At 30.5% G+C, this 72089-nt stretch overlaps 1 protein-coding gene across 2 annotated transcripts; it reads left to right on the top strand.

Annotated features, from left to right (window-relative positions):
- Positions 1-27482: 27482 nt before the first annotated feature.
- LOC147816001 (uncharacterized) lies at positions 27483-57779 on the top strand. 2 transcript variants are annotated; one of them, XM_087157984.1, is made up of 15 exons: positions 27483-27725; positions 30007-30062; positions 30928-31006; positions 35048-35082; positions 36874-36952; positions 38046-38125; positions 40117-40168; positions 43146-43205; positions 45276-45377; positions 45640-46051; positions 51318-51525; positions 51662-51897; positions 54938-55177; positions 57080-57203; positions 57714-57779. In XM_087157984.1, the coding sequence occupies exons 2-11, from the start codon at positions 30040-30042 to the stop codon at positions 51515-51517; spliced, it is 1122 nt and encodes a 373-aa protein (XP_087014110.1). In that variant the 5' UTR covers positions 27483-27725; positions 30007-30039; the 3' UTR covers positions 51518-51525; positions 51662-51897; positions 54938-55177; positions 57080-57203; positions 57714-57779. The 2 variants fall into 2 exon arrangements, with proteins under 2 accessions (XP_087014110.1, XP_087014109.1); XM_087157983.1 differs by having other exon boundaries at positions 57709-57779.
- The last annotated feature ends 14310 nt before the right edge of the window (positions 57780-72089 follow it).

Here is a 72089-nt window from a genome sequence, read left to right as displayed (position 1 = left end):
AGTTTTTTATTCTTTTTTTTTAATTATTCCATTACGCTTTCTTTGCTGGATTTCACACACAGAAAACACCCCATGCATGCTAGAATATCCAAAGTGCGACAAAAGGAGTCGAAAAAGAGCAAATAATCTGATTTTCCTGAATTTTTGCAATTTTTTTTCCTTCTTCGCAATAAAAAAAAATTATTTCCTATATGCAGGACCCTCCAGAATATCGAAAAACACATTAAAAAATATTATAATGTAAAATAAACAAAAGAAAAAAAAGGAAAATTTTTTGAAAATGTGTATGTCCCTGGGATTCGAGCCCAGGACCCCTCCCTCCAACAGCTAACTTGCTTGTCTAGTGTTCAACCACCCAGTCTACGGTGACACGTGAAGTCTACCTCAATTTCGCTTCAAAAGCTCTCTCCTATCATCTTCGCAATATACCTTTAGGGGCCCACTGAGACCCCCCTATATGACCTATAAAAATTATCTTCGGCAACCATGTTTGGACCATGGACCCCTACTTAGGGTCCGAGTTTGAAAATTATACCTTGATATTAAAAGGAGCTAGGGGGTCTTGAAATTTGAACCTTACTCGCGCCATTTTATTTTTTTATTCTTTTTTTTTAATTATTCCATTACGCTTTCTTTGCTGGATTTCACACACAGAAAACACCCCATGCATGCTAGAATATCCAAAATGCTACAAAAGGAGTCGAAAAAGAGCAAATAAACTGATTTTCCTGAATTTTTGCAATTTTTTTTCCATTTTCGCAGTAAAAAAAATTATTTCCTATATGCAGGACCCTCCAGAATATCGAAAAACACATTAAAAAATATTATAATGTAAAATAAACAAAAGAAAAAAAAGGAAAATTTTTTGAAAAAGTGTATGGCCCTGGGATTCGAACCCAGGACCCCTCCCTCCAGCAGCTAACTTGCTTGTCTAGTGTTCAACCACCCAGTCCACGGTGACACGTGAAGCCTACCTCAATTTCGCTTCAAAAGCTCTCTCCTATCATCTTCGCAATATACATTTAGATGTCCACTGAGACCCCCCTATATGACCTATAAAAATTATCTTCGGCAACCATGTTTGGACCATGGACCCCTACTTAGGGTCCGAGTTTGAAAATTATACCTTGATATTAAAAGGAGCTAGGGCGTCTCGAAATTTGAACCTTACTCGCGCCATTTTAGTTTTTTATTCTTTTTTTTTAATTATTCCATTACGCTTTCTTTGCTGGATTTCACACACAGAAAACACCCCATGCATGCTAGAATATCCAAAGTGCGACAACAGGAGTCGAAAAAGAGCAAATAATCTGATTTTCCTGAATTTTTGCAATTTTTTTTCCTTCTTCGCAATAAAAAAAAATTATTTCCTATATGCAGGACCCTCCAGAATATCGAAAAACACATTAAAAAATATTATAATGTAAAATAAACAAAAGAAAAAAAAGGAAAATTTTTTGAAAAAGTGTATGGCCCTGGGATTCGAACCCAGGACCCCTCCCTCCAGCAGCTAACTTGCTTGTCTAGTGTTCAACCACCCAGTCCACGGTGACACGTGAAGCCTACCTCAATTTCGCTTCAAAAGCTCTCTCCTATCATCTTCGCAATATACATTTAGATGTCCACTGAGACCCCCCTATATGACCTATAAAAATTATCTTCGGCAACCATGTTTGGACCATGGACCCCTACTTAGGGTCCGAGTTTGAAAATTATACCTTGATATTAAAAGGAGCTAGGGCGTCTCGAAATTTGAACCTTACTCGCGCCATTTTAGTTTTTTATTCTTTTTTTTTAATTATTCCATTACGCTTTCTTTGCTGGATTTCACACACAGAAAACACCCCATGCATGCTAGAATATCCAAAGTGCGACAACAGGAGTCGAAAAAGAGCAAATAATCTGATTTTCCTGAATTTTTGCAATTTTTTTTCCTTCTTCGCAATAAAAAAAAATTATTTCCTATATGCAGGACCCTCCAGAATATCGAAAAACACATTAAAAAATATTATAATGTAAAATAAACAAAAGAAAAAAAAGGAAAATTTTTTGAAAAAGTGTATGTCCCTGGGATTCGAACCCAGGACCCCTCCCTCCAGCAGCTAACTTGTTTGTCTAGTGTTCAACCACCCAGTCCACGGTGGCACGTGAAGCCTACTTCAATTTCGCTTCAAAAGCTCTCTCCTATCATCTTCGCAATATTCCTTTAGATGGTCCACTGAGACCCCCCTATATGACCTATAAAAATTATCTTCGGCAACCATGTTTGGACCATGGACCCCTACTTAGTGTCCGAGTTTGAAAATTATACCTTGATATTAAAAGGAGCTAGGGGGTCTCGAAATTTGAACCTTACTCGCGCCATTTTATTTTTTTATTCTTTTTTTTAAATTTTTCCATTACGCTTTCTTTGCTGGATTTCACACACAGAAAACACCCCATGCATGCTAGAATATCCAAAATGCTACAAAAGGAGTCGAAAAAGAGCAAATAAACTGATTTTCCTGAATTTTTGCAATTTTTTTTTCATTTTCGCAATAAAAAAAAATTCTTCCTATATGCAGGACCCTCCAGAATATCGAAAAACACATTAAAAAATATTATAATGTAAAATAAACAAAAGAAAAAAAAGGAAAACTTTTTGAAAAAGTGTATGGCCCTGGGATTCGAACCCAGGACCCCTCCCTCCAACAGCTAACTTGCTTGTCTAGTGTTCAACCACCCAGTCTACGGTGACACGTGAAGCCTACCTCAATTTCGCTTCAAAAGCTCTCTCCTATCATCTTCGCAATATACTTTTAGGGGCCCACTGAGACCCCCCTATATGACCTTTAAAAATTATCTTCGGCAACCATGTTTGGACCATGGACCCCTACTTAGGGTCCGAGTTTGAAAATTATACCTTGATATTAAAAGGAGCTAAGGGGTCTCGAAATTTGAACCTTACTCGCGCCATTTTATTTTTTTATTCTTTTTTTTTAATTATTCCATTACGCTTTCTTTGCTGGATTTCACACATAGAAAACACCCCATGCATGCTAGAATATCCAAAATGCTACAAAAGGAGTCGAAAAAGAGCAAATAAACTGATTTTCCTGAATTTTTGCAATTTTTTTTCCATTTTCGCAGTAAAAAAAAATTATTTCCTATATGTAGGACCCTCCAGAATATCGAAAAACACATTAAAAAATATTATAATGTAAAATAAACAAAAGAAAAAAAGGAAATTTTTTTGAAAAAGTGTATGTCCCTGGGAATCGAACCCAAGACCCCTCCCTCCAGCAGCTAACTTGCTTGTCTAGTGTTCAACCACCCAGTCCACGGTGACACGTGAAGCCTACCTCAATTTCGCTTCAAAAGCTCTCTCCTATCATCTTCGCAATATCTTTAGGGGCCCACTGAGACCCCCCTATATGACCTATAAAAATTATCTTCGGCAACCATGTTTGGACCATGGACCCCTACTTAGGGTCCGAGTTTGAAAATTATACCTTGATATTAAAAGGAGCTAGGGGGTTTCGAAATTTGAACCTTACTCGCGCCATTTTATTTTTTTATTCTTTTTTTTTTAATTATTCCATTACGCTTTCTTTGCTGGATTTCACACACAGAAAACACCCCATGCATGCTAGAATATCCAAAATGCTACAAAAGGAGTCGAAAAAGAGCAAATAAACTGATTTTCCTAAATTTTTGCAATTTTTTTTTCATTTTCGCAATAAAAAAAAATTCTTCCTATATGCAGGACCCTCCAGAAGATCGAAAAACACATTAAAAAATATTATAATGTAAAATAAACAAAAGAAAAAAAAGGAAAACTTTTTGAAAAAGTGTATGGCCCTGGGATTCGAACCCAGGACCCCTCCCTCCAGCAGCTAGCTTGCTTGTCTAGTGTTCAACCTCCCAGTCCTCGGTGACAGGTGAAGCCTACCTCAATTTCGCTTCAAAAGCTCTCTCCTATCATCTTCGCAATATACATTTAGATGTCCACTGAGACCCCCCTATATGACCTATAAAAATTATCTTCGGCAACCATGTTTGGACCATAGACCCCTACTTAGGGTCCGAGTTTGAAAATTATACCTTGATATTAAAAGGAGCTAGGGCGTCTCGAAATTTGAACCTTACTCGCGCCATTTTAGTTTTTTATTCTTTTTTTTTAATTATTCCATTACGCTTTCTTTGCTGGATTTCACACATAGAAAACACCCCATGCATGCTAGAATATCCAAAATGCTACAAAAGGAGTCGAAAAAGAGCAAATAAACTGATTTTCCTGAATTTTTGCAATTTTTTTTTCCATTTTCGCAGTAAAAAAAAATTATTTCCTATATGTAGGACCCTCCAGAATATCGAAAAACACATTAAAAAATATTATAATGTAAAATAAACAAAAGAAAAAAAGGAAAATTTTTGAAAAAGTGTATGTCCCTGGGATTCGAACCCAAGACCCCTCCCTCCAGCAGCTAACTTGCTTGTCTAGTGTTCAACCACCCAGTCCACGGTGACACGTGAAGCCTACCTCAATTTCGCTTCAAAAGCTCTCTCCTATCATCTTCGCAATATACCTTTAGGGGCCCACTGAGACCCCCCTATATGACCTATAAAAATTATCTTCGGCAACCATGTTTGGACCATGGACCCCTACTTAGGGTCCGAGTTTGAAAATTATACCTTGATATTAAAAGGAGCTAGGGGGTCTCGAAATTTGAACCTTACTCGCGCCATTTTATTTTTTTATTCTTTTTTTTTAATTATTCCATTATGCTTTCTTTGCTGGATTTCACACACAGAAAACACCCCATGCATGCTAGAATATCCAAAATGCTACAAAAGGAGTCGAAAAAGAGCAAATAAACTGATTTTCCTGAATTTTTGCAATTTTTTTTTCCATTTTTGCAATAAAAAAAATTATTTCTTATATGCAGGACCCTCCAGAATATCGAAAAACACATTAAAAAATATTATAATGTAAAATAAACAAAAGAAAAAAAAGGAAATTTTTTTGAAAAAGTGTATGTCCCTGGGATTCGAACCCAGGACCCCTCCCTCCAGCAGCTAACTTGCTTGTCTAGTGTTCAACCACCCAGTCCACGGTAACACGTGAAGCCTACCTCAATTTCGCTTCAAAAGCTCTCGCCTATCGTCTTCGCAATATACCTTTAGGGGCCCACTGAGACCCCCCTATATGACCTATAAAAATTATCTTCGGCAACCGTGTTTGGACCATGGACCCCTACTTAGGGTCCGAGTTTGAAAATTATACCTTGATATTAAAAGGAGCTAGGGGGTCTCGAAATTTGAACCTTACTCGCGCCATTTTATTTTTTTTATTCTTTTTTTTTAATTATTCCATTACGCTTTCTTTGCTGGATTTCACACATAGAAAACACCCCATGCATGCTAGAATATCCAAAATGCTACAAAAGGAGTCGAAAAAGAGCAATTAAACTAATTTTCCTGAATTTTTGCAATTTTTTTTTCCATTTTCGCAATAAAAAAATTTTTTTTCCTATATGCAGGACCCTCCAGAATATCGAAAAACACATTAAAAAATATTATAATGTAAAATAAACAAAAGAAAAAAAAGGAAATTTTTTTGAAAAAGTGTATGTCCCTGGGATTCGAACCCAGGACCCCTCCCTCCAGCAGCTAACTTGCTTGTCTAGTGTTCAACCACCCAGTCCACGGTAACACGTGAAGCCTACCTCAATTTCGCTTCAAAAGCTCTCGCCTATCATCTTCGCAATATACCTTTAGGGGCCCACTGAGACCCCCTATATGACCTATAAAAATTATCTTCGGCAACCGTGTTTGGACCATGGACCCCTACTTAGGGTCCGAGTTTGAAAATTATACCTTGATATTAAAAGGAGCTAGGGGGTCTCGAAATTTGAACCTTACTCGCGCCATTTTATTTTTTTTATTCTTTTTTTTTAATTATTCCATTACGCTTTCTTTGCTGGATTTCACACATAGAAAACACCCCATGCATGCTAGAATATCCAAAATGCTAAAAAAGGAGTCGAAAAAGAGCAATTAAACTGATTTTCCTGAATTTTTGCAATTTTTTTTTCCATTTTCGCAATAAAAAAAAATTATTTCCTATATGCAGGACCCTCCAGAATATCGAAAAACACATTAAAAAATATTATAATGTAAAATAAACAAAAGAAAAAAAAGGAAAATTTTTTGAAAAAGTGTATGGCCCTGGGATTCGAACCCAGGACCCCTCCCTCCAGCAGCTAACTTGCTTGTCTAGTGTTCAACCACCCAGTCCACGGTAACACGTGAAGCCTACCTCAATTTCGCTTCAAAAGCTCTCGCCTATCATCTTCGCAATATACCTTTAGGGGCCCACTGAGACCCCCTATATGACCTATAAAAATTATCTTCGGCAACCGTGTTTGGACCATGGACCCCTACTTAGGGTCCGAGTTTGAAAATTATACCTTGATATTAAAAGGAGCTAGGGGGTCTCGAAATTTGAACCTTACTCGCGTCATTTTATTTTTTTTATTCTTTTTTTTTTAATTATTCCATTACGCTTTCTTTGCTGGATTTCACACATAGAAAACACCCCATGCATGCTAGAATATCCAAAATGCTAAAAAAGGAGTCGAAAAAGAGCAATTAAACTGATTTTCCTGAATTTTTGCAATTTTTTTTTCCATTTTCGCAATAAAAAAAAATTATTTCCTATATGCAGGACCCTCCAGAATATCGAAAAACACATTAAAAAATATTATAATGTAAAATAAACAAAAGAAAAAAAAGGAAAATTTTTTGAAAAAGTGTATGGCCCTGGGATTCGAACCCAGGACCCCTCCCTCCAGCAGCTAACTTGTTTGTCTAGTGTTCAACCACCCAGTCCACGGTGACACGTGAAGCCTACTTCAATTTCGCTTCAAAAGCTCTCTCCTATCATCTTCGCAATATTCCTTTAGATGGTCCACTGAGACCCCCCTATATGACCTATAAAAATTATCTTCGGCAACCATGTTTGGACCATGGACCCCTACTTAGTGTCCGAGTTTGAAAATTATACCTTGATATTAAAAGGAGCTAGGGGGTCTCGAAATTTGAACCTTACTCGCGCCATTTTATTTTTTTATTCTTTTTTTTAAATTTTTCCATTACGCTTTCTTTGCTGGATTTCACACACAGAAAACACCCCATGCATGCTAGAATATCCAAAATGCTACAAAAGGAGTCGAAAAAGAGCAAATAAACTGATTTTCCTGAATTTTTGCAATTTTTTTTTCATTTTCGCAATAAAAAAAAATTCTTCCTATATGCAGGACCCTCCAGAATATCGAAAAACACATTAAAAAATATTATAATGTAAAATAAACAAAAGAAAAAAAAGGAAAACTTTTTGAAAAAGTGTATGGCCCTGGGATTCGAACCCAGGACCCCTCCCTCCAGCAGCTAGCTTGCTTGCCTAGTGTTCAACCACCCAGTCCTTGGTGACACGTGAAGCCTACCTCAATTTCGCTTCAAAAGCTCTCTCCTATCATCTTCGCAATATACATTTAATTGTCCACTGAGACCCCCCTATATGACCTATAAAAATTATCTTCGGCAACCATGTTTGGACCATAGATCCCTACTTAGGGTCCGAGTTTGAAAATTATACCTTGATATTAAAAGGAGCTAGGGCGTCTCGAAATTTGAACCTTACTCGCGCCATTTTAGTTTTTTATTCTTTTTTTTTAATTATTCCATTACGCTTTCTTTGCTGGATTTCACACACAGAAAACACCCCATGCATGCTAGAATATCCAAAGTGCGACAAAAGGAGTCGAAAAAGAGCAAATAATCTGATTTTCCTGAATTTTTGCAATTTTTTTTCTTTCTTCGCAATAAAAAAAAATTATTTCCTATATGCAGGACCCTCCAGAATATCGAAAAACACATTAAAAAAATATTATAATGTAAAATAAACAAAAGAAAAAAAAGGAAAATTTTTTGAAAAAGTGTATGTCCCTGGGATTCGAACCCAGGACCCCTCCCTCCAACAGCTAACTTGCTTGTTTAGTGTTCAACCACCCAGTCTACGGTGACACGTGAAGCCTACCTCAATTTCGCTTCAAAAGCTCTCTCCTATCATCTTCGCAATATACCTTTAGGGGCCCACTGAGACCCCCCTATATGACCTATACAAATTATCTTCGGCAACCATGTTTGGACCATGGACCCCTACTTAGGGTCCGAGTTTGAAAATTATACCTTGATATTAAAAGGAGCTAGGGGGTCTCGAAATTTGAACCTTACTCGCGCCATTTTATTTTTTTATTCTTTTTTTTTAATTATTCCATTACGCTTTCTTTGCTGGATTTCACACATAGAAAACACCCCATGCAAGCTAGAATATCCAAAATGCTACAAAAGGAGTCGAAAAAGAGCAAATAAACTGATTTTCCTGAATTTTTGCAATTTTTTTTCCATTTTCGCAATAAAAAAAAATTATTTCCTATATGCAGGACCCTCCAGAATATCGAAAAACACATTAAAAATATTATAATCTATACATCTATACATAATAATAAACGCGGCTGTGTGTGTGTCTGTCTGTCTGTAATCACAATATATCGCCCCAGAAGCCTCGCCCGGGCACGAAACTCGGCCCATAATTGTGTTTTGACATAATGAAGAAGTATTTTTTTTCTTTTTCAAAAATTTTGATTAGTTATTTAGTTATCAGTCATTTTGTAAGTCTATGCTTTTCGTCTGCTTTTTCGTCTTAAAAGAGCCATATTCAAAAAACTATTAAAAAATGCATATACTTTTTCCCACTCTTATAAATGTATGCTAATGCGAACCTCACAATTGAAATATTAATTTTCGACAACTTAAACCAATAATATACGAAGGAATTAATAATTTAATTGTAAAGTTCGCATTAGTTTACATTTAAAGTGGAGAAAAGTTTAACTTCTGTATTAAAAATGTGGCAACATATTCGATACGTAAATAGAACGCTTCGCTTTGATATATTTGTCGCTGTTCATAATTGTTATAATAAGTTTTTCTTCTTCTTTCCACGCTCTATTTTTTTTTCTTAAGCGAAGACGATAATTTTTATAGCGATATTGTAGTACTTTGTACAACTAAAAATTCTTTTCACAACACTTTAAAAATATTTACTTTATTTTCTTTATATATACAGAGAACAGTCGGCAAAGAATTCGATTAGGTTGAAAAACATTTCGCTAAAAAGGAACAAATTCCAAAAGAAAAAATAAACAACTTAAAGAATAAAAATGCTGATGCCAGCCAATTTTTTGAAAGTTAACTTAGAAAAAACAAACCAAACGATGTTAAATAACAAACCAAACGATGTTAACAAAATGACGTAGAAAGCGCAACTAGATCAAAATTATAAACTCCTGTTTGTGAAAATTGCAACACCATGAAGGAATCGTCATAATTGAATGAAATTTAATACACAGTTGAGTGGTAGTGGTACAAATAAATGATTAAACTTTAAAAGCAAACAAACAATAACAAGATATCGAAATCAGTATTTTGTGTAACCACCACAGTCCGCAATAAGTGCTGCTACACGACATGGCATGGAGTCAAGCAAACTTTGAATGTCTGTCTGAGGAAGAGAATTCAATACTGTTTGTATGCGTACCCAAAGTTCGTCTGTAGAAGCAACAGGACGAGGATTACGAGCGAGACTCCGACCAACGAAATCCCACACATGTTCAATCGGTGACATAACCGGGGAATACGCCGGCCAAGGAAGAAGTTGTACCTGTCGCGATGCAAGGAAGGATTGAACAGTCCTAGCAATATGAGAGCAGGCATTGTACTGTTGAAATACAGCACCTGGCAAGGCTTGAAGGAAGGGAACAGCTTGGGGCTGTAGAACTTCACTGATGTACTGGTTGCTGTTCAGATTACCCACAATTCGTAGCAATTGAGATCGTCCATGATATGCTATGTCACCGCAGACCATAACGCCGGGTGTTCGTCCACTGTGGCGTTCGATAACGCACTCCGGAAGATGCCGTTCACCGGCATAGCGTCTGACACGAATGCGGCCATCATGGTACCACAAATTGAAGCGAGATTGGTCAGAAAACACGACACGCTGCCAATCAGCAAGCCAGTTCCTATGCTGGTTGGCTCATTGCAGCCACAGGCGGCGAAGGTTTAGCGTGAGGGGGATCCTGTATAAAGGAGTCCTTGCGCGCAGTCCACGCTGCAGCAGGCGTCTACGAATTGATAAAGCACACAATGAAACACCTGCAGCTATTGACCACCGTGCTGCCAGTTGTCTAGAGGGAGCCGTACTGTCCGTTAGCGCAACGCCGAACAGGTGTCTATCCTCGCAAGCTGACGTGACATTTCAGGGTCCACTCCCGGATTTCCGAGTTGTCCGACACTCGTCCATCCACTGCTTTCAAACACGCATCACTGTGCTGCTGTTACGCTGCACACGAGCGGCTACTGCACGATAAGATAATCCAGCTTCACGAAGGCCGATGATTCTCCCCCGTTTAAACTCCGTAAGTTGTTGAAATCTCGCTCTCTTTCGTCGAATAGGCATAAGTAATGACTAAGCTAACATTTACCACTAGCAGATAACCACCGATAACCATACTCGCTTGGCTACAGTCGTCTATTTATTCGGATCCATCCGCCGTTCAGAGGGCGCTGCTCAACATACGCATGCGCTACGGGTCTGAAATTCTAATCATTTGCATATCACGCTCTACTTTGCATTTCCTGAAAATTTCTGCTCATTCGCGTAAGTCCTTCATGGTGTTGCAATTTTCACAAACATGAGTTTACAAGCACAACTAGATCAAATTATAATACCTGAGTGCTTGACGTAACAGATATAGAAATAGAATTTGATACCATAAAAAATTATATAGAAATAGAAATTGATACCATAAAAAATTTATTCGTTTTCGTGTTCTTTTCATGTATTTAGCATTTTAGTTTTTTTTTTCTTAAGCGTTGTAGCTATATAATTTCAAACATCCTCAAGAGCTATAACACATCTGCAGCAGAACTGGATATGAAGACAAAATTGCTGGACAGGAACACTTTAATTGTCCACTAATCTTCAGATTTCCGGCTATGTTTTAAAAAACTTTATTTGTGAAAACCTTTAGCTTGGCGGACAGCTGGGCGCCTTTGGCGGCTATACATAATAAAAGCGGCTGTGTGTCTGTCTGTAATCACAATATATCGCCCCAGAAGCCTCGCCCAGGCACGAAACTTGACACAAAATTGTGTTTTGACATAATGAAGAAGTATTTTTTTTCTTTTTCAAAAATTTGGATTAGTTTTTTAGTTATCAGTCATTTTGTAAGAAAATCTATGCTTTTTCGTCTTCAAATAAGAGCCATATTAAAAAAACTATTAAAAAATGCATATCTCTTATAAATGTATGCTAATGCGAGCCTTACAATTGAAATATTAAATTTCGACAACTTAAATCAATAATATACGAAGGAATTAATAATTTAATTGTAAGGTTCGCATTTGTTTACATTTATCAAAGTGGAGAAAAGTTTAACTTTTGTATTAAAAATGTGGCAACATATTCCATACGTAAATAGAACGCTTTGCTTTGATTTATTTGTCGCTGTTCATAATTGTTATAATAAGTTTTTCTTCTTCTTTCCAAGCTCTATTTTTTTTCTTAAGCGAAGACGATAATTTTTGTAGCAATGTAGAAATAGAAATTGATACCATAAAAAATTATATAGAAATAGAAATTGATTTTTAAAAATTAATTCGTTTTTGGGGTAGACTATATTTGAGGGTGCCCCCGCCAAGTTGTGATCGAGGTTGATCGCCAAGCTGGGCGATGTTGAAAACCAATCGTTATTCTGATTGGTTTAGATTTTAATCGTGATTCTGATTGGTTAAGAATTTAGCGTTGTTTTTAAATGTAATTTCAGAGATCCGTTAGTTCTACTTTGGATACTGGCTGGTAAGGTTACTTTTGCTTCTGGTACTAAAAATGAATACTGTCAATAAGACAATTCTTAAGTTTCTGTACGATTTGAATAACAAAGGAAAAAAAGTAGTGATTGACTGGTGTATGAATGAAGGTTTAATTAGTAATAGATATAAATGTCCTGTTTGTGGGAAGAACGTAAAGATTGATCAGATGGATTTGAATGGGTCGTGTGAAAGGTTCAAATGCTCCCAACATAAAAAGATCTATTAGAAAGGGATCGTAGTTTAGACAGTACCTAACTGCAATTGGAGAATTCTGTGCACCAAAATCTGAAGATATTCAAGCTTAATGAAGAAGTGAGTTATTTTTCTCTTTTTCTTTCTGTGCTTACGCCATTAATTTTTGTTTCGATTCAAAATGCATTTTAGTGGGTTTATTAATTTTGATTCTATTCTGTTCACTGCAATTTTAAAAAGCTTTGTTTAAATTTTCAATTGTTTCATTGAAATATCACTATGTTTTGGCCGCTATTCCTGTTACCACGGAGTTCTGGCAACCAAGTAAGACGCCAAACATAAGTAGCCGATTTCGCCAAGGGGCACCCTCAAGTATATTTTCCCCCGTTTTTGTGTTCTTTTCATGTATTTAGCATTTTAGTTTTTTTTTCTTGAGCGTTGTAGCCATATAATATATAAAATAGGAATTTGATTGTTTTTGAAGGAACGATCACACTTACCTTGGATCTCTTTGGTTTTTCTATTCTTTATTTTAACAGTTTTTATTAAATGTAATTAGTTATTTCAGAAAGTTTCAGTTTGCAGGTAAGCACTTAGATTTTAATACTGAAGTTTCATGATTTGCTTTCATAGTATGTTCTAAAGTATTCGTTGACTTCTTAAAAACCCGATTACTGACATGCATACCTGCCAACTTTTAATCCTTTCAAGGATGAATTTCCCCAATGGTAGTAATATGGAATTGAAGAGTTCAATTTCAGGTAGAAACATACGCTGTATTTTGAACAAGTTTATGACAACTAGCGCAACTGTGTTACAAATTTATATATACGCTTTTTTTTAAAAAAAATTATAAATTAAGTTAATAAATGCAAGAAATCAATAGGAAGCTTACATTTTGTTACCACATTAAATATAGTAATACAATTTTACGCCAAATGCGTAAAAGTTAGCAGGTATGGACATGGCAGAACCGCCTTTTAAAAAACTTTGTATTTTGTCAAAGAAAAGGATATTAAGAGATTCTCAAAGAAGAAGAAGGGCCCAAGAAACATTTGTGGAACGTCAAAGAAGGATGGAACATGACCGAATTTCGACAAGCAATTCTAGAGCCCAAGAAGTATCAGAGAAACGTCAAAGAAGATTAGAAGAGGTTTTCACCTATTGGCCAATGATGATTTCGAAAGCAACTTTTGTATTATGCTTTTACAATTTCTAAGGCCTTTTTTTTTAAAAAAAAAAAAAGCAAGTCTCCACCTGATATTTATATTATAGGTTAGATTACCATAGGCCTTAGGTTACCATAGGCCTTATGTTACCATACCAAAGTTACATCTTCAAACATCCTCAAGAGCTATAACACATCTGCAACAGAACTGGATATGAAGACAAAATTGCAGGACAGGAACACTTTAATTGTCCACTAATTTTCAGATTTCCTGCTATGTTTTAAGAAACTTTATTTGTGAAAACCGTTAGCATGGCGGACAGCTGGCCGCCTTTAGCGGCTAGTGTAAAATAAACAAAAGAAAAAAAAGGAAAATTTTTTGAAAAAGTGTATGGCCCTGGGATTCGAACCCAGGACCCCTCCCTCCAGCAGCTAACTTGCTTGTCTAGTGTTCAACCACCCAGTCCAAGGTGACACGTGAAGCCTACCTCAATTTCGCTTCAAAAGCTCTCTCCTATCATCTTCGCAATATACATTTAGATGTCCACTGAGACCCCCCTATATGACCTATAAAAATTATCTTCGGCAACCATGTTTGGACCATAGACCCCTACTTACGGTCAGAGTTTGAAAATTATACCTTGATATTAAAAGGAGCTAGGGCGTCTCGAAATTTGAAACTTACTCGCGCCATTTTATTTTTTTATTCTTTTTTTTTAATTATTCCATTACGCTTTCTTTGCTGGATTTCACACACAGAAAACACCCCATGCATGCTACAATATCCAAAGTGCGACAAAAAGAGTCGAAAAAGAGCAAATAATCTGATTTTCCTGAATTTTTGCAATTTTTTTTCCTTCTTCGCAATAAAAAAAAATTATTTCCTATATGCAGGACCCTCCAGAATATCGAAAAACACATTAAAAAAATATTATAATGTAAAATACACAAAAGAAAAAAAAGGAAAATTTTTTGAAAAAGTGTATGTCCCTGGGATTCGAACCCAGGACCCCTCCCTCCAGGAGCTAACTTGCTTGTCTAGTGTTCAACCACCCAGTCTACGGTGACACGTGAAGCCTACCTCAATTTCGCTTCAAAAGCTCTCTCCTATCATCTTCGCAATATACCTTTAGGGGCCCACTGAGACCCCCCTATATGACCTATAAAAATTATCTTCGGCAACCATGTTTGGACCATGGACCCCTACTTAGGGTCCGAGTTTGAAAATTATACCTTGATATTAAAAGGAGCTAGGGGGTCTCGAAATTTGAACCTTACTCGCGCGATTTTATTTTTTTATTCTTTTTTTTTTAATTATTCCATTACGCTTTCTTTGCTGGATTTCACACATAGAAAACACCCCATGCATGCTAGAATATCCAAAATGCTACAAAAGGAGTCGAAAAAGAGCAAATAAACTGATTTTCCTGAATTTTTGCAATTTTTTTTCCATTTTCGCAGTAAAAAAAAAATTATTTCCTATATGTAGGACCCTCCAGAATATCGAAAAACACATTAAAAAATATTATAATGTAAAATAAACAAAAGAAAAAAAGGAAAATTTTTTGAAAAAGTGTATGTCCCTGGGATTCGAACCCAAGACCCCTCCCTCCAGCAGCTAACTTGCTTGTCTAGTGTTCAACCACCCAGTCCACGGTGACACGTGAAGTCTACCTCAATTTCGCTTCAAAAGCTCTCTCCTATCATCTTCGCAATATACCTTTAGGGGCCCACTGAGACCCCCCTATATGACCTATAAAAATTATCTTCGGCAACCATGTTTGGACCATGGACCCCTACTTAGGGTCCGAGTTTGAAAATTATACCTTGATATTAAAAGGAGCTAGGGGGTCTCGAAATTTGAACCTTACTCGCGCCATTTTATTTTTTTATTCTTTTTTTTTAATTATTCCATTACGTTTTCTTTGCTGGATTTCACACACAGAAAAAACCCCATGCATGCTAAAATATCCAAAATGCTACAAAAGGAGTCGAAAAAGAGCAAATAAACTGATTTTCCTGAATTTTTGCAATTTTTTTTCTCCATTTTCGCAGTAAAAAAAAATTATTTCCTATATGCAGGACCCTCCAGAATATCGAAAAACACATTAAAAAATATTATAATTCGAACCCAGGACCCCTCCCTCCAGCAGCTAACTTGCTTGTCTAGTGTTCAACCACCCAGTCCACGGCGATACGTGAAGCCTACCACAGTTTCACTTCAAAAGCTCTCTCCTCTCATCTGCGCAATATACCTTTAGGGGCCCACTGAGACCCCCCTTTTTGGCCTATAAAAATTATCTTCGGCAACCATGTTTGGACCATGGACCCCTACTTAGGGTCCGAGTTTGAAAATTATACCTTGATATTAAAAGGAGCTAGGGGGTCTCGAAATTTGAACCTTACTCGCGCCATTTTATTTTTTTATTCTTTTTTTTTAATTATTCCATTACGCTTTCTTTGCTGGATTTCGTACACAGAAAACACACCATGCATGCTAGAGTAACCAAAATGTTACAAAAGGAGTCGAAAAAGAGCAAATAATTTAATTTTCCTGGATTTTTCCATTTTTTTTCATTTTCGCGTTAAAAAAAATTATTTCCTACATGCAGGGCCCTCCAGAATATCGAAAAACACATTACAAAAATAATATAATGTAAAATAAACAAAAGAAAAAAAAGAAAATTTTCAGAAATGGAGTACGTCCCTGGGAATTGAACAAAGGATCCCTCCCTCCAGCAGCTAACTTGCTTGTCTAGTGTTCAACCACCCAGTCCACGGTGACACGTGAAGCCTACCTCAATTTCTCTTTAAAAGCTCTCTCCTATCATCTTCGCAATATACCTTTAGGGGCCCACTGAGACCACCCTATATGACCTATAAAAATTATCTTCGGCAACCATGTTTGGACCATGGACCCCTGCTTAGGGTCCGAGTCTGAAAATTATACCTTGATATTAAAGGGAGCTAGGGGGTTTCGAAATTTGAATCTTATTCGCGCCAATTTATTTTTTTATTCTTTTTTTTTTATTATCCTATTACGCTTTCTTTGCTGGATTTCACACACAGAAAACACCCCATGCATGCTGGAATATCCAAAATGTTCCCATGTTTCCCATTTTTCCAATAAAAAAAATTATTTCCTACATGCAGGATCACGTATTATATTACCGGGTAATAGCGTGCCCTTCCAGAGGAAATAATTATATACCTCATAGGGGGTACACAATGTGGCTCTTTAATTTCCTATGTATCTAAAATAGTGTGTTCAATATCTTTAAAATGAGGAAATTCGTCTTCTAAAAACCTTTAAAACGAGGCGATACGAAGTCATTTTTCAATATTTACGCAAGGCCCGACATCAGACCTTAATATTGACCCATAATATTTTAATTGAATCACGTATTCTATTACCAGGTAATAGTGTACCCCACCAGAGGAAATAATTATAGACTTCATAGGGGGTACGCAAAGTGGTCCTGTAGTTAATTATGTACGCATATCTAAAATAGTGCGTTCAATCGCTTTGAATAGAGGAAATTCGTCTTCTAAAAACCTTCAAATAAATAATATAATGTAAAATAAAAAAAATAAAAAATTTTAAAAATTGACCACTGTCGAGGTTTGAACCCCCCCCCCCTAGCTCCAATAGGAAGTCACATGGTAAGGGAGTTAGTCGGTCTTGAAATTTCAACCTTTTCCCCGCCATTTTATATTATTTTTATTTTCATTATGCGTTCTTCTTCAAAGAAAGACAATTGATTTTATACATAGAACACCTTTGATATGCCAAACTATCGTGAAAGTATTGTAAAACAAGTTTAAAAAAATAATATTATTTAAATAAACTACGTTGCCATATGTATGTATTATATAAATAAACTCTTTGAATTATTTAATACATAAAGAATTTTATCGATCGTATTTTTTTTCCTATTATTTTATTGATAATATAGGAATATAGGATGATATATAGGAAGGGGAAACAGTAGTGATAACTCAGGAAAATATTATTCTGGTTTATCTGATTTTGTTGCAAAAATCATTAACTGAGCTGTTGAGTTTAAAAACCAGTCATCTCCTCTTTTTTTTTCCAAAATTGATATTCTCATTCACGCATTAAGTTTAGCTAACTTAAATATAACGCTAGGATAAAAAGAAAAATTCAATTTTATCTTCTTGGTTTAGTAAATTTTATGAAGTATAAAAGCTCAATATATCAGGATTATACTGAAGTTTTTTGTCTTTCCGGTAAAGTTATGTTTGTTGGAAATGACGGGGTTTCGTACTCAATGATTCAATTATTGCATGAAAATGAAATATAATTTTTATCCGTTGTATGAAAAATGAAGGATGAATGCAAATAATTCAGATCAAATACTGTGGCATCTTAATTTTGTGGGCATCTTAATTTTGTTGAGAGTGACACGTAAACACTTGGGGACAACATTTTTCCGGTGAACGCAGAAGAAATATTTTCAGGCTTCGCGCTGTCCTATAATATTTTGAATAGAAGTAACGAAAGTAATTAAATAAGATGCATTTACACCACAATAAAGATTAAAATAGAAACATACATAACTGCGACATCTGCACTTTTTAAATTTCAATTTTAGAATTAAAGATAATGAAAACAAAATTTATAAGTTTTTTATTAATTCCTTAACACCACTTTTTAAATTTTCTTAGGACAATACAATCCATGTATATTTACAAATTCAAATCAAGCTGTTAGTGATAATATTTATGATGTTATAAATTTATTGCGTTTAGAATGTGCAATTCAAATGCATTGAAAGTTTTATTTTAAAATTGGAAGAAATAATCGTAAATAAATAAAATAAGGAAAGGCAACGAGAAACTTATTACGAAATAATTCTCCAGTGGAAAAAGCCTGCAGCTGGTCTCGAACCCACGACCACAGGCACAGCAGACACCAATCTTTGCCTTAAGCCACTGAGACATCACATCGGATGCTTTCTTTGAAATTTTATATCGCATGCAGTAATATATATATATATTTTTTTTATGCCAATAGCGCCAACATATGGCGACATTTTGCCATATTTAGTGTGGTAACCCTTTAGTATAAATACTTGACTTTGTTTTGAAAACAATGCCAATTCTTTTGATATTGTGCTTTGAGTTTTGAAGTTATTAGCGACGATTAGTTTATTGTGAGTGTTACTTAGTATCGATTGTGAAGTGTTATAGTAGATGTGAATAGTTGTTAAGTTGGTGTGAATATATATCATTTAGGATTTGTATTTTGAATATCGGGTGAGTAATTGAAAATTTTGCTTTACTATAGATTGCCCAAGGATGTCATTTTGAATGTTTATAACTACTTTTTTATTAGCAAAAAAATGTACAAATAATAATGCATAATTTTTTTTTTGAACCTTTCTCCCGCCATTTTAACAAGTGAAGTAAATTTTTTTTATTGTTTATATTTACTTTTAACTTGTTATATAACTGTTAATAATATAAATACGTAGCTAATAATTTCTGTTAATAATATAATACGTAATAAATTTCTCAACATGTTATATATCGTCTTGATTTTAAAATAAATTTTTAATAACCAGTCCAAGCGTGTATGTTATTTTTCATTAACATATTAATAAATTTTTTTAGTACTTTAAGTAACGTTTTCCTTTAAATTAAAATTTCTTTTTTACTGTCATGTTTTCATTAAAAGAAAACTTTGAATTATTTTCAACCAACTTGGTGTTTAAAATTATTCGTTGCAAAACAGCTCACTCTTTACTGAGCATACTATTTTTTACATACTATTATTTACATTTTTTACATTTTTAATGATACATTGTCTTTTTTTTATTGTGATTCAACTTTCATTATATTGTTTGCTTTGTTTTGTAATCAACAAATTCAAACCTCAATTTTATTTTGACGTTTAAACTTAAATACTAGAATGTAAACTTTAAGAAAGTTCTTTCTTAAAAATAATATTGAAAGAAGTTTACTTTTAAGAAAATTATTTTTTCAACTTTAGATTGAAGCACGCCTAAAGTATACCCTAAAGTAAATGTGAAATAAACTCTGGAATCTATAAATAAAATACATTTATAAACAACTTAGAGTAGAACTCAAAGGCTAACTTGTTTAAAATAGCTGTCCTTGTAAAAATTTAATTTTGATTCTTGGTGATAGGGGATATTCTATTTTCACATTCAATTTGTTATATTTCAATTGTAAAACTGACTTTTATGTGTTTTAAAAAAATTTATTTAGGCTAGCTATAAAAAAAATTGTCTGAAAACCTATGCCTTTTTTCTTGCGTAAAACTTGTTTTAATATCCGCCTGATGTAATCTAATATACCTTGTTATTAAATGAATAAGCCCAAGAAACTAAATATTTAAAAAAAAACTTCATTGATTTAAAATATAATAGATGATGATAATTTTAGACATGTTTTGAGCATTCAATAATTAATGTCACTAGTCATTCCCGCCTGTCAAGTCCTGAGAATGGGAGCTTATATTTGAACGCTTGAAACATATCGACTGTTATTCCCTCTTAATTTTTTTAAGCCAGTAAAGTTTTTATTATCAATTAAACTGTTTCATATTTGGGTCTTGATCATTATATTGATAAGACTTTTATGTTCTTAAAAGTAAAAATATGCATTTTAATATTTCAACAGGATTCACGTAGTCCTTAAAAAGTAAGAGAACCGTGGCATCAATGTGGCATTTATGAAGTTATCTTTAACTTTAAAACTAAAGTTTTGAGGCCAGATATTTTGAGTAAATGAGATTTAATAAATTAACTGAAGTTTTTGGGCCACAATTTCAGTACCTTAAGGAACTTACGAACTTTGTTAATTATAGTAAAATATATAAAAACTGTAAAATATATAAAAATGTGCATTAGAATAACTATAAAATCTTTTTCTTGCACTTTCACGAAACTTTGTATGGAAGACTCGATCGAAGCTATAAAAATGATTTTCTCTAAAATTTTGATTTTATTTATAATAAGTTGTGTAAATTTGATTTTAGTATGAAATGCTCGTAAAAATGAATTAAAAACAACATAATAAACTAAAATAATGTCAAATAAACAGTTCATATATTCAAGTTTTAAAAGCTCAAATTCAAAATTTCTATCATTTGAATAAAGTTATTCAGGGTGATATCTTTTTTTATTGCTCACTGTATGAATGTGTGAGTATGTACGTGTATATATATATATCCATATGCATATCCATATGTTTTTTGTATGCAAATTTATGTACACAAAAAAACTGACCTACTTGAGTAACGTTTGATTTAAATGAGTTACTTAAAATAATCTAATTAGTGCATAAATTTTTTTTAATTCAGACTCAAAAACCTACTTTCTTCGAAAACATATATCTTTTTTTTTCAATGGATTTGGATTTCTGATCCCAAATAAATAGGGAATCTGGAAAATATGGTCCTCATAGTTTGGTCAGGAGAGCGATCCAAAGTTTCAACACCTTAATTTTATTTTTATATGTTTCATTGTATATCAAACTTTCCAATGAATTGAAAATTTTTGCACATAATTGTAAATTTTAGTTATCTAAGGATATTTCATGCGAAATTAGTAAATATTTTATTATTTTACTCCATAATAGTAAAAAAAAATTGTTGGTCATATTTGTTGGTTATATATTTTTACATCTTATTAAAGAATATAAAACTTTACATAGCAAAATACGAAATTTGAGCAAAATCATTCGAATAGTTATTGAAGAATTTAAAATTTCGATTTATATTACAGATTGTATAATAAAACCGATTTCCCTCATATTTTGCCATATGAAATTGCATTCTTTAAAATGATGTCATTCTGATGTTGTAATTTTGTAAATGATGCAAAGTTTTTCCGGCTATTGTTAAATTATATAATAAGGTACTTATTTAAAAATATTTTTTGTACGAAATTATCTTTGGATCAACAAAATGTATCGCTTTGTGCTGAAAAGAAATTTTAAAATAATAAAATATAATCAGATTATGTGAGAATAATTTAGTATGATGAAGTTCCTCTTCTAGTAATTTGTTCGAATAGTGATATTTTAATTTTTTTTTCAGCAATTGAAACTTCATAGTTTACTCACATTTTTTAACTTTAAATTTTAAATTAGTTATATAGATGAAGAAAAATTTGCTTGAAGTATAGCATTTTTTTCAAATTTGGTTTGATACCAGAATTCAAAGGTTTGACGCGGCTTCTAGTCTAGATCTCTATTTCAATTTTGTACGTATAAGCAGAATTTTTTGAGCATTTTTGTTATTTGATTTTTGTGTGTATAAATTAGAAATGAATAAACTTAATTATAGTTTTGGGTGCCGTATGAGATGTGTAATGTTAATGCTTTGGGTGCAAAGTGTCTATCAAACAAACCTCTTTATTAAACGTAGAGATGTACCGGGTTCTAAAATTTTGTCTGATTTCTGGTGTAAATTAAATCTCTTTACCCGGACGATTCCAGGCACCACTAAACTTTTTCAACTATAGTTCGTTCACCAGGAGATGGCACTTGATTTCGCCTTCATCACGTGGTATCTGACAATACTATTTCGCTATTTTTGGGATGTGAACAAGGCTGCTATTTAGTGATCGTATGATAAAAATACTTATATTTATTTGATCTCTCTCTCTTTTGAGTAAATAATTTGGCATATTGCTGTAATATATTTAATTAGCTAGACTAGCGAAAGGTATAATAGCAGATGATAAGATGAAGTAAGTGACTGAAATCGCTGTTTGCGTTTGACACGAATCAAGGGTTGTCTCTATTTCAAGTGCGGAGAAGTTTCTCCTCCCGTGTAAAAGGAATTCTTCGTCAGAGGAGGTGGAGCCAAGTGCCAACTCCAAGTGAACGAACTATACATGAGTATTGAAACATTTATGCAAAACAATTTGAAATGTTTCGAATTTTTATCAAACAAGGATCGTACAAGATATAGTTCACGCAGATTTAATTTTCTCCTAACTGTAATAAATGCTTGGTTTTTTTATTTGTAGACTTGGTCACGAATTTCTTTTTTAAAGTTTCTGAAGAAAGTTGAATGTTCTGATGTAGAAGGATAAACGTAAAACTTTGCTATGAAAAGGAGACATCTGCTAATTGTAGACTTCATAATAAATTAAATTTTTCTATAGAATTAATAAGTACAGTTTCGTTAAACGTATGATTTAACTATTTAAAAAAACTATATAGTAAATGAAAAATATTTTATTATCAGGGTTAAATCATTCAAAGCCTAAAATTAATTTAGGGGAAGTGATTGATTTAAATAAAATCTTGTAGCATTTTTCTATATTTACAAATGTTGAACAAATAAGTGATTTTGTTGTCATAATTCAATCTCATTATTTTAGTAATTTTGAACCTTCAAAAGACAAATAATTTACAATATAACTAGTAGAAAACAAATTTTCTAATAAAATGTGAATTTCCGATGATTAATTTTATTCATGCATGCTTATTTTCAAAATTCAACGAGAATCAAATTTTATTAAAAATATCTTATTAAAAATACTCATGTTTTGTTAGTAACTGTTATCTTATACTTTTATAAAACGTTAAACCTACAAATCCAAAAAATAAAAACACATCGAAATTATTAATTAGCAGAAAGCATGTTCAGTATGAGATTTAACCATAATGTATTTTATTTTATAACTGTTGTTGGTCAGCAGACCCAATATTTTGAGTTAGACAACCATTGTTTAATTCCGTAGCCTTGTTATTTTAAACCCAATCCAGAATACAAGGGAACTCCTGGATCAAGTATTGGAAGAAATTTGCCTTACGTGAAGCACTTTTTGATGGAACGAGCCGGCTTTTTATTTACATGGAGAGGAAAACCCCGAAAAACTAACACGGTTAGCCTCATGGCAAGGGGACTCTAGCCCATGTTCCTTCTATCACTGAAGATAATTTACATCAGCACTGTGGTCGGTGCAAGCTGAATGCGGAATTCATATCGACCAGCCATCGCTGAGATTCGAACCCGGTTCACCTCATTGGAAGGCGAATTATGCGTTTTTTAACACGCATATATAATTTATTTTCAATAGTTCATTTTCTTAAACACGCATTTTGACCGTTTTCGAGATTGTGAATTTCGAAGTTTGTCAAGATTTAAGAAATATCTTATTTTAAACACTATTAAAATGCCATTCGGAAAATAACCGTCTGCTCATCCAATTAACCTTCACATTAAAGAACCTTTATAATCATTTACAACTAGTATGGACATACTATACACAAAACTATATGGTTTTTTCTAACCATTTACAACTGGCATGCTTTCAAAGCCGGAAAAATAAAATAAATTTAATTGGATATTGACTTTTCGTTAGATGATGGACATTGGAGTTGGGAAGAGGTGTGTTTTATTGAGAAGAAATATTGTAGTGTGAATACTGGAACCTTCTGTCTGTTGGCAGTGAGATTGACAGATTAGCCCTCCAATTAAAAGACTTCAGTTGGTTTGGTAAAATTCTGGTCGTTTAATTGTGTTAGATGAAAGCCGTTAATAAAAGGGTTTCTCTCACTGTTAACATTTTGAATACCAACTTATTTATGGTTATTTAACTATTTTGTTTGAATATGGCCAAATAACACTTGGTTTTTAAGTATTTTTTTTCGAGAAATTTCTAACAGTGAAGTTAAATTTCACTGCCTGTGAAAATAGCTTGTGGTGAATAATATTGAATGCAATCTTTGCAGGGAAAACATTCGAAAATACTCGCTCCAAAGTTTCAACTGAACTCTCAGATTAAGAAAAATGTTTCGACGCCTACACATTACGTTATAGAGGGAGTGGGGCAAAATGTTCATTTCTACAACGTAAATCATTTGCGCGCACTATTAAAATACCGTTACCATGGATTCTCCTTTTCTATCTTTGAATGCACAATTCCGGCACAGGATTTTATTATATCCATTACAGCAGTGTTTCCCAAACTTATGACCTTTGTGTATTCTTTCTAAATTTCTTGTAACGCTGTGTTACCACTAATAAAAGATGATTTTAAAAAATATGTTTCTTTTTCGGTACAAAGTTTTGTTAATAAGTATTTTGCTTCAGTGAGAAGGATGCATCAGTGTATGTAAGTAATTTGCATCAGTATAAAGTAATTTGTATCAGTGAGAAGGATGATATTGCTCTTGCAGTGTTCATCATAATTCGGTTATCTTGCGGTCAATTTTAGTCTGAGATGCGAGTTCACGTTCAATAATCTACTTCTTTTTTTCGACTTTATGTCCACGAATGCTGAAAAAAGACTTCACATAAATATGAAGTTGTAAAGGGACAAAATATATTTCGCAACTTTTTCTTCCACTCCATGTAACGCAAATGCGGGTTAGCTCCATCGAAAAGTCCTCCAGGAAGGCAAATTTCTCCTAACACTCGATCCAGGAGTTCCCTTGTCTTCTGGATTGGGTTCAAAATAAAGACCATGGAGTTGAGCATTAGTAGTCGTAAACCCACAAAAGTTGGGCCGACTGTTCAACCACTGTTATGAAATTTAAAAAAAAAAAGTCCTTCATTAATTCCGACCCTATTTTTTGCTATATTTGTGCTTATTTCCTACACATCGATTCCAAGCAATTTTGTTTTCCTGCATCAATTTATTGATAACATTGAAGATATTTTCTCCTGTTGTATGACCTAATAACGGCTGACAAAATAAAATCATCATGAATTTTTGAATTTTTTTTCGTATCTAACAAACGCTATAAGATTTGCAAAATTCACAATATAGTGGATTCATTGAGTTGTAATGCATAATAACGACTTTGAGAAATATCAGATAATATAAGTTTCACATTATTAGACGTATCAATGATTCGTCGCTGAAACTGTGTTTTTCGAGAGACAAACGTGATCAAAAGCTTGTTCCGCTTTTTGGCCTATCATTATTTCGGCCATTATTTTGGTTGCAGGCTTGATTAAAATTTCCCCTGTGGTTTCCATTACATTTCGCCATTAATAGCGACATACGATAAGAAGCTTCTAATATCTTTTTATTCTCACCACCTGTCAAAACCCGCATTATTCAAATCCATAAGTTTATTTTCAAAAAAAAAAAAAAAAAAAAAAAACTATCGATTTATATTTGTATTTCTTATGGTTTGTTTCAAAATGGCGATTTAAATTGGACGGTTTCATGTTTTCGTTTGTGAGTTTTTCAGAAAAAATGAGGCAAAGTGGAAAAGACTCATTTTCTTCTCCAGTCCATGAGAATCCAAACTGAAGATATTCTTGGTCATAATTGCGGGTTTTCTTCACTTTTTCTTCACAGGTTCTTTCAGTTAATTGCTACTATCATCACTGAGTGTTGTAGATATTAACCAGCGATCTATATTCTATGTTAGGCACAAAAATTACATTTTTTAAAAATAATCAAAATAAGTGGAGTTTATTACAAACCTTTACAATAAAAAAAAAATTGAGCAAAAATTAAAAATCACAACTAGCCGTTGACATCACTAATAACTGTTAACTCTGCAAAAAATAGGCAAAAGAAAAATATGTAATCGTTAATTTTTATGGATAGCATTGTTTTCAAATAAAATGTTTTGAAATTTTCGTTTTTGAGATGTTTCGCGTAAGAACGCACACCCCCACTAAACCGTGCCCCGAGGGGTACACGTACCACACTTTGGGAGAAACTGCATTACAGTGTACAGTCACCTTGAATAACTTTTGTTCTAATAATCAGATTTTCGCGTACTAAGTGTGAATTCCAATAGTTCTCAGGGATTGGCCACAAATACGCTAATTAATTAGTGTTATCTATTAAATTGCGATTTCAGATAAAACTCATTTATATATTCTCGAAGAAGATGGTCTCAGTTCGGAATTAGTTCATTTCTTACGATACATTCAAGCAACCAATATTTGGAACAATTTTAACATTTACAGATATTTTCATATAAATATATAATATGAATTTAATATAAAAGTGTATATTCAAATGCAAGAAAATTACCGAAACATTGGTTTCGTGGTAAAGGAAGAAAAAAAGAAGACAATTATAAGTTTAACTAATATAGATATACTTGTCTCTCATTGGTTTAAAAAATATGTCAAGTCTGCGAATATTTTTTTACGAAGGTAATGATTTTTTTTAAAAATTTTTCAATCCAGTCTATTTTACCATTTTATCTTTTTATGAATATTTATTTAACCGATATGCATTTCTTTTCAAATCAGTTTTATTCAATTTGTAGTAGAAAAGAAACTGTTTTAGTAAGTTCATGGTTTCATTTTTCATAAAAATGAGAAAAACTTTATTTTAGACAGCTTAAAAAGGTCGAATAAAAGCTATGGTGAGTAGTTTCATTTATAAAGTGACATTAGATACTGTTGCAATATAAATTTGTTATTTGGAGATTTTATTAAGAAGAATAATCTCAATGTCTTACTTTTAGATATTATGGATCAGAAGAACATCAAAAAGTCACCAGTCAAAGATGTGAATGATAGGAGAGAGGAACGCCGTTCGGAAAGGCTAGTGGAATTTTTATTATTCATTTTGAAGAAATATTTTATTTAGGTGACCATTATTAATAGTATATTAACTTTAAAGTTAATACATTTGCATAGAACAGAGAGTGAATCTCTTAAATATATTATTTTCTTGCAATTCTTCATTTATCGATTTGATTTGTCTGATCTGTCATTTACTTTTATATAAAATGTTCACAAAATAAGTTTAACAATTTTTGAAGTTAAAAACAAGAATATCAACAAAAATAAAAGAATTGATAGATACATATTCGATTAATAATTAAATTCTAATTTGTAAATTTGATAACTTTTAAATGATTAATAGTTTTGTTATCATTTTCAATTAATTATTTTTACTAAATAATTTAGTTACCGATAAATATTTCATTGAAAAAAAATTAATAGTTTATTATTAAGTAATTGAATAATGTTTGATTATTAATAATTAAATAATTACTTAATAATTAACTACTAAATAATAAGTTAATTAATGATCGATAAATATTCTTTTAAATATGTATTCTTGATCAATTATTTAACATGTTAAGTTATTAATTCATTTACTTCTCATCATATTTAATTCTGACGTCAGTCCTCCATCTATACGACTGTTTTTCTTTTTTTTTCTAATGAGAATTTGGTTTCAAGTTAAATTCAGCAACGAACACATTCTATAATTTATCTAATGCGATCATCAAATTATTTATATTTCGGGGCTGTATTTCTTACAGAAATGATGAAAGAAGGAATGAACGGTCGGCATCGTTTTCCACCAGGCGAAATAACGATAGCACTGATGCTAACCCGCCTGCTAATCAGGCTGATCCAGTTGATCTCAATCAAGCTATACTGCTAGTAAGTGTATTTTAAAATGTCTGTTTATATTCCTTATCCTTCCCTTACCATCAGCCCCTGAAAAAATATAGTTGTAATGTAGTTTTTCATGTAGGCTTACTCATTCCACAGTTAGAGATTACCCAGTCTTGCCCTGAGAGCAGAGGTTATCCTTATTGTACTTAAACGTAATCTTATTGTAACTTAAAGTAAACGAATAATAATCTAAACTAAAAACACTCCATATAGCTCTATTGACCAATAAATTAACTTAGAAATAACTTATTTATACAGACGCCATTAATTAAAGAACAACAGGACGCCCGTATGATACGTTTTCTTGACTATTAAAGTGAAATCCAGTCTGTGTTCTAAAAAAAAAATTTTTTTCCCACGCAGTCGAAGTACCCGGCCTTACCCTATTCTCCCTTACCTTTATTTAAGCATTTCTTTTAAAAAAAGGATTACCGAGAAAGATCAAGTTATTCAGTCCAGAAAAACTGAATCAGAAAACTGTAATGGCCTAGGAGATAGAGCGTTCGCCTCCCAGCGAGGTGAACCTGGTTCGAATCCCAGCGAGGTGAACCTGGTTTGAATCCCAGCGAGGTGAACCTGGTTCGAATCCCAGCGAGGGCTGGGAGATACGAATTTCGTATCCAGTTCGCTCCGACCACAGTGCTGACGTAAAATATCAGTGGTAGACGGGTAATGGGTTAATCCTTTTGTCATTGGGCTAACTGGGTCTGGTCGAGGTTTTCCTTTCCATGTGACGCATATACTGATTAGTTCCATAAAAATGTTTTACCCAAATACAAAATTTTCAAAATGTTTGATCCAGGAGTTCCTTGTCTAAAAATTTTTAACCTTACAATTCGAAATTTGTTCGACTATTCATAAATAAACTAATAAATATTTACTAAAACTTATTTTTTGCATGGATTTTTCTTAGGAAAAATAAATTTTATACTTGTATGCAAAGCAGTTTCAATTCACTAAAAAAAAAACTTCTATGAAAGACGCAGAAAGTGAAATTATCATTAAGGAGACCAGATTTCGACCATTCTCCTGACCAAACTATTGGGTTTATATTTTTCATATGGTTTCAGATCCTAAATTTTGGGGATCAAAAATCCAAATCAGCCAAAAGAAAGACATGTTTATTCAGAAAAAGTTCGATTTTTGTGTCTGATTTCATATTTTGAAATAGTGTTTACAATAATTAATAAACATATTTGAAATCATCCCCTCTTATCATTAAGATTGAATCCTAAAACTTGAAAATCTGATAATTGGGGAAAGAAAGTTATTCTTTTCACTCAGTGCTTGTGCTCACTTCATATAAGCAATGAAATATTTAAGATTATTAAAAAGCTAGCATGAACTCTCAGTGAAACCAAATGTTGATTAAACTGAATTATCTGCTAGCAGAACTACGCTATTGTTGAAATAATTCAAAAGTAGTTTAAGAGATAAATTAAATAAAATCTTGTTTTTCACTCTCAAAGGTATTCGAATATTGAAATTACAGATAATTTTTTTCCAATCTCATTAACTTTTATAGGCATACAGCAAATACTAATTCGATGAAAATTTTTCAGAATATTTCAGATCTCAAATAATTTTTGTTTTCAAACAAATAGAACGGAATGTAATGCACTTTCTGTCACCTTAAGGAAGTTTTTCTTAATTTCAAAACACTTCTCGGATTCCTTTCAACAATTGTAAACTATGAGAATGCGTTCTCTAACATTTGATATTTATTGTAATATTTAATTATTTACATTGTTATATTATAATACTTTTATTTTTTAAAATTTTCTTTATTAAATATTGAACAAAGAAAAGATTTTTTATTTAATATTTTCACTATAGCAGCTTTTATCGAAATGCGGGGTTAAGTTTTGCAATTAAATTTTAAAGTTTGTAAATTAGCTAAGTTGCGAAGTATTTAAAAGTTATATGAAGATAAATCAAATTCTCTTATGAATATAATTTTATTGAGCTTAGATTATTGGTTTGATAGGTCATTTTTCTACACGATAATTATCTTACACTATTTTGTCAGGGCCTGAATGTAGCATGATCTGAGAAGCATTTGCCCAGGACCCCTAAATATTAGTTTTTAAAATAGACTTCAACTTAAGGTTTAAATTTTACACTTTATTCAAATTTGTGATTTGCGATTCATTAAATTTTTACAATATTCTAGTTTTTACGCATTCTGGTAACTTGTGGAATTTTCGGTTAAATTTAAATTAATGTAAATTTCAATGTTATGTAAAATCTTGTTGTCCCTTTATAGGAAGATCTTAGCACTGATGATGCTGATGAAGAAATGCAAGATCTAAGCTTGAATAAGTAAGTTTATGCTAGACTAAATGCACAAATTAAAGCATCAGTTCATTCCTTTTTTTACACTAATTAATCTTTGTACAGCTTTTATAAATGATATTCTTTATTTCATCAAGAGTTCTTAAGGTAAAAAACAGATTCATCGTTTGATTTATGCATCTTTCAGCTCTATTCCGTTTAACGCAACTTAACTCATTTTAGAGTACTTATATTAGTTTATAAAAGTTTAACATCTCCTCCACATGAAGATTTAAGCTCCAGTATTTCGTGATTTAGGGCATCATTCTAGCAATGTGGTCAGTCAGCATTGCGCTCAGGCAATCATTACTCCCAAGTCAAGTTGAAACCCAGCACTGCTCTACATAAGGTGTCTATTTCCATAACACTAATTGTACTTATTATCACAATTAACTAAGCACAATAATACTTTTTTCAATTTTATGCTCTCCCTTCACACCCAGTACATACATTTCTCTTAAAACTTTTTAAAAATCAAAGAGAAAAGTTCGAAAATGGAGGAAAAAAAAGCATTAAATCAGAATTTTTGAACTTCATTGAGATTTTAATAATTGAGTGACGTCATTTGATATAAGTAGAATAAGAAATTGACAATTCCAAAAATTCACTTAAATAATGTAGACATTAAATCAAATAATGAATTAAAGAATTCCAGGATTGAAAGAAGCAGGTTGTGATTGAAAAATCATGAATACAGATTTCTTTTGATAGTGTGAAATAAAAATATGGGCATTGTTATTTTAATTTCGTATGAAAAATCTACGGTTTAAAATGAATTAGTAACTTTGCCATTTATAAGTAACTTGCATATTTACCCTGAAATTAAACTAATATATCATTCTTTATTTTTCAGTGTTCCAATCATCAACGTTAGCGATGAATCACCGGAGGCTGCTACTGGAACATCAGCACAGGGGTCTGAAGATTCACAGGTGAAGACCTTTTTACCTAACGGGTCATTTCGTCTAGGCGAACATGTTTCCAAATTTCAAGCCTAGTTTTCATGGCGAACAATAAAGTATCAAGATTCCCTTAATTTTTAATTTATTAAATAAGACTTTTTTAATCAAAGAGTTTTAAGAAGCCACTTAAACACTTCAAGCTTTGTTTGGACAAAATTTGCTTGCCATATAGGCAAAGTTTTGAAGGGGAAAAATTATTCCCATTATCGTGCTGTCTCAACCAAATTTGGTGGTCTTTCTATTATTAGACTCTAGTTTAAGAGTATAAACGCCCTGTTCATTTACACAAAATAGTTTTATTTGTTAAAAATATTGTAACTAATTAAAGGTTGGTAATACTCATTTCAATATTTTAGTTTTTATAGCATCCTTTAAAAAAATATTATAGTTGGAATTCTCTGTTTTAGTTTTATGGTTGCACATTTAACAACTAAAGTTTTTATTTTTAAATTTTTTAATATTGATGGATCAATTCGATTAGCAAAGAATGAAAGCTTTTTTTTTCTTATCTTTTTAAGACTAATATGAAGAAGCGTTGAGCTTTTCAATTACATGAGAATGTAATAATATAATTAATTTATATTGTTATTATCATTATTTACATTATTATTAATTATATAATAATTAATGATAAGGTAAAATGTAATAATACTTTAAACATAATCTATGTAAAATATAATAGAGTAAAAATAATGTGTTATGATCAGGTCATTAAAAAGTGTTTCCACATTCTAATGTTCCTTTGACTTAAAAAAAGTTGAACAAAGATGTTCAAGATTTTAAAAGATATTCGAGCTTGTTACAAATACACGCAAAAGTAGATACAAGTTTCTGACGAAAAACTAAATTTAACTTTTTGCTAGTCCAACTGCATCTGGCCCTACATATTGCTGAATTTGTTATTAATTTTTATTTTATAACCGTCGTTGAACAGCCTATCCAATTTTGAGTTTACGGCTACCAATGTTCAACTCCTTAGTCTTGTAATTTTGATCCAATCTAGAAGACAAGGAAACTTCTGGATCAGTACCCCCAGAGACATGATTTGTTATGGGAACATGGAGGATTTTATGATGTGACTGATTCAACGTGCACCAGTCATCATTTACTACACGGGGAGTCTTCGGCCGGTGGAGATCAAACCCACGACCTCTTGGACAAGGGCCTAGTTATTTTTGTTTCAGTTAAAGTTATCCTTTTTTATTTCAAAATAGTTTGACCAGAAGAAGAAAAAATCATTGTAAAATTCGTACTCTCTAAAATATGCTTGTTAAAACAGGTTTAAAAGTATGAAATTTTTGAAGTTTGGTAGAGTTACTACACGCAATTATTTGCACTACGTTCAGTAGGTGAGGATACACATAACTGTTTTATAACCGTCGTTGACCCAATTTTATGGATTTACGACTATTAATGTTCAACTCCGTAGCCTTGTAATTTTGAACCCTATCCAGAAGACAAGGCAACTCATGGATCGAGTATTGGGAGAAATTTGCCTCCGTGGAGGATTTTTTGAATGAGCTAACCCGCATTTGCGTTACATGGAGAGGAAGACCACGAGAACCTAAGTTTAGCCAGACGGCAAGGGGAATCTCACCCATGTTCCGTCTACCACTGAGGATATTTCACGTCAGGACTGTGGTCAGTGCAAGCCGGATGCGGAATTCGTATCGACTGGGGATCGAACCCGGTTCGCCTCATTGTAAGGCGAAAGCTGTATCCCCTGAGCCATCGTGGATCGAAGGATCCTGATTTTTTGTACCACATTGAGAGTGGGAAGGTTATTTACAGTACCTTCAAAAGTATAAACACTTTTTTTTCCTATCGCCTTTTTGATCTGTAAGTAATCGTCATCTCTAACGTAATCGATAGAAGAGAAAAAAGCGCAAATTTTCATTATAATTTTTTTGTTTATGAAATGTTGTCATCAAAGAGTTAAATATATGAACAAATAACTTGCATGCAACTTTCAAAGTCGGTTTTAAATAAAGTGGATTTTCTATGTATCAATATTTATTAAAATTAAGAGAATGGTTTCATTCTTTCCCTGTTTGTAAAATAAGGGTTAACATTCGGGAAGCATGACTAAGGAGAGGAAGCGCGCGAAGCAAACCTAAACATTGCTACCTTGACAAGTGAGGTATTATTTCTGAATTATTCTTTTTCGCAAAATCAAAGGAAATTAAACGTTTGAAATAAAAGTTCAGAAGCTATTTAGGTTTTAATTATAAAAGAAAAACTTATTCCTATTCACAAGTCTAACATAGTTATCTAGACAAGTGAGATTTTGTTTCTTATTTATTTTCTATTACTGAATCAAATACTATACTTTTCTTATTCTGAATAAAAAATTAAAGCGAAACCCTGTGGAAATTTTTTCATTTTCTTAATGGTTTCGTGTGTACAAAGAACAATTTTTTATTATTAATGCGCCTGATACTAGATCAGTAAAATTTCAGATACAACGCTAAAACCAAATCAAAATTTAGTCAATTGAACAAATAGTCTATGAAAGTATAATTTTCTTATAGTATGTGTTAATTTAGAAAAAATCATCTATAGAAAATTTAATTCTATTTATTATACACTTTTTGCATCGTGTTTTTTTTCTCATTTCAAGAATTCAATGAATGAGAGGAATATATCTCAACATTTTCATTTTTAAAGGCTTTTAAAAAATATTTACTTTTTTAAAGCTCTAAAAACTAGAAACATTGTATGTAATTTCAAGTTAATGCAGAATCGAACGTTACTTTAAAGGGTATAGTTAAATTTAAAATCCTATAATTGTTCACTGCTCACACCAAGCTCAGATGCCTTTACTCCATTCATGAGTTATATGTGCTAATTTTGGTGTATGTTTGGAAACAGTTGGACGGCATTATTTACAATTGGGCAGAGAAGGTGCACGTTTATTTTCGTCTCACACGATGCTGAACATTTCACGGAAATAGAAGTTAACTGTTTTAAAAAGGCATGTATTTAGCTTAAGAAAGATAATTACGTTCTTACAAAAAAAATTTATCAATATAAATGTACAAAATAGTTTTAAATTATTTCATTTCTTCGTTTCAGTTAAACCTTGTTCGAATTTGTATTTTCTTTGCGTTGTGAGTATGCTTGATTAACAGACTAATTTTATTTTAAGAAATATTGTATGCACTCATCTCGAATGAATGAATTTTGCTGCAAGGTAAAAAATAGTTTTACTCTCTCTTGTGTGGATCATATGTTACTGTAATTACGAATTTTAGTGTTCCTTAATAATAGAAAAGGATACTTTATTGTATAAAAGAACATTCTCCTGGTATCATGAGGCACCGAGAGTGACCTATTGTGTTAAAGTATACTGTTAAGAAAAAGTAGTTGTGCCACCATTTTTGATGTTGAGACAAACTAAAGGGGAGGCAGTCACACTTTTTTTTCTACTTTTGATGTTATAGAGTAGTTATAGTTACCTTTATAATGTTACAGTTTTATTTATTTCTTCCATCTTTTTTTTAGCTTTATTGACAGCGCATGTTTTGATGCGCATTAAAATCAATTTAATAACTTTATTGCAAAAAATTATCGTTAAAAAAAACAAGCACGTTTTTAGTGATGTATTTGCACTAGTTTAGTCATGTAATTTTCTGATGTAGTCAGTCATGTAGTTTTCTGAACGATAACTAAAGTTTGGGGCTTCTAAATATATTAGCAACTAAAATTTAAAGCTGTTAAAAATATCTTCTCAATTATAAATTTGTTACGAAATAGCTTGTTCGGGTTGAGATACTTAATTTTTTGCAATATTCGAGTGGAAGTTATTTTGTTAATTTGCTTCAATAAGTACCTAAAACCCTTATGTTTTAGAAATGACATAATTAACTTCGCAAGATATTATGAAAAAGTTTATTCTTTTTTTTTAGTTAATTTATAAACATGTAAATTTATAAACATGTAGTTGTGAATCTGGTGAAAAAAAAAGAGAAATGAATGCTTTGTTTTACAACTTTCGCATTTCTCTTGCAGGCGGAACCTGGTACCAGTGGATCAACCCAACAACAGTAAGTATTTTTTTTTTCAATTTTTGTGTTACACTTTATTATCAATTTCTTTTATATATTATAATTTTCAATACCCTTTTTCATAGTCAATGTCGCTTTTTGTTTAGAAACTTGCCACACGATTACAGTTAAAGCAAACTAAGTAAAAAAAATGCAAATTTCAAATTGAAATTTTAGTTTCTCTAGTTGGTAATTGTTTTTGAAAATTGAAGCGTTTTTTTTCCTCTTCACTGCTTTTTAAAAGACTAAGGAAAATAAGACAATTGGTACGATCGCATTTTCATAATTTTTTTTATTTAGATGAGAGAATAGTTATTTGAATATTTACCAATGCTTTTTAGTTATACACGACAACTAAATTACCCCGTGTGAAATATGGACATTATCTTTTGGAAAATCATTGAATTTATTTTGGAATTTGAGTCATTTGTATTTAAGAATTACAAGTAATTTGGAGTAACAGTTACCAATAACTTTTTTTTTATCCTCTGTAAGCATTTTTCTACAGTTAGCGTAATAGAGTATTAATTCTCTGTTCCAATTATGAGACAATGAGTTTTAGAATGGATTCCTATTAATTGGTAGCGAACAAAATTTTTATTTAAAAATTTTGATCGAGGATTTTTACGAAATGTTAATGACATTGAATTGTAAAATAATGAGTAAATATTAAAATGCCTTATTTGACTTTTTCTTAAGGGAAATAAAGATTCTTGTCGCTATAAAATGAATTTAATTGGTAAAAAATGTATACTTTTTTCAATTTTACAGCTTTGGTTAATTTGTAAAAGTGATAATTTTTCTCTTTTAAACATAAGAATTACTCTATCATCCAGTAATTGATAACTGTATTTGGAAAATCGCTCAAGCTTTTATGGTGGAGGTAAAATCATTGCAGTTTTTTTGTTAAAAACAATTTTTAAATTTATTAATATTTAACTATAGCATTCATCCCAGATTTTAACTCAACCTCCTAAATCATTTTCCCCTGCAGTTTCAGCAAACTTTTATTGGGTAAAGCAAGCAGAAAAAGTATCACAATCTTAAACTAATCATTGACTGAAGGAATCAAAAATTTCCCCTATCATGAATGGCCATTGTAGTAATTTCTGGAACAGTTGAGCTTCTTACGATTCGAGGAAATTGAGATTTTTTTCTTCTTTTAAATTGATGCTTAATTTAGGAAATATTATTACATCATAGCCATGATGATAAAACATGAGGATGTAAGGACGAAGAGATTCCTTTAAGATGAAGAATTTTTTAAAGATTATTCTTGGGGTTGAATCCCCTCTTTTCTAACACCCAGGTGATTGAATTGTTCCCAACGGACAGTTAGGGGCGTGAGAAGAAATCCAATGCATTGCTGGAAATTCATCGAAAGATAAAATATCCAACTAAGTCAATCCCACGTTATTCATATTAAAGTTTAAATAATTTCACTCAATCACCATAAAGATCGTGAGAATTAATATAACTGTGGCAAGAGAAATTTCAAAGAGTTAAAAATAGATGCTTGATCGCGAGTTATGCATTGGGTATTGAATCAAAAAGTTAGCAGTTACATGGATTGATAAGAAGAAAATAAAATATTGATATTAATTTTTTTTAAATGTAATAAAAATTAAATAATCCGTTTCAATTTAAAATTGGATTAAGAACTGTTAAAAATTTATGAAGTCAAAGAAATTTTAAAAGTTGAGAAATGCCTTCCGGGGCATCACAATAATGATTAGCCTTCATTTAATTTAATGTAAAATTATTGTTCAATAAATGCTATATTCTTTGCAGTAGGTTGACTGTAGATGAATGTGTTGACATAGCGGACGTTTTTAGAGATTATAGGCGCAGGAGTAACAGTGAGCCTGTAGTAAGTAAAGTAATATTTTCTATTTGAAATGTTAAAAGAATTAATACCTTTTTTGTAATAAATTTTTTAGCTAAATTCTATTTAATGCATTTTGCAAATTCCTTAAAGCTAAGAATAACTAAATTCATTCAATTTTACCCCGATAGATGAAATGGATATTCAGTAATGCATTAATATATATTGAGCTTTGTAATAGTACGAAGAAGAGATTATTTGTTAGCAAATAAATGAAAACATTGTTTTCTTTCTGAAAGCAATAGCGAAGTTAACTGTACTATATAAATGGAATGGCTAAATAAATGCTACATTTGTTTTTAGTAAGTTATGAAAATTTGAAAAAGGAAGTTACAAATTACTATAAATTAATTTCATAGGTTTGTTGACCCATTTGAAATTTTTTCATGCAGTTTTTAAAACATTCCCTCATGATTACTCTATTACAATTTACGACTAAGGTGTTATTATTTGAATGCTGCAACGGATTTTTCCCTAGAATTTCAGTTCCGTTATAGAAAGGAAAAATGAATCTTTCCTGTTATAGAGAGGTTATGTTACTAATCAGACTTTTCATGTCAATGCTTTTTGAATCATATTAAAATTTATATCATTCTAAGTTCATTTTTCCGTTTAAAAAAGTAGCACAAAGGACTGACCGTAAGACTATTCTGGGAGATCAAGGACTTGCGGCAGTGATCAATGAGTGGCTGGGTGACCACTTTGATCATTCCGTGAAGTGGCCGAGAGTGCGCGGTATCGGTCTTCGTTAAACTGTTCTAATGACAAGCGGGACCAAGAGTTGTTCAAAAGACTTGAGGACCAAGAGATGTCCAAAAAAGAGAGGTCCATCCCTTCTTCGGAAGATAAAATTTATGATGGCAAGTCTTCAGGTCAGCTCCCGACCCTTGCAAATATCCCTTTGTGCAGCTGTAATGTGACGTAAAAAATTATTACTATAATATCAAAAAAAAAATTTTTTTTTCCTCTGGCGAGTTTTGAAAAGGAAATATTTCTTTGGCTATATCCAATTTCGTGGTATTTCTACTCTTACATAGCTCTATCAATAAGTTTTCAACATTCTTTTTGTATTTTGTAGCGCCCAGAACATCGCAGGTCTTCATTAATCGTAAAGAGATATCCTGATGAGAAGTCACCAGGGAGAGAACCTCCCCCAAAGTAAATATATGACATTTGTTTAATTTTCTTGGGATCAATATTTTCAAGGTCTAAATTTTTTTTACTGTATTTGCTAAATCAGTAAAAATTATTTTTATATAGTGCTTTTTTTAAAAATTTATTACAGAACATTGTTTTACGTAAGGTTTACTTTCAAAACATAACGTAAAACGTTTTTCTTTTATGTTTTAAGCAACTATTTCATTTTATTGATGATCGTACTGTAGTGTGATTAGAATATTGATATTGTTGTGAGATGAGAATCTTAATAGAGGTTTTCTCGAATTAAATGTTGGAAGCAAAGTAGAGTTAAAAAAGTTTTTCGTAACCGCTCCAATTATTCAACAGATTCTTTTGTTTCCTATATTTTTTAAAGGGGGGAGGCAACTAAAAAATTGTTCTGCGGAAAAAAATTAGACTTAAGAAAATACATTCTCCGTCAAGCTTGAGAATTGATGCTCTCTCTGGTAACAAGAAAAGCCGCTGGAAAAAAAAGCAGCTTAAAACAAAAAAGAAATTAAAAAAAAAGCAGGTAAAATCATTGCTATACGAAATTGAGCCTGTGTGAAAGTTTAGGAATTATTTAATTATCGATTAATTACTTTTCAAAATGAATTAATATACAAGAATAAATTTGAGTTTTGTAGTAAGAAACCTCGCACATTTCATACTTAATACTTTCATTTCATATATCGAATTTCCAAAAATTTTCTGTTTCCAATAATTGCCCTAATCATATGTAATATGATAATCACTAAAAGCTTTTTTTAAAAGGAAAATTGCATAATATAATGACGTATTTCATCATTTTTGTAAATATTTTGAAATCATATGAATTACATACTGAGAGATTATTGCTAATTGATATATAATATACCATCATACGAGGTAATTAAAAAAAAAAACTCAAGTTCTTTTAACCTCTTTCCGCACACTTCAGATTAATCCTGAACATATATAAATTGATTTCTTCAAAAGTATCTTATTTAATGTAATTAAACATTTATTTAAATGTAACTTTGGAACTTTGGGTCGTTCTATTGATATAGTTTTTAAAGAGAATCTTGATTTAGTGAGTCAGTTTTACATTATGACTCTTGTGCTCTTAAAATGTAACGTTTTATGAAATATTTCTATCCGTGAATTCAATTGAGATCGTTCGGATATGGATAATAAGAATTAGCTAAAAAAATTGTTATTAAAAATTTTATATGCATTTTTGTTTGTGGAGAATCACATATTTGAACTCTTATTGGTTCAATGGAAACTACTCTTAGTTTTACTTTAAGCTTTTTTACAAAACTTTATCAAACTGATTTTGTCCTTAAGATCAACTCATCATTTATATATCTTTCAGTATTATTCATAATACAGTCAAACTCCGCTATAAATACTTTTTATAGTGAACTCTAGGATATACCGATTTTTAAAACCATCTATACTATGGAATGTGGCAGTATGCATTTTTTCTTGTTTGTTTCATTATTGAATTGGTTCAGCATTCAAGAAAGCCGCATTCTTCCAGTATGAGGAATAAATGCTTCAGGCCAAAGCAGATGCATTTTTCTGAGCGATTTGGTGAGACTACTTTTATGCTGATAGGTTTAAAAAGCTGAATAATTAGCAGATTAAAAATTCTAGAAAAATTATCTGAGAGTCGGGAAATGTTTCCATATCTGATGTGGAGGATTGCTCATCAGCTGAAGATTACTAATTCTTTTTTTCTTCCTTTTTTTGTACTCAAGACGAAGAGTAATAAAAAATAAAAGTTAACACATTTTTGTTGCTACGAATAATTTTTGTCATTTTTGTATTGCATTCTTTAGTTATTTACATAAATAATGTATAATAAAAAGGAACCATTACTTAAAATTGGTTGCGGATTGGATATAGTGACGTCCCGGTAATAGTGAATCGAAATTTCGGTCTCTTAAAGTTTCACTATAGTGGGGTTTGAAGAAAATTTATTTTCTTCTCTTTTTCTATTTTAGGAAAGTTGAGATTGTAAAGCACAACTGCTCCATCATTGAGGAGGAGAATTCTGTAAGAAAACAATATTCTGTATATCTTTTTTTTTATGCATTATAACAAATTTATTTAAATAACATTTCTCATATATTTTATTGATACAATGGATGATGATGGTATACAGCAAAGTAATGCTTTATGTACAGTGCCCTAAGAATAATAAATCAGCCTAAATTACTTTTGATTTAGTAATTAGCTTTTTTAGTACTTTAACTTAATCTTAATTTCTTAAAAAATAACTTAAAAAAAGTCAGATATTTTACAAATTTTGTATTTTGCGATATAAGTACATTCTTTAAAATTTTGTGTATATTTTGATATTTAAAAGTTCTTTGAAATATAAAATAAAATAATAAAATAAAAATCAAATCAAAGTAATAAAATATATAACAAATATATTTAGCATATATTTCCGAATCTAAGCCAATTCGTGTTGATGCCGACGGAATTTCTCCTGAAATTAAAGACTAATATAAATAAGGTATGATGTTGGAAATGAATGCTCTCGCAGTGGGTAAGAGAAGCGAATATTTAATTAGTTCTTTTAAAAGATAACTAACAATATGAATAGAAGTGGGGATCACTATGAAGACTCAAGTAAAGATGATAACATCGGAATATCCAGACATTAAAATGACTGAACAGGAATTAACGGATATACTGAATTTATCGGATGTTATTTAATTCCTTTTGTTTGTATATTGTCATTCCCCTAAACAAAGCTGAGCTGAAAAACATACCTTGCAATTTTCCTTCTTCTAATTTTAAACTTTTTAGGAATTCCGTTTTCAAAGATCTAGTTTTGTAAGTATTTTTCGTAATATTCACTGATTATCGCTAAACAGAATATTTCTGTTTAAGATGTCCGTTTATAAGAAGAGATTTCTTTCGGTTTATGTTCGGAAATATGCAGCATTAAAAGTAACTTTTTGCACTCTTTTGGTTTAAAAAAAAAATTCATAATTGAGGGTGAAAAATTTTCTATTCATTCAAAAAGCTCTATATGAGGGGAAATTCGAAATAACTAACATTAAGTGGTTCAAACTTAGAAGCACTCTTCTGACTAAACTATCTCTCAGATTGCGCTTACCAGTTATATTTTGCTAGTCAGAAATCCTCTGTAAAAAGGTGTTTTTGTTCAGAGAAAGTATGTTTTAGTGTCTGATTTTGTAATTTAAAATATCGTCGGTACTAATTAATTAGCATACTTGAAACCCCCCCCCCCTTGAACCATTAAGATTGAGTACGTGAAAATCCGATCAAAAATTATTCACGGCGTTCCGTATTTTTTTCCGCACTACGAATTTGAAAATTTTTCAAAACTTAATTCGAAGTTTAGAGTTGGTGAAAATGTTTTTCAAAAAGAGTTATAAAAATTATTTATATGCAGCTCAGAGGGAGAATATTTTCTTTAGAGGTCTCAACATCATATCGTGAACATTCTTGTTCGAATATATGAAACCGCTGTTTTTCAAAGGTTCTGTTATAGCAAAAAATTATACTTTTTTCTTGCGAATAATAGGCTAGTTTGCAACCCCTGAATGTTTGTCCAATTTTTAGTCAGAGCTTTTATGCTAATTCTGAAAATAGGCCTCGAATTCTCAGTAGGGGGAAAAGACGAAGTTTTGAGAAAATGAAAAACATTTGTGATCTAATTTTGTAACATTTGAAAACTTACTCAAATTCTGCATTATCTGGGCCCATAATAGTTTGTAAGAAATAAAAATAAGACATTGTTTTCTATAATTTTGATCTTTGTGGAAAAATATGACCAAAAAGGCGATTTTTCTAAAAGAGTTTCATACTTTTTAAGATATTTAAGCTATTTTTCTGTTCTAAAGCCCAGATAATTCTTCACAGCAAAGATGGAATATATAGTTAAAAATTTTAGCTTTACTTCAAGTGTAAGGAACTTAAACTCTGGATTTTTTTTTACTTCCATTGGTGCTTCGAAAAACCATGTTAAAGGATAATATTAAGTCTTAATTACAAACAATACTTTTTTAAGCAATGGATTCAAAACTGTAACTTATTTCCAAGAATCCCAATTAATGCTATCTGCTGCTTATAAAGCGAAATGTTTCAATAAAAAAGTTTCAGAACGTGTTAGGCTCAAAACCAGACTCTGGCATTTCAATTCGAGTAGATAAAGGGAGTCGAATAAAGGATCCCAGTAGAAACTCAAACAATAGATTTCTTTTTTGAAAAAAAAAGAAAAAGAAAAACTAATTAAAAATATTAAGTATGAGGGAATCATAGATGCGGTTATTTTGTTTTAGGTTCAACGATTTTTCCGGAATAATATCGAGACATGATAATTATGTATTTAAGCTAGGTAAAATGCTGGTAAAACTTTAGTTTTATTTTTTAATTAGATAACAATCGTTGTAGCAAAGCTTTAGTAAACTCTTCTCATTGTTACAACATACTCAATAGATACGTAATAGATTTTTTTTTTATTAACTTTAAATATTGTCTGTCTTTTGAAAAAAAACACAAAAAAAACATACAATAAAAAAATATATAAACTTAAATTTAGACGAAAAAAAATTTAGAGCATTTCTTAAATTCAAGAAAGCTATGTATAAAGATTTTTTTAAAACTTACATAGATTAGGAAAGTTTGTTTCGAGGCAACAGAAAAAGGCAACTTCGCGAAAGTATTCGGCCACGAAAAATATAAGATTGAGGGCATCATTAGAAAGATTCAGTAGGCAGATCCTGAAGTCCTAAATAACAAGCGAAAATTCTCACGAAAAAGTAAACTCGTTATTTTACTAGTCTTTTAGACAGACTTCATTTATGGAACCCTTTGATGTACTTACTAAGTTTACCTGGTAGTTTTTTAGAACAAAGTTCACTTAAACTAATAAATATAACTTAATTTGCCTGAGGTGCAAAAAAAAAATAGTATTCATTATTATTTATTTCTTATGCTTTCAAATTTTATGTATGACTTCCTAAGTAAGATTTTACTCTGTTTTCTCTTTTAGTCCTTGTTAGAGGAAATTTCGGCCCTGCAAAGTAACTTATCTACCGTTGAGTCCCAAAATGTAAGATTTTTTTATTGCTTCTTGAAACTAGAAACTTTGTTAACTGTCAGGACAAAAGTATTCGGACACCCCAACTAAGTCATTATTTCGTGGTGCTGGTGTTTCTAATGCCATTTGCCAATACACCAGCAAGCCTGGTTGATGAAACCAAGGGAATTTGAGGCAGTTGTGGAATTTTTTGTTTTTCAGTGGCGCCATCTATGGCCGAGAATACGACTTCAGCCACACACACAGCCTGGTTTAGAAGGCTTCATCCACAGACCGTAATTTTGACCTGAACCAGAGAGTGGGCAATCTTCAATTCATTTGTCATGGAAACTTGTGGACGATCTGCCATCAATCAGGCTATTTTTAGTGGTATACTATTTCGCGGTTCGGCCACTGATATTATTTGTTAACTGCATGATGGAACAATGTAGGCCTATTTCTCTTAAAGCAGTCTACATTAAAACATCAAGACATGAGGTTTGACGAAAGGGTTGCTGGAGTAGTTTTCTGTTGGACTAACTTTTTTAGAGTGCTCGGATACTTTTGGCCAGATATATTTTAAACAATTATTTTTGTATCATATCTTAAAAGAAGGTAATATATTGTTTTATAAATGAATTATTTTGAAGTGATGTATTAAATATTTTGTCATTATGTGGAATTTTTCCATTGTGTTGAAACATTTAAGTTGAACATTCAGTTTTATATTATGATACAATTCTACTTACCAGAAATGTATCTATTCAAATAATGAGGAAAGTATTTCATAATTTATTTGTGATTAGCGTAGTCGCTGCCATGTATTTAAGGATGTTTTTCAACTCCAAAGAGTATTTTAAATACATAATTTAGATGCGACATAAGGGAAAAAAACCTTCATTTTAAACTCAATAAGACACACAAAACTTTCCTTTTTTGAATGAACACTTTTTACACCGCAAAATGTGGCAATTATGGTTCTAGTAAGGAAAACAGTAAAAAAATCCTTAATCTTTATAATCGTTGTCTCTAAAAATATTAAAAGTGAATTAAGCAACTTTTGTACTTTTTGTTATTTAATTTGTTTTGAAAAAGAAGTAAGATAGAAAATTTATTTCTTTATTTCAAATTATGTTATTCTAAATGTTCAAAATTTAAAAGATATTGGTTAGACAAAAGAAATTAAGCGTTTTGAATTGTTTCTTCCAAAGCCAAAATTAATGCATGAATTAAACCTTTTAACCTGTTTCATTACCATTCCTCTCAGTCAAAAATTCAATGAAATCGATTTGCGAACCCAAATCGCTTTTTTCATTCACTACTCTTCGACTACTTTGGCCTTAATAATTGGCCTTAAATAACTCGAATGAGAAATTTCAGCAGTTTTAATCATTTACATTTTGCAATGTAATAGGATTTGCATATTGATTAGACACAGAACAATGTATTAAAATGTATCTGTAACATAACTGCACTATAAACTTTGTGTAATATTGATATAATATTTCCGTTATTATGACAAATTTTTCAGAACACCCTCAAAAGACAGAAATGAAAGATAAAATTTTATTTATTTATAAATAGGAAAAAAATTGCTGGTCTTCCTCTATTGTGAAAATGTTTCGGAGCAAATTAATATTTATACTGCTTAAATTAGCAATGTTCAACGAAGAATTATAACTTTTTTACGTCTGTTATTAATGCAGAATTATAGTTAAGAGAATTGCATTACTTCATCTTATAGTACTTTGCTTTGCTGATTGTAAAGCAAACCGTTCACCTCCTGTTAAGTTATTCTTCGTGTTTACTAAAGAAAAAAATTCCTCTATATTTTTATTATTATTACCCATGTATCAAAAGACATTTGATGACTACTTTCGGAATGGTACATTCGAGATTTTAATTAATTACTATATGCATTATACGTGTTTATGCCAATCATCCTGCCCGTCAATTGTTACAACAGATTGTCAAACAGTTTAAGAACAACAAATGCTATTAAATAATTTGATAGCTGTCGAACATGATGCCTTTTGATGTAGTTTTTAAAATTGTTTACTACTCATTTTTACTTTAAGTGTTTTCTATTTTTATGTCACGCAGCAAGACTTAACTAACCGGTTGAGTGAATCTCAGCAAGAAAATCAACGGCTGGCTGAAGAGAATGCCAGGCTACGAGCGATGATTGCAGATGAAAATGAACAGGTAGGCTAATGTTTTACATTATTATACACTATTTAAACATCAATGTTTTTGACTTCCGTCATATTAATACACCTATAGAGAACTTTTCACTGGATTTAATTATAGGTTTAAAAAAAAGAATATTTTTCGTAATCAACTCTATTTAAATATTTTTTTATTTTCATTTTGGGTCAAAAAGACCCATTCTGTGGTTCTAGTGTTAAATCAATAGTCAAATAATCACACAAAAATTATGAACAAATAGCAAACGTAATTTCTTTAGGTTCCCGCCACTGCACCGCCTGCTCCTTCTACTCCACCGCCTGCTCCTGCTACTCCACCGCTGGCTATTGCTACTCCACCGCTGGCTATTGCTACTCCACCGCTGGCTATTGCTACTCCACCGCTGGCTATTGCTACTCCACCGCTGGCTATTGCTACTCCACCGCTGGCTATTGCTACTCCACCGCTGGCTATTGCTACTCCACCGCTGGCTATTGCTACTCCACCGCTGGCTATTGCTACTCCACCGCTGGCTATTGCTACTCCACCGCTGGCTATTGCTACTCCACCGCTGGCTCCTGCTACTCCACCGCTGGCTCCTGCTACTCCACCGCTGGCTCCTGCTACTCCACCGCTGGCTCCTGCTACTCCACCACCTGTTCATGCTACTCCACCACCTTCTGCCAGGGCACGTAAGTGTCACTATTTTATATATGTCGATTGACATCGCCGTAAGACTATCGAGTTAATACTCCCAACTGACTCTTAAGCCTGAGCTTAAAAAAACTCAAAACATGGCAAACCTTTATTTATGCTGCGTTTCATTTGACTCTGTTAGAATTTATAAATTACATCTTATGAAAGGGTAAAATTTTACGCGTAAATTTAAACACAAAAAATACAATAAATCACAGATCGCCTCGTTAAGCATATTGCAAGCGGATGAACTTTAGGAAGCTTATTCATCCATGTCTTAAAGCTCTGGATACTTAATTGATCGTCAATACTGAGTGTGGTAGAAAATATTCTTATGAATAGAAAAATTACGCACAAATTTAGAAAGATTGATTCCTGGAATATCACTCGTATCGTAACATAGGCGGATTGATAAATCGGAAGTTATCTTTATTTCGTATGGTTTATATTCCCATCGATTGCTTGTTCGTAGGGTCTTTACAGTCTTATGTCACTTTCTTGAACTTACCAAAGTAGCACCTAATATTAGATAACATCTTTTAATATTAGAGAATAAATTCTAATATTAGAAAGTAACAAAAGAGTAGTGTTGCTTTTTATATTTGGAGTAAGCAAGAGGAAGATTTGGATGACAAAAGAATAATTCGGCCAGAAAATTTTACTTAATTTTCTGTATTGCTGTAAAGCAGTAAAATATAGAACAAAAGTTTTATAATGTCATTCAATGCATTATTTACTTAGCAATACAGAAATACTAAATAAAATTATGTTAGGGAATTCTGCTACCATCCATTTTCCTCCTTCTTACTCCAAAGTATTTATTATGTTCTGTTAAATTTTTGAATATTTCTGACCTATTTCAGAAATAATGTTATATTGTAATTTTTATTGATATGGATATTTTTTTCTTTTCTGTATACAATGGGTTTCCTGACTAATTTTCTCACATTAATACATTTCAAGTCTTTTAGTTTCAAAATGTATTAATTTTTTTAGATATTTACCTATTTTATCAAAATTTTAATTGAATTTGTTAGTTTGTAAGACATGCTTTTTAAAAGTCGTAATTTAAGCTATTTGCAATTTCACAATTATCATTCATTATTTATATTCTGAAACTTTATGATAAGAAACCACACTATTTAATTACTAAGTTAAATTTACATTTGAATTGAGTTAAATGTTTTCCTTAGAAATTTTTTTAAATAGAACTGTCATTAATTTCCAAAAATATTAAAATAAAATTATATCTCGAATTTTTAAATTGTTATTTTTTGTAATAATTAAGACGATTCAGAAATTTTAAATATATTCAAATTATTTATTTGCATAAATCTCTTGCATATTTTTTTCCCTCTTATTTCACTGAAAATAAATGGAAAAATACTTAAGTATATTTATTCTTTTAAAATCTGAAATTTTACTTAACACTGAAAGATAAAACTCTAAGGCACACGTAGAAATATTTTCAGGGACTGAAACCAGGAAAGCCTTTATGAATTTTAATTAAAAAATTTGCCAATAATTTTTTGTACTGTAAAAATGTTACATTGGTGCATCAGAAATTTTTAAAAATTCGTTCATTAGTTAAAGGTACTATGTACTAACCAGCATTTTTAGCCGAAAAATTTAGGTATCACATATGGTTCGAAATCCAAAAAAAAAAAAAAAAAAAAAAAAAGAAAGAAAGAAAAGCAGAAAATATTGTGTTTTATCAAAATTAACTAAATTTGCACAAACATTTATCTGCTTACAAGAATGAGACGGAAAAACATAAAATCTTTTTTAACTTTCCTTTAGTATTAATGACCCGAATTTGACTACCATCAGTATTTTGTTCAAAATTATTTTTTGTTCAATCACAAAATTTGTCTCAAATCACAAAACGTTTGTTCAAAATTTATCAATTCCATTGTTTGTCTTTCGTTGATAAGATATTATGCATTACAAGCATAGTAAAAACAAACATATCATGGCAGGTATACGTCTTAAACGGGACTCTTTGAAAAAATCAAATTTCAAGCGAATATTCATGGGAAAATTTCCAAAATTGAAGTAATAAGCACAATGTTGACAATAAAAATAATCACAAGTTTTAGATGGACTTTGAGATCAGCGTTGAAGGAAAATTTCCATATCAAAAGATTAAATATAATCAAACTTTAAATAAATTTACCTGTTTTCATGACTCTTAAGCACCATCTACCGCAAGAACTTGCCAACCTTATATTTTATGAAATTTTATCATTGCAAATATGATACCTGACAAATCCAATTTTTTAAAATTTTGAAGATTTATTACAAAGTTGTAGAAGAAACCACACACTACAGTAATTAAGACAAAAACACATGATACACATTAGAACTATTTCAAAGCAAAGTAATTATACTTAAAAATTAAACACACTATAAATGTGATACATTACCTTCAGTGTTTAAAATTAACATCTATAACCTTTTCGTAAAACATTAGTTAAAAATACATAATTGTTATAAGAAAAATAATTTTTTTCATGACTATTTGATTCAGTTTATTCTTCCAATTGCAAGTTTTGTTCACTTGAAATTAATATCCATAAAATGCATTTTTGAAAGTTTTTAGGAAACGTTCAGAAACAATGTAACCACACAAAACAGGGATCACAGGTTTCATTTTCTCTTATAACATCGCAATCAACATGAGAACTTCCCCTATTTAAAATACACCTTTTTAAATATCATCCCAGCATATTACTCACAGCTTTCCATCAGGGTGTGCAATCTCCATTTTCAGTGTCCAGCTGCCCTTATCAAAAATGAACCAGCCTTGAGAACATTTAAAAACAGTTTCTTCGTTGTAGATTTTCTTGAAAATGAAGAGCTATCGCTGAAATTGAAAAAAATAAAATAAAATTTTCAAGGAAAATACCAAATTTAAAACTATTATTTGAAACTTAAATTATATAATTTGAAAATGTTTTCAGGAAATTATAACATCCTTTAAAATGAAATTCAATGTGTAAATTCCGGTATCGATACCTACATAAAAAAATCTCGGTAGCGCCACACAAGAAGCACAAATCAATACAGTGGGAAGGAGATTAACTAAGATCATAAGTACTCCCAAGTATCAAATTTTGTTTTGATAAATTAAAACTGCGAAACCCCCTTTTAATAGACCTGAAAATAACAACTCGCTATGTTGCAAGTCAACGTGGCGAAAAATGTTAAACATACAACTGTTTATTTTCTTCCATTGATTAGTTTAAAAATCGTTTAATGTACGTCATTGTAAAAATATACTCTAGGAATTCCATCAATTCGTGATTGAAAAAGTCCTGTAGAAGGAGAATTCTTTAACAATTCACATATTTCAAAATTGTAATATTTACATTAAATATATTCTTCCCCCTAAATATTTTTACATGTCGTTCTTTAAAAATCAGTATGCTTGATTAAATTTTTTTCACATATTTATTATTTTTATGGTTTATTTAAATTTTTTCAGCTTTAGATTATTTCTAATAGTATTTTTAAAAAAATATAATTTAATCAAAGTAAAAATTAAGTTTGCAAAATGTGGCTTTTAAATGTCTTAAATGGCATCCTATTGATATTGGTCATCAACTCATTAGTTTTAAGAAACAAATGGCAGCTAAGACATAGTATATACCAGGTTATTAACTGTAAGATTTAAATTTGCAGGTCTATTTTTTAGTTGGAGTGAGCATTCAGGCATATTCCGATAAGAAAATATATCAAATTCAATGATTTTAATTTTAAGACAAGCTTATACGAAGCCAACAGGAAACGTTGCATTTTTTGCTTAATAAAATTGTACCAACTTTCCAACTTTACTCTTCATTCAACATAAGCACCATTTTGAATGGACCACATTATAGTTTACTTTTTAATCATTTACAAATTAATATAAATAATGATGCATCAAAAACATATAGATCAGTCGGCTTTCAAGAAATTTAATTTAAAACGTTTTAATTCATTGTTTTACAATATTTTAAACATGAAATTTTAATATGGTTACAATATTGTTTGTATTAAACTTTCAACATTCTACAATGTAATGACTCTAACTGAGCTAAAAGTAGCAGATTATTAATTTTTTAATTGTCCTAACATGGCTTATTTGTTTACAGACAATTATATATTTCTTTTTCATCGTTGCAGAAAAATTCTATCACAGACGATTAACTAAACAAACGTTGTTTTACGAACATATTCTGAACTAATTTGCAGTATTTATAACAAGACAACATGTTTTACATAAGAAGTCAACTAATGCGCACGGACTATAATGTTCATGAAGTCAATAATGATCACAATTCACAATATTTTCTTACTTTATTAGATACATGATCAATAAATTAATTCTTAAATGTATTGATTAAGCGTTAAAGTACACTAGATGTTTCTGTAACATCTCTCTAACATATTGTGCTTTATATTACTTTTCTTATTGATAATCATCTTAAGAAAAAAACTACCTACGATACTTTTTTAATGTTCTAAGTAACTGTCACTGAAATTTATAAAGTTTACTAAAAATTACTAAATTATAAATACCTTAAGAAGTTGAAGCAGTTCATACCAGTTTGCCGACCACAAAGAATTTGGCAATTGGAAGTAAGCAATCGTGAAGAAATTACAACTCAGCATTTGAAAAAGTTTTTCCAGTTTTATATTGTTCGCGAACAGAATTTACTTAAACTAATATTTTCGTACGTTTTCTGACATAAAATTGCATTGTCTGAAAATGATATTTTAAGTAATATTTAAATTATTTTCTTTCATAAATACATGTTTGTTTATTAATAATATGGGATGCCCTTTCACAAAAAGTGTCACTTGAACAAAAGTAATGAAATAGATAATTTCATAAGCTCGAATGTTAGATTGAGTACTATTTAATGTTATATTACATTATCTCCAATATTAGAAGATAGGATTTATGAGTCTAGCATTTTTCGAGCACGGCAGTATTATATTTCCTCTTTCTAATGCTACATAATATCATTTTGTTACCTGGTTATAATAAGCTGATCTTAAAATAATTATTTTTATTGTAATGTCCCATAGTAAAGGATAATTTAAAAACAATGGATAGTTGGCAAAGTTAAATATCTGCACAGACTCCATGAAATAATCGACAACAACTCACTTCACTAGTTAAGTACAATTCAGAAATGTGGTCCACTTAAAAACGGAACTAATTTCAACACCCTCTTATGTCATCTCGCTTAATTTTGTATTTTTCTCTTATAGGCAGACCTTCCACTGGGTCTTCGCCAGCTTATCAAAGCCCAGTAAAGAGAAAGAAAGGCGAAAGAACAACGGAGGCTTCACGACTGAGGGAGTATTCTCAAAACATAGGTCGACCTCTCTCCATGAAACAATTGCTAGAGCCACAAATGAGACTGAGAGATAGGAAAAAATTCAAAGTCTGTTATAAAGGAATGTGCTAGTGCTTCTGGTGAGTAAGTTTCTTTTATCCTGCTTTTGCTTTTATTTTCTGTGTTAGGTTTATCGAATAAATCTTTATGCAGTTACCTGTAATATAGAAGTAATTGAGTTACAGAATAAAAATGTCTGTATCTTTTGTTTTTCAGATCGGTCTTGAAATTGTTTTAGTTCTACTGTTCCAGTTACTTAATTATTGTTAAATTTTACTGAAAAAATTGTTCAGAAAGTTCTTTGATGCCCCTGTTCAGTTCATTTTGTTCAAGTTTAAACATTTCATTTATCAAAAAATTTTATGCAGTTGATTTGACTGCTTTTTGGAATCCAGACTGCTTTTTGGATTGTTGTGATGCTCTGACGTAAGAAGATGATGAGTCATGTTATGGTAAGTTCTATTTCATTCAGTTTCTTATAGAATTCAATTATGAGTAAAGAAAAGAACGATAACTTTTCCTTTACAGATCATTTTCCCCCTCTAAGGTTAAACTCTAAATGTAAAATAAATATGTTTAATAGTAAGTGTTATCTATAATTTAAGTTATAGAATCAATATTTTCATGTAGATTATAATTTTTTTAAATAAATATCCAATAAAAAATTCATCCGATTTCATTTCGAACTGAAATTTTACTGCTAAAACTTTAAATATTTTCTATTTTCGATGATTGTCTTAAAAATTTATTTCTTATATTTTGATATGTGTGTCTAGTGATGGGATATAAAATGGCAAAAGTTAATAATTGTGTTCTTATTTTTAGAGATTCTTTTTCATATGTGATATTTATAAAAATAAACTAAGAACCAATCATTTTATAATATGCAAAAGAACGAAATTTGTCGCTAAATCAAGCGGAACTAGATTGTAAACTGTTTAATAAACAATTGTAAACTGTTAATTGCACACTTAAAATTCTTTTAAATAAAAAAAAACTAAATGAAATATGTAATATTAATGTACTTCATTCAATATATATATATATATATATATATATATATATATATATATATATATATATATATATATATATATATATATATATATATATATATATATATATTTAATAGTGCGTATTGCTAGATACAGGCTGAAACTTATCTTTGCCATTACGGAAATATTGAAACATTACTTTAAAATTATTTGATTTTGATCGTTACAAATTTTAAATATGCATTGGTATTGTGGTGACCCGGACGTGATATGATCACGTCCGGGTCACCAATGTGGGCCAGTTGCTATCGACAATGTCGACCTTCATTTATGAAATAGTACACCACCATAGAATCGAGTTAACATGTCTTGTATACTAGTGAATTGGAGTAGTATTTTTGTAGTTGTAGATACGCTATAGTATAATGATATTAGCAAATTGAAGCTGGTTATTTTTTTAAGGCAGCAGTACCATAAAAACTTGACTTGTTCAGTTGCTGTTCTAAGCAAACTTGCAAAATAACTTGATGTTCTAAGCAAAGTTATTCTGATATAAAAAATAATATAGTTTATTATTTTATGTTAATATTTGCCTTTGTTATAGTAGAGCACCAGTTTTAAATTCTTTCCTTTTCATTACTAATTTAAAAGATAGAGTGTGTTCTGGGAAACCTAGAGTAATCCATGAAGTTTCAATCTCTGAAAAAAGTTAAAAATATCAATGCAAACAAATTATTGAAAGATAATTTCGTCATTGCGTAAGTCTATGTTATCTTCTCCTTTATTTTCACTCTGATATTTTAAGAATTTCTTTTTAGTATTCGAAGCTTCATGTCTTACTCCAGATTAGTCTGAATTCACTTTTTCTGCCCATTAAATTTTAAATTAGTCATGGTTAATCAATGAGAATTTATGATGAAAAGTTTCTCCCATGCTATATAGCGTTCTCTTAATGCCAATTATACTTTCTTCTTAATTCGCAATATCACGAGAACTTAAAGAAATGAAAAACATTTTTTTTCCAATTATTAAATTAATTTATCCATTGATAATTCCATACAAAAGAAAATTTTTAATAAATATATATTTTCATTGTTTTATTTAAAAATTGTCAAAAGTCAACAATATGCAAATTTTTACATCATTTTAAAGAATATAATACCTAAATACGAAAATTGAATGAAATTGATTAAATAATTCTAAGAATTACCCTAAACTATGCTAGCCTTATTCTTGAAATCAAGGTTCGACATCCTTTTTTTTGGTAATAAAATAAATTTTTTTTTAAATTATTTTTTTTGTAAATTGAAAGCTTTCAATTTGTAAGTAGTTAAATTTTAAAAATGCAATTGTAGATTAAATGTTGTTACAAATAAATCATAACAATTTTAAATTGAAACTAATACTGCATTAAAAAACTGATTTAATGTATTGTAAATGCAAATACGTAAAAATTATTAAATATAGAATTATGTATTAACAACTGAAAAAGAGGTTAAAATAAATAAATATTTATTTCAATTTTTTTTTGTATTTAATATATTTGCAATGAAATGTAGTTTTTAAGATTGTATTTTAGAGCTAGGAATAAATAGCATATTCCTTACTATCATGTTTATTGAAAAAAATAATAATCCATATTAAATAAGTATTCTTTACAGATGATGCATGTGCAAAGATTCCACTTTCTTTTCTTACATTTTGAAAAATCCAAATGAAATATAAGATTTTTAAAACGACATTTTAAAAGTACTGGAAGTATTAATGCAATTTTACTAATTAAAATTCATGAACACAGCAATAAGCTTATAATTGATTATATTCGAAAAATAAGAATCAATTTAAAAAAACATTGTAGCGATTACGTCTTATTTTTTGGGAGTGGTCCCTTAATTCCCTATAGGGAAGTTTTATTAAAATTTATCATTTGTAATATTTTTGAAATTTTTTAAGATGCAATTTTAATGAGAATTTTGATTTATTTTGTGGTCGAAAGCTCCTAAAAGTAATTATTTCAAAGTATGTGCTTGGTTTACAATAAACAGTCTTTTGTTAAAAATACTTAAAAGTGTTGAATTCAAGAGCTTGGTTTGTAAGCATATTAATGAGTGGGTATATCGTAATATAAGTATAACTCACTGATGGTTCTGCATGTAAGAAATCGTATTTTGACCTTCTTGCATTGCAAAACCTGTTTTTTTCCCCTTGTTATAAGGCATATTGTGGAGAAGCTTCCTTTGGATATTAAGAGAATTTTTTTTTCTATAAATAATGTGTAAATCTTGTAAATGAATCCCAATGGTTTAAAATATTTCATTCCTATTGAATTAGGTTTTGTAATGCATAAAAATAAAGTTTTAACTTTTTTGAAGATTTTATTGAAATTTAATGCTAATAAAATGAATAAATAAAATGCAATGAATAAATAAAATGCATGTAATTTATGCGAATATACATACATATATCTATGTATACATATATTTTTATTTTTAAAAAGGAGTTCAGAAAAAAAAATCCCGAGGAAGGAGGAGGCAACCAGACTTTGAACTTTTTAAAAAGTTTGGATACAACAAATAGTTTTCTGAAGGATTTCAATTAGATAGAAAGTAGTTTTTGCCGATATTCTGGTTTGTAAGATAAACACCAGTTTCTGGGATTCAGGCTGATTGTGCTATACGTGCCACTTTTCTAATGTTATATGCTCCTGGATGGAAATAATGCTGCAGAAGCCATGAAGGTACAAAATTAGTTTAAATTTTTTGTCTTGATTCACACTCTGCATTTTTTAAGTTCGTTCTGTTGATATGTTATTTTCTATAAAGTTGAATTGCTAGGCGTGTTAGTTTCGTAGAAGTTGAGTTGCAGTTAAACTTGTTAGAATTTTAAGACATTATGCTTATAGATTGAATTGAAATTCTATTGAAATTTAATTTTTGTGATAGAGTATGGTTTTATTAAACTATGTATGGAACCAAATTTGACTTGGAACATCACATATAATATTATGCCCCCCCCAGTTCTGAAATGGTATGATGTTGCAGATGATTGATTTTCAGTTTCATGTTTTGGTTTGTGTTATCGCCACAAATTATCATATTTCAAAATTGTGAAAGTTACACACTTTCTGTATTGTAATTTTTCATTTAAACTCACTTTATTAACTTTTTTTGTTAACAAAAATTCAAATAGTGTTATGTAAGTGTGTTGTACCACAGTAAATGCGTACGTTATATCTTTTAGTGACTAGTTTGTAGAGACTGATAGATAAATCTTCTATCTAACCGTGCATTGCAGTAAGATAACTTTGAATTGTAGATTTATAATGAAGGAATGTTAAAACATCTCCATGACAGAATAGTGCTTATCCACATGTGTTGGAATAAACCAAATTGTTCAGGGACGAAGTCCGATATTGTTATAAGTTGAGTTGAGGTTTATAGTTAAAGGGTTAAAAATCCTGAAAAGAAACCAATCGCTCTTGATGAGTGCTTATGCAGGGCTAATGTAATCATAACTGCAAACTCTACTGGATTTTCAGTAGATACTGGATTTTGGCAGTTTCTCCTGGTCTACTGGTTTAAATAAAATTGTTAAAATCCTGGTTTTTGGACATTTTAGAAAATTCCCTAAAATTGAGTAAATTTCCTAAAAAAATCCCTACTGAAGTAGAATTTTTGAACAGATTATTGCTTGATTGTTTAAATATTAAAATAAGTATTACTAATACATAATGAAGTGAACCTCATTTATAGAAATCAGTTCAAAACTTTTTTTTTTTCTAAAATTTTCTGTTAATTTTTATTTAGAACTCTTTTTAAATTAAAAAAAATCTTTTGACGATCTTTGATATATTATATGCCTATTAATATTCAAAATTAGGAGTAAACTTAATACATAACATTTCAAGCATGTTTAATGTCAATCATAAGTGGAAAATATTTCAGTTTTTCTATTCTGATGCCTATAAAACTCCCTAAAACTCCCAACAATTATCATGAAATTTATATTTCGTAAAATCTACAGGAATTTTTCCTATCCATGATGACAATTATGTATAAGCCACAAATTAAAAATTTTCCTGCAGAGCATTTTCGGTGAAAAAAAACCAAGATTTTCATGTTGACAATAAAATGCTTCTGCTTATTTTGCTACCATTTAGTGAAAATAACTGAGTTGTAAATTGCTTGTTTAGGAATAGTACTCAAGAAAAAAATGAGGTTATAACTATTTTACTCTAATCTCTTTGTCTATACTGCCACATTAACATAGTTGCTTTTAAAAATTGAAATTTTTTTGAAAGTATATGTAACAACAATCTATCTCAAAAATCGCAAATATGTAACTAAATTTTCAAACTCCCCATAAGTTGAAGAAAAAATTTGAAAATTTTGTTTGACGCGGCAACGAAGCTACTTGCTTTAAGTCTTGATAAAAATTATAACTCACTTTTTAAGAGTAAATAAACAGTGGTGTATTTTAGAAATTTCATTTTCAAAGTTAAAAATAAGCAAGTATTACAGATTTTTAAAAAAAAAAATTTTTTTTAGGAATTTTGTTTCAAAATTTGATTTTATTCTGAATGAATTATTATAACACATGATTTTGCATTATTTATTTGTTTGATCTTTATTATTTTCAGAATAGGGATTCGGATATTTTAAGAGCCTAAATATTAGGATGTGATAATGGTGGAAATAAGTACTGGTACTTTTATGGAACGAGATTATACAAAGAACAACCTGCCCTGGAAAAAAATTAAATTGGTAAGCTTAATTTCATGAATACCAGTTTTTATTTTAAATATTTCCTATTTCTCTGCTCAAAGCTTCGTTTTTAAATTTTCTTAAGTTGGTTCATAAAATTTAAAAATGCTATTCCAGCTTTTTTAAATGATTTACTTTTTGTTGTATTGTAATTCGTGTATGCAATTTTTTTTTTAAAAGAAGGAGTCAAAAGTTTTTTTTTTTTTAAACTTTTAATTTGGTACTTATTAAATCTTTATTTTTTTTAGAAAATATTAAGTATGCATAGACATATTTTAAACCTCAAATCATTAAAAAAAATGTTCGTTGTTTCTATGTGGGGATATTTAATGGGTAAAATAAATGTGGTAAAAAAATAGATGATTTATGAAATTAATTAATAAAATCGATGAAATAATATATTATCAAATTTTACTGCATAAAATTTCTGGTATAGTTATTTATATATTGTTTAAAGTTTTTTTTTAATGCAATTACTTATAGCTAAACAATGTTTTATTTTAAGGACAGCAGAAAGTGAGGAGGTACAAAGCGAGATCGTCCTCGAAGAATCCCTTGAAAGTCTGAAGGAGAAAGGTAATTATAAATTTACTAGAATGAAAGTCAAAATTTTAGTATCATTATGAAATGAGATGAAATTACTTGTTTTTTATTATAATTACACTGTCATGTTCCTTTTTGTAAAACACTTTATTGTTTCACTTTATTACAATATTAAAGTTTGATTTCGAAAACTCTTTATAAATTATTTTTATTGATTTTCTGAATTTTGTAAAAACAAGTACCTTTTGTTAAATTTTAATAAAAATCAAAAAAATTATCTGTTAGTCATTTGTGCGTGTTCATATAAAGCCTACATATTAAGCATAACTGAATAAACTCAGTTGAAGTATTAGTTGATTTCTTTCCTCCATGCTTCCAAATAAAATTACACCCATAGTGCAAAATGATTTTTTTTTATCATATTAATAGACATTGCTTTTTTAATGAAAGAATATTATTGATATGCCAGTCATTAGATTCTTTTCCAAATGTTGAAAAAAAGATGCAATTAAAAGTATGATTATAATATAATTGATTTCAGTACTTTTATTGTTATTTATTGAGCAATTTTTTTCACAATTATTTATTTTCTAACAGAAGCTGCTCACATTTCTAAATTTTTTCAACTAATTTTAAGTGAAGTCCCTAATAAATTGTTAGATTTTCCTAATTTTTCCTTTTTCTGGTTTATTCAAGTTTACTAACTAGTTCAATGAACTTTTAAAAAAATCCCTAAAACTAGTGATCAATTTGAAGCTATATGCATTTTTAGAATATTTTGAATCTTTATTGTTTTAAGATATTTTTTATTTTAAAGTCAGAACTCTTAAATTCAATATCTATCACTATTTAAAAGTAAGATAATATTCAAGATTAATATTCAAGTCTATTATTTACATCATTCATGAATAGATAATATTGCAGTCATTTTAACTTTATTAATAAGTGCAATAGTTTTTCGCTTTATTGACTGTGAAAGTTCTTAAAATTATTCACTGTGCCTAGAATCTACTAGTATGTTATAAAACGGATCTTGTGAAGTTGATTTTAAATGTTTATTTGCAAAATGATTAAAATATGTCACCTGCATATTTTTCTAATAAATCATTTCAATTAATATTGGATATATTTTAAATGAAATATATTGGATACATTTTAAATGAAATTGAATATATTTAAAATATTTTTAATTTCAACTCATACACACTGTTTTAATATTTTTATAATATTTTCCTTTGTAGTCTTAATAAACTATCAGAGTCCTCCGTGGTAGAATCGTTGCGACATTGTTGCAAAACGTTCTTGAAAAAAGATTCTTCCTTCGGGAAGTAAAAAAATTAGGTTGTCTTTTCTGTAGAAATTTTTATTCTATTTTTTTATGCAGTTATTACTATTAATTTCCTCACAGCTTTTAAAATCCGATAATTTTAATACGATACTATTGATTACAACTGAATCTCGAAACGAAAACAAGCATTTAGTTACCCCTTTTTGAAGAGTCTGCTTGATTCGCTTGTTTTTTGTAATTTTTTTTTCGTCATTTAATGCTTCGTATTTCAAGATTTTTTTTAATGTTATAATATTTTGCAAAAGGCGAAAAAGGAAACAATAATTGTGTTTTCACCCCTACTATATATGAAAATATTGCCCATATTATTAGAATAAAAAATATTACATATTCAATTAAAAATAGTTACCGTGCAGCGGGGGCTATTTTGTGCAAATTCGAAATTGGCATTTTTCAAGTGCTGCTATTCAGTATTATGTTTATTTCACGTTAAAAATGTGCGGAATTTGAAGATAGAAATCTCTTCTATTACTACAAGCATTTTTTCGAATTTTAAAACAATCTCAGAGTGTGTTTCGTTCATCCAATGTCAACAACTTTCCGAGGACGTCGGATGTCGAAAAGAGTGTGTGGAAACTTCAGCTGTGAAATGCAAAGACGTTGATAAAACAATTGTCGTAACTGCAAAATTTTTTATTTATATATTAATAAACAATTATATCATGTTAGTGGTAAAAAAATTTGAAAATTAATAACAAATAAACGGAAAATGAAAAAAAAATGCACTTTGGGGCTACTTTCTGCAAAGTTTCATTCGTTTTTTTTTTCGACAGAAAAATGGTCGGGAGTTATAAAAAAATACCTGGAGCGAGAAACTACCGTGATTACACTTTAGAAAAGCTGCAACAATGTTTGCAAGCAGTTGCTGGTGGTATGTCGATTGCAGAAGCTTCTCGGAAGAACAAAATCCACAGAAATACTATCTCTAATAAAATTCACAAGAAACACGTGAAACTTCCGGGTAAACTATTATTTTTCTTCTACAAAGATTTTTCTAATGAATTAATCAAACGATTTAACACATAAAAAAATATTTTATAGGACATTAGGTGATTTTGACAGAAACTGAAGAGAAAGTTCTGTCATGTTCATTCAAGGATGTTATGTTCAAATTTAGCAATATTATAAATGTTAATGAATGTGTAATAATTATTATTTTCAAAATTTCATCCATTTCAATGTTTAAAAATGTATATGGTTTCCTTTTGTTTAAACTCAAATGTTTTGAAATAAACATTCTTTTTAAGAAAAAATTCTTCAAAAAAAAATGGTTTTTTAACGCTGAAAATTATTTTGAAACTAATATCTTTACATATCTTGATGTTTTTGTCTTTAAAAATGTCAACAATTAACTTTTGTAACAATTTTATATCAATATTTTACTAAAAACATGATTATTAAACTCAATTTCCATCGCTGCACAAAGTAGCCCCATTTGGGGGCTACTTTGTGCAAGGTATGTTTTGACTTATTATTCGTAAATATTACATACAAATAATGCCAATATTGATCAAATTCACTCGTCTGAATCCAGTTATGAATATAATATCGATAAATTTTACTAAAGTTTGAATTAACATAGTTTTTTTGCATGTCAAAGTTCAAAAACTGCGAAATCCTGCACAAAGTAGCCCCGAATGACGGTACTTTATTTGATCCCAAAAGTTTTTTTTTTCTTTTTGAACTTGACTCTTCTGTTACTTTAAATTAGTAACATGTATATTTGTTATTGTTAAAATTATCTTTCAGAACGACATTAGTATTAAAGAGGTATGTCGCAGAAAGCACGAAAAATTCTGCCACAGGGGGACGCAGTACTGTTGAGTGGTGGTACGCTGTGATTTTTCTGAAAAGATTAATTTTTGACTTCAAAAAGTATTCGACATAACAAAAGCTTCCGAATTATGAAAAGTATATTGTATTTTATGATTAAGAATAAGACAGAATTAAAATGTACGATCCTTTTAAAAAAATTGATATTTTTTTTGTTTCTTAATTGTTTGCAGCTACCCTGAATTTTCAACGTATAATTAAAAATTAATATCCTTGTTCTTTATTTGTCAATTTAAATACTCTTTGCAGAGCCAAATTTTGGTGCATTTTATGAAATTGAAGTTTACACTTATTGTTTCTTTCGAGAAGATGCTGTGGAATACATAAACTGTGGAAAAGTGAGGCACATCTTTGTTTTTTATTTTTTTATTTTTTCCACTTTTTCACTTTCTGATTGCAATTTCTTAATTTCAGACAATTTATTCACGAGTTGACAGGATTTGTCAGAATGACCCAGGAGGAGATTTTTTTTTCGAAACGAAAATTTACCACTTTTGTGAAATGCCGGTTGACCTGTTCTTTTCCAAGAAATTACTTTAACGAACTTCAAAGAGAAAAGGAAGAAGTATTAATTTACCACACTTGAGTAAGTATTTGCTGTACCATTATTCTTCATTGCATATAAAGAGTCAATATTAAATCATTTAGACACCCCAAAAGTGGCTCTATTTTGTAAACCTATAAAAGGTCCTACTACATAAAAATAAATATTTGACCAGAACATAAAATCATTCTACAACCTATTATTACGAAACTTAAACACCTCAGTCTCTGTCTGATATCGAAAGCCCTTCTAAGACCATTGTCTAAAAATATATGGACCATTATAAACTTGCAATCAAGGACCAGTTTCGTATTTAAATCTATTGAACCGGGAAAGATTTGAAATATTTTAATAATATACATTTCTGTATCTAGTTTCTTAATGAGTGATTTACAATACAAACAAATCTACCATTTATAGATCTTTCTTCTTTAGCTCATTTTTGTTTTCTGTTTTTCAAAATAGTTCAAGTACAATATAAGCCTTCACGTTTTGAAAAAATAATTTGCTTTGTCTATTAAACTTCTGATAGTTCATATAACATTTTGGTAAAATTGTACAGGATTGAAATAAATTTTTTGCTTAGGATTATTTATCATGAAATAAGAAAACCACTGCGTAAATGCTTTGTCTTAAAATCTGAGCTGATCCAAATAATTTGAAAATTAATTACTTAATAGAAGATTTAGGCACACATTGCTTAAAAAGGGAAAATTGCTTCTGCTTTTTGGGGTAATACGGTATCCAGCTTTTTGGGTTAATACGGTGTGATTGGGCTAGAAAATTAAGCGACGTAAAGGGCCTTAAAAATTTATTCTTATTCTTGATATTGCAGGATGTTAGATTGCAAAAGCGACACTATCAGCTACATTTTAGAGTTGGCTTAGAAGATGCAAGGCACAATCCACTTAAACACTCAGTCCTTACCCAATTACTGGAAATGATAACTACAAACATTTTCAGCAAGGACCTTGGTGGCTTAGACGATAGAACGTTCGCCTTCCAATGAGGTGAACCGGGTTCGAATCCCAGCAACGGGTGTTCGATACGAATTCCGCACCCAGGTCGTACCGAGTGCGAGCTAGCATTAAATGTCCTCAGTGATAGAGACATGTTGAATTCTATGCCAACTGAAACCAGTAGGGAAGCTTTAAGCAATGTCCTTGTATTTGGTATCATTTTAAAGGAAATTTGCTGTAATTTATGAATTAAAAAGTTATTTCTTAGAGCTATGCATGATTATAGTAAAATGCATCATAAATAGAGAGCATTCATGCTTTTGACTCATTCTACGAAAAAAAACTGTCTATTTTAAACAAGAATAAGTTATTAAAAATATTGAGATTTTACATGTAGTTTGATTTATATTGCATAATAAATTGTTCTTGAGTCTAATTATGCAGTAATTACCGTCAAAAAAAAATTTTCTTCTAATTTTTTAAATCAGAAATTATTTCAAATATATACTGTCCTCTCTGTTGCAATTATTCTTTAAAGTTTATTTTATTCATTACACAAAAATCTTTTTAACATAATATTTGGTTTTTACAATTAAGTCTATTAGTACAATCATGTTATGTTATATTTTTGAAGAAAAAAGATTAAATTTTTTTAAGTTTCTCATATAACAGAGTGGACAAAACTAAATGTCCACTCAGTTACACAAAATTGATAGGTTGACCATTAAAAAGGAACTCCAGGAATGTAAACAAGTGCTAATGCATCTCGGTTCAACTAGCTGAAACCAGTTCCTCCACTATTAGAGTACACCTTTTTATACAAAGTTGTGCCATTTTCATTTAAAAGTGTCTTTAGTTTATAGTCAAAAGTTTTTTAAGTGAGTAGTTAATATGGGGAAAACAGCAGCTGAAAGAATGAGAGAATATAGAACTAGAATTTTCCAAAACAAAAAGATATTTGTAAGGAAGAAGATAAAGAATATTAAACGAAAATTTTTGATAACAGAAATATTTTGAAAAAAAAAATCTTAACCGAGATATAGATAAATTGAAAAAAGGAAGACAAAGGAAAAATAAAAAGGTACTGATACAAGTATTAGAAATTCAGTAAGGAAATTCTCCTTATAATATTACTTAAGCATAGGGGAAAGCTATTAAAAAAGCAAACAGTGCATTACCTGTATCTCCAAGAAAATGCTGCACTGTTCTTTGCATACACTGTAACCTTACTACCAAAACAAAAGAAATAGCCCAGTAACAAAGTTTCTGGTGAAACAAAAAAAAATTGTAATCAATTTCTACTTATCTGATTAACTTTCTTGCCAGACTTCCGGTAGTGCATGGCTGTCAAAGAAAATTGACAGAAAGCCCACAATGCGCACCATGATGAAAGCATATCAAGTATCAAAGCAGATGCATCCAAACATAAAAATTAGCAAACCTAAGTTTTGCTGTACTACGACCCATCCATATTTTATGCGTAGGTAAAACACTATATAAAACGTGTTTGTGCTATCCACGAAAATGTGAATATTTTCTAATAAAATCAAATTGCTAATTTCTCCCAATACTTGATCCAGGAGTTCCCTTGTCTTCTGGACTAGGTTCAAAATTACAAGTCTACGGAGTTGAACATTGGTAGTCGTAAACCCAGAATTGGGTCGGCTGTTCAACAGCGGTTATAAAATAAAACATTTAGCTTGTTCAAAATGACAAGTTCTGATAGTAGAAAATCGAATTACCAAGAAGCATTAAATGTTTTGATCATATTATAGAAGTAGCACTTGAATTATATTGATAGCTATCCTCCCACGAGATTTGAAAACCAAGTATTATTTTAGAGAAAAGCGCTTATTATTTTACCTTTTAGGTTTTTTTATCGGCTATAAAATATCTGGTTTATAGGTCAATTTCAAATAGGGTTTACATTGGTTGAGTAACGGCTAAAAAATATCGGGTCAATCGTCCAATTTTAAGTAGGGTTTATATTTCCTAAATAACTGCTATAAAATAACGGTTGAGTCGAACACTTCTATGTCGAACCGACATGCAACAAATTTAATGTAGTAACATAGTAATAGTGACTTAACAAATCTGTGTAGGGCCGATATTGGCGAAATAAGGGCAATAAAATATTGAACCAATTGGACAATTCTATATAGCGTAAACTTTGGCTGAAAAGTGACTATAAAATATCGGGTGAATTGAACAATTCTATATATGGCCTATATTGGTTGAGTAATGGCTATAAAATATCTGGTCAATTTCACAAATGGGGTCTATTTTGGCTGATTAACTGCTAAAAAAATTGGATGAATCGAACTATTCTATATAGGACGCTGCGTTGACTGGCTTTAAAATATCAGGTGAATCATCCATATTGGCCGAATAATGGCTATAAAATAACGGTTGAGTCAAAATCTTCCACATCGAATCGAATAACGGCTTTAAAATACTGGATGCACAAATCTGAATAGAGCCGATATTGGGTAAATAAGGGAAATAAAATATCTGGTGAATTAGACAATTTATATAGGGTAAACATCGGCTGAATAGTGGCTATAAAATATCGGGTGAATCGAACATTTCTATATCGGTCAAATATTGGCAAAATAATGGCCCATTAAAACTTTGTTGAGCCAAGATTGGTAAATATTGGCCGAATGAGTTCCCAAGATATTTTGCTGCTAGGGCTATGTTTAACATTAATGTGTATGATATAATCTTTTAAATTTTTAGAATTAATAGATTAATAAATAGACATATTTAAAACCATTACCAGTTACTTTACGTAGGAAAAAAAATGAATGAATGTATTGATTTCTTACTCCTTTGTTTTGCAGAAAAATACTTTTGTCTCATTTATTATTGTAAAAATTTTATGTCTTTAGCATAGTTCTTACAAACTATTTGAAGTAATCAAAATTTCATGTGTTATATAAATTTGAGTTATAATAATAAATTTTACGTAGTATCTATAAAAACTAATGGTTTTTCACTTTAGTTCTTGAAAAATAGTTCAAAAAAGTAACTAAGTGAACTTAAATTGCTCTACATACTCTTGAAGTGTCATATTTGTAAGATAATTTATAAATCCCAATTAAAACAATTGATCCAACTTTGAAGTTATAAATGTTTAAAGTTGTCAATTTGAAAGTTATAAATGTTGTCTAAGTTATAATAAATTTTTAAAATGAATTTTATCACAAATAAATTTAAGCCTGAACCATTGTTTCAACTCTTTATTTCATGAATATAATGTTTTGGTGCTAAAGTATATTGATAATTATTTTTATTTAAGTCAATCTTTATATCTGTTTAAAAATATTTTTTATTGATGTTTAATCTCCTAACTTAAAAAAATAATATATATATATATATATATATATATATATATATATATATATATATATATATATATATATATATATATATATATATATATATATATATATATATATATATATTAGGGGAGAGTCGGGTAGCCCCGCCCACAGTCAATTTCATATGTATAGAATATTTTTTCAAGTCAATGGGCCATCGGACATTAATTGTTGTATTAAAAAAAGATTATTTTCAAAGTTTCAAGTATTTATGCAGCTGTTAACATGGTAAACAATAGTTTTGAAAATATGTTGAATACAGTAGTCATGAAATTAAGAAAAATTGGTTGAATGTTTCGATTAAACTTCATTTTAACACTAAAAAAATAATTTTTTCTGTACATACAGCATTAAAGTAGGTAGTCTTAAGTTTAATTTGCACAAAGAAAGAAGTTTGCATGTAAAAAATTGTTCGAGTAATTACAAATTTACAAAAAAATTGGATTTCGGGTAGCCCCGCTCACATGAATGTCGGGTATCGCCGCCCAATTTTATTTCGTCGATAAATGTACGGTTGCAAAGATTATTATTTTATTGCTTCAAATTTGAATGTTATATGCATTTTTAACAACAAATACATGTTTTAATATTATGTGAAACATAAATTTATATATTTAAAAATGAAGAATTAAATATTTTTAAAATGTAATTGATATATCCAAATTAAATTTAATATCAAGAAATCATAAATATTATGATAAGCTATTTGCTTACTTATTTATTTTCACTGATTTGTGAACAAATCAATCTACAGAAGCATTTGAATGCAAACAAAATACAAAGTGAAATTTGTAATTTTATAAGAAGTATTTTATATTAAGTTTATAAGAAGAGATCAACCAAATAAGTTTATATTGAAAAACAACTATTGTTATTAATTATTGTTACTTAAATTAAATTATTTTCGTTAAATATTTAATATAAATATATATTAATATTATAATATATTAATATACATTAATAATGATAAAAAGTATGACATTTGTTGTTATTAAATGATAGAATTCACTAAAAGTATATAGATATGTAATAAATAAAATAATTTTTTGATAAAAATAATAAATGAGGTTTATCTATTGTCAATACATTAGTCATTCTCACTTATACCTGAAAAAATAGCTTAAAAACACAATTTTTGTAACTGGGCTGGGCTACCCGACACATTTTGAAAAGAGCTGAAAAACATGTTTTTTTAAATTTCTATTTTTTTAAGTTTATTCTTTTTTTGGTTTATTCTCTTTGCATTATTTAATTAGATGATAAAACAATAGAAACATACAAAAATGCTGATTATTACTCAGTATTATACAGAAATATAAGCAATACTCCTCAAGTGAGCGGGACTACTCGACTCTCCCCTATATATATATATTTGTAGGAATAATATTTATGGAACTTTAATATTTGTGTGTACAATTTATCAGAGATTGAAAATTCCTTCTCTCGGTGTTTTTAAATCTACATGGGAATCTCAAGCACCACCAAGAAATTATAAAATGGTTTTAATACTTTAAAAAAATGTTTCCTTCTTACGTGTGCAAAATAATTCACTCCAAGTTTTCTCCTGAACTTTTCCAAAAATAGAATTTTCTTTTCTGTTCAATCTTTAAATATTTGTTTTATGAGTAGTTGCTTAATGTTTTTTATTTTACTATATTTGCTTATATTTTACTATCAAAAAGCTAAAAGATGAATTTTGTAATAGTAAGTTAATTGCCACGATGATTCCGTAGTTGATTCTTTTAAATAATTTCTAAATTAATCATTTTAAATTGGGTTTGTTTAATTATTTCGACTTTTCTCATTTGGTATAAGCACTTAATTTTAGGTTCAATCTGGTTTATTTTATTTCTGCCTATATTAAGTTTTTATTTGAATAGCAGTTCCGGTCCATTTTTGTTCAATATGAGATTTTAATCCTGTACCTCTAATAAAGTAATGCTGCAAGAAACAACACAAACATTTTTTTTAAATATAACTTAATAATAAATAGGTTAATAAATTTTTGTGTGGTTTAGTGTAGAGTCTAGACTTGCCATAAACTGAAGAACCTAGAACTGGCCATACACTGAAATCTATGGGATTGAGATCCGGCAGTTAGGGTGGCCATTCAATCATGTCCAGAAAATGTACCACTCTTTTTGACCTTCTGAGCTAGTGTGGAGCGTTGTTGAAGCATCCAGTTTACAACGCTGAATGCCTACAAGAGAACTTTTCGAATGTCTGGCATACACACTGTGGGGGAAAACGCTACACACACACCTATTGATTTATTTTAACACCTTCATCGACAAAAATCCTAGGTGTTATGCCGCTTTCGGAAATCCCGCCCCAGATCATGACTAACTTTGTATCTTGGTGATGATGAGCAATTTCCAGCATTGATCGGAGGGTAAACAGACTCTGGGATTTAAAAATTTGTTTAATGATAAAAGTGCGTCTCTCCCAGCACTGATTTGCGACCCATATCTGAAAAGTTAAATAACTGTTCATGCATCTGCATCACGGCCACCATTCTTATTATTATTTGTTTATTTTTAATGAAATTACGTAAAAAATTGTTTGCTTTGTTTTTTTTTATCACCGTCGTATACTGTAAATGAATGACTTTCTTTTCTATTTTGTTTTGCATCTGAAATAGGCTATAATTTACTGATCTTAAAATAGCAATGACTTACATGAATATGGAAGTGACGCTAACTCCATATTTTAATGTGTGGTGTAACACTTTGATTCAATGTGACTACACAAGTATTTAAATTTTTCAAGTTTTTTTATGAAATGTAATTCTAGAAAATGATAATTCTTGAAAAAATTACTTTTTCACTAAAATTTTACTTATATTAAATAGATACTAAATACATTTTACTAAATATTAAACAGATAATGGATTGTTTATTGGATTTAAATATAATTATAGATTTCAAAAATTTAAAAGGTTTTAAGGAAACGCTTATTATTCGTACGGAGACATTTTCAACATCATCTATGTCTGTTACTGTTCAAAGATATTTGAATATGACCATATGTATGATAGCTACGTAAAATGTTTTGTATTTCACATATCATAATAAGTAAATACTGTAATTTTTCCCTTGTTTGTTCCACATTTTGAACTTATATATCTATATATAATACACGCATGTATAACGTGATGTTCATGAGACAGAAGAGTACTAAGAAAATGCTTTTGTCACAAGTTTTTTTGATGAAAGGTTATGGTTACAAATTGAGTTCAATGATTCCCTCTAGTGGTGGTTTCTGATTTTTTTCACGTATTCTAACGCATTTTGGAGAAGATTTTATTTTTATGTTTAATGTTGTTGTTGACGTATGCCATTTAGGCGGATGGGGTGCGGTTGTTCTTGTTTTCTAGTGGTGCCATCTATGGCCGAGAATTCGACTTCTGCTACACCCATACGTCACACCCGTTTATGGGTCGGAGCCATTCATACATCCATTCATTCATCCACAGATCGTAATTTTGACCTAAATCAGAGAACGATCAATCTCCAATTCAGTATCCCCAGATGTATTGATTTGTTATGGGAACATGGAGGACTTTGAGGCTCGACAGATTTAACGAGCATCAGTCACCGTTTACTGCACGGGGAGTCTTCGGCCGACAGGGATCAGACCCACTACTTCTTGGACATGGGCCCAGTGCCCTACCAACCAGGCTATTATGTTTAATGTGGTATAATTATTTGTAAGACTTGTAGAGGGTCAGGAGATAGAGCGTGCGACTTCCAATGAGGTAATTCGAGTTCGAATCCCAGCGATGACTGATTGGTTCCAAATCCACTCCCGGCTTGCGCTGACCGCAGTACTGACTTAAAATATCCTCATTGGTAGACGTCCCCTTGCTGTCCATTTCCGTAGTTATTCTCTCAATGTAATGCAAATGCGTTCCTTCGAAAAGTCCTCCATGAAGATGAAATTTCTCTACATTGGTTTCGAAATAACGAGGCTATGGCGGTGAACATTGGTAAACTCAAAATTTGGTCTTCTGCTCCAAATTAGGTCTGTTGTAATATAAAAAAATACTTGTATGTTCGTAGATGAGTCCTGCTTTAACAACTTACATTGATTTTGAGAAGAGCTACGTTTTAATAGTTTAAAGATACTTACGTCTGGCCTTCGTGTCACTGTGTTAGTCAAATAATTGAACTTCTCTCAATATCACTTCAATTGGAGTTCCACTACAGCTAAGAAAATGCATTTTTAAAGAGCGTAAGAGTAGGCAAGTATGATAATTAAATGTCCAAGTATGTGAGATCATAAATATGAGCCATATAAGAATTATTATTATTCTTATTATTATATATGTATATGCATATGTATATATATATATATATATATATATATATATATATATGAAATTCATAAATACATAATAATTTAATAGATTATTATCTTTTATTTTAGGTTCAATCATATTGTGATAGACACGGTGCCTGCAAAATAATTAGTCAGTGTTCCCGTAGCATCAGTGGAAGGAATTATTTGGAGATATGTGGTTATCCCTTACACTAAAGAGACCTGCTTAATTGAGAAAATTAAAGTATTTCCATAAGGCAGTAATAATAATATTAAAGTTTTGAAACATCTTAGACACTGTAAGCAATCAAGTAAAAACATCATATTTTTGAATTATTGCAATCTTAAGTTTTTATACCATATTAAAATTTAATATTTATTTTAGAGTTTGTATATTGGAACTGAAGAAACTGTTTCAAGGAAAATTACACATAGATGTGAAAAATTACGTAGTAAAAGGTAAATTTTTTTAAATCTAATTATTGTTATGTATAATATAATAGTCATTCAGTGTACTAATGTGATGTTCAGTGTATTTGATGTTGTGATTTTTTTTGTGTCAGTTAACAACCACCCATTTACATAGTTAATGTATGTTCTGTTTTTCCAAAAAAAAAGAAAATTACAGAGAATGTCTGTCTGTTATGGATCCTTATTGTGGCTGGAATAAATACAAACTAGCATGTACTTCTAACCCCAGACGGAATCCTCTTGTCAATTTATGGCATCAAGAAAGAACTGTTTGCCCAAATAAAAGCATGCCAAGCTTGCATTTTTTAACCTAATATTCTATGTGCGGAATTTTGACATATATTTATGATTAATTTTCTTAAAAACACGTATATTTTAATTGAGAAAAGCTTCTGTACAAATTCAACCTGAAATGATAAATAAGTTGGTTAAAGTGAATAATTTCTGAGAATTTATCATATTAACTAGTTATTATTAAAAACTCATTATTAATAGCTGTTGTCTATTTATTGCCGAAGTTTATCCGTAATCATTAATAATGACTTGTTAATGCCATAGTATCACAATATAGAATTTTAACTATTTATAATTAATTATAAACCAGATTTAATACTTAAATTGCCGCAATAAATTTTTTTGTTTGTGTTTTAAATTCTTCATTTTCGTATCTTAAGTATGTATGCAACACACATAATTAGACAAAATATTTTATTATTGAAATCATTTTATTAATATCGATTCTTAGAAGTATTTGCTAGTTTTTCAAGTAAATTAAAATTTTACTCTTTTCTTCCAGAATGATAAAACCTTATAAAAATAATTTTTTTTTTATTTTTTTTTAACAAAAGCTTTCCTTTATTTAAATTTAATCCATAAAATATAGTTTTAGTTGAACTTCAAAAAATGAAATGTTTTTCATTCATTAAAATATATTTCATTGATTTTAGTTACGGGATAAGGATTTTAAGTATTAATGAACCTAATATATTCCTTAAAGATTATATTTCACCAATAGTAGCTTTGAAAATATATTTAGTTCCATAATATGTATTTTAGTGATTGACAAAATATTTAAAAAAAATGCTCCAAAATATTAGCTTAATCGATAAAAATCCATTTAATTCTCCTTAGATTTTACTACCATTAAATTATTTTAACTCCAGAGCATCTTTAAGTTACTGAAATGCCAAACTCACCTTGTCATAAAAAGACCTGCATCAGTTTATAAGAATTAGGTGAAATCTTTAAAAAATAAATGTAGAATTAATAAAAATCAACATATTTAATTAAACTAAGAAAATGATAGTTAAAAACATAAATTATGATTACGTATTAAGACTTAAACTCGGAAGCTTCTCAGATTGCTTCTTAAGCATGAGGTGAGCATATAACAACAATAGTAGCTGTGCCGACCGGACTGCGTAAGGATCAAGGCTTTGCATCGGAAAGGTTCTGAGTTTGAATTCTGGGCAAGGCATGGATGCT

Source organism: Parasteatoda tepidariorum, chromosome 2 (assembly GCF_982258835.1).
Source record: "Parasteatoda tepidariorum strain Cologne lab strain chromosome 2, Ptep-v5.0, whole genome shotgun sequence".
NCBI classification, from domain to species: Eukaryota; Metazoa; Arthropoda; class Arachnida; order Araneae; family Theridiidae; genus Parasteatoda; species Parasteatoda tepidariorum.
This window is presented reverse-complemented; position numbering and strand designations above follow the sequence as displayed.

Coding starts and splice junctions, on each gene's coding strand:
- LOC147816001 (XM_087157984.1), top strand. CDS start 30,040: ATGCAAGATCTAAGCTTGAATAA. Junction 31,007..35,047: donor AGGGGTCTGAAGATTCACAG/GTGAAGACCTTT, acceptor TTTCTCTTGCAG/GCGGAACCTGGTACCAGTGG. Junction 45,378..45,639: donor TTGCAGATGAAAATGAACAG/GTAGGCTAATGT, acceptor TAATTTCTTTAG/GTTCCCGCCACTGCACCGCC.